This window comes from Dama dama, chromosome 20 (assembly GCF_033118175.1).
Source record: "Dama dama isolate Ldn47 chromosome 20, ASM3311817v1, whole genome shotgun sequence".
NCBI classification, from domain to species: domain Eukaryota; kingdom Metazoa; phylum Chordata; class Mammalia; order Artiodactyla; family Cervidae; genus Dama; species Dama dama.
This window is the reverse complement of record NC_083700.1, coordinates 63,133,947-63,206,035: the sequence shown is the minus strand read 5'-3', so window position 1 is coordinate 63,206,035 and position 72,089 is coordinate 63,133,947.

Genomic DNA, 72,089 nt, shown 5'->3' with positions numbered 1-72,089 from the left:
ATATGTTTGTGTGTCATGCTTAGTCATGTCTGACTCTTAGGCACAGCACAGCACACACACACACATATATAATAAGAATATATATATATATACACACACAAATAAATAACAAGTCTACTGCTACTGAACAATCTGATCTAGAAAATAATCATAAGAAATAAATTAACCCTCTCAACCACTATAATTTTCATATACTTTTAGAATCAGTACCTGATTATTTATCAAGCAATCATATTTTTATGACACCATCCAATAAAACTGAATGCTCTCCTGGACAGACAAAAGGAAAGTGAATCCGCTCAGTCGGGTCCGACTCTTTGCGACCCCCATGGACTGTAGCCTACCAGGCTCCTCCATCCATGGGATTTTCCAGGCAAGAACACTGGAGTGGGTTGCCATTTCCTTCTCTAGGAGATCTTCCTGACCCAGGTATTGAACCTGGGTCTCCCGCATTGCAGGCAGACGCTTTACCATCTGATCCACCAGGGAAGTCAGGGAAAGTCAAAACCATCTTAAATTCATAAAAACAAAAATGTTTCTAATGTGAAGATGCAATCTTTTATTTTGTTCTCATGAAAAAAGTAGAAATGATATTCTATTTATTTACTGATATAAAATATGGTTAAATTCTCAATCTCCTTCAATTAAATTTTCAGTTGATACTAAACTCTTTGATGGTGTGTGCTCAGTCACTCAGTCATGTCTGACTCAGAGAAGCCTGGCAGGCTACAGTCCATGGGATTTTTCCAGGCAAGAACACTGGACTGGGTTGCCATTTCCTACTCCAGGGGATCTTCCAGACCCGAGGATCAAAATCTGCGTCTCTCATGTCTCCTGCCTTAGCAGGCAGATTCTCTACCACTAGCACCACCTGTGAAGCCCAGGCATTGATGATAGTAATCATATCTACATATTTTATATGTTAAAGGACACTTAATGCATTGTTCTACAAATGAGTTCTCTACAAATCAATGATTTTCAAATTTGTCTGTTAACTGATACCATCAAGATCACCTAAGATGATGCCAGAGCCTCATTCCAGGTCTACTGAATCAGGACCTGTAGGGCTGTATCCTGCATCTGTGTATTTAACAAGTATCTTTATGTAATTTGTAAGCAAGGTTTCAGAGTCAATGCCCTCAATATTTCTCAGTGATTCACTTGACACATTTTGCCTCTTTGTCATAAACACCATCTCTCCTACTCTTCCAGAACACAAGTATTTTGCATATCAATCCTTCAAAATCCATCTTCCACTTTCATACCAGCTCTAGCCTTAAAAATGGATATATGAATATGACCTCTATTGTTAAACACTGATATTCTTATAGGGAGAATACAAACAGAATTATAATTATTTGATGATTTCAATTATTCAATATTTTATAAAGTAGAAGACCCTTATTTTATCATTTTTATTTTAAATTTTTATTGAGGTAACTGTGGATTCACATGCAGCTGTAAAAATAACATGTAGAATTCTATGAAAAATTTACTCAGATTTCCCCAAGAGTAACATTTCAAACTATGGTGCAATATCGCAACCAAGAATTGGTATACATATAAGTCATCAATACGATTTACATTTTCTCAGTTTTACACATCCTTATGTATGTTTCTGTATAGTTTATGTTTCCACCATCCCAGTCTAGATACTGACCAGTTCAATCAGCATGAATCTCTCATGTTGCTCTTTTGTAACAGCCTTCTCCCTCCCACCCTGTCCATCTCCCCAAGCCCTGGAGAACACCCATTTCTCAACTTTTGGAATGTTGTCACTTGGAAATGTTATATAAATAGAATTAATCATATGACTGACTTATGGGTTTGGCTGATTTTACTCAGCATAGATCTCTGTTACACATATCAGTACTTATTTCTTTTTATCGCTGAGTAGTATTCCGCAGTGTTTAGGTACCACAGTTTGTTTAACTATTCATCAGTTGAAAGATGTCTGAGCTGTTTTCAATTCCTGGCTATCATTTTAAAAAGCTGCTATAAACATTGGCATACAGGTTTTTGTGTGAACATAGGTTTTCATTTCTCTGGGATAAATGTTCAAGAGTACAGCTTCAGGGTCAATAAATGTTTATTTTTTTTTTAATGAATTAACTTTATTTTTTTCACTTATTTTTATTAGTTGGAGGCTAATTACTTTACAGTATTGTAGTGGTTTTTGCCATACACTGACCTGAATCAGCCATGGATTTACATGTGTTCCCCATCCTGAACCCCCCTCCCACCTCCCTCCCCATCCCATCCCTCTGGGTCATCCCAGTGCACCAGCCCTGTGTACATTATCAAGTGTGAAACAGATCACCAGTCCAGGTTGGATGCATGAGATAAATGCTTAATTTTTAAGCAAACTGCCAAATTAGTTTCCAAAATGCTTGTACCATTTTCATTACCAACAGCTAAGAATGAGTGATCCAGTTTCTCTACATCTTCACTGACATTTGGTATTATCTCTGTTTGATATTGTGGCCATTCTAGTGTGTATGAGATTTCATTATAGTTTTAACTTGCATTTCCCTGATGAATAAACTTGTTGAATACATTTTCATGTGTTTACTTAACATCTATGCATATTCTTCAGTGAAGTGTCTCTTCATTTCTCTTGCCCATGCTTTTCACTAACTGTTGAGAGGATGAGATGGTTGGATGGCATCACCGATTCAATGGACATGAGTTTGAGCATGCTCCAGGAGTTGGTGATAGACAAGGAAGCCTGGCATGCTCCAATCCATGGGGTTGCAAAGAGCTGGACACAACTGAGTGACTGAAGGCTTTCCTGATAGCTCAGTTGGTAAAGAATCTGCCTGCAATGCAGGAGTCCCTGGTTCAATTACTGGGTTGGGAAGATATGCTAGAGAAGGGATAGGCTACTCACTCCACTATTCTTGGACTTCCCTTGTGCTCAGCTGGTAAAGAATCCACCTGCAATGTGGGAGATCTGGGTTTGATCCCTGGGTTGGGAAGAAAACTGAACTGAGAGTCTTTACACATACTAGTATGCAATTTGCAAATATTTTCTCCTAATTTATCATTTTTAAGAAGATGGATATAAAGTATTTTATTTGATTCTCTGAAATTATATTGAGGACAAAATAAAATTTTTGAATGTCAATTTGAAACTAAAATTATGTAATAGATCAAGTAAAAATCAAGTAAATATCATTTACATAAAATTGAAAAGCAAATTAGACAAATTTGATAAGCCCCTTCATCTAGTTCTTTCACAATGTTCTATTCCATATTTAATGACAGTGAAGAATATTAAAAACCCAAAGTAAGGAGAAAATAAGAGGATTTTGAATTTGATATACAAGATAATTCATGAATAATACACAGAATTTGGAGAGGATTTTTTTTTTTTAATTTTTACCTTAAAGACTCCTACAAATGTCTAAAGAACCCATAGAAAATTAGAAAATTTCATCCTAGTCACTGCCTTTCTCTTTTTCTAAGACACTATTTTACTGGAAAATACTCTTAAAATTGAAAAATGTACATTTTGTTATCACAGTGTTCTTATAATGCTCTGGGTTTTTTTAAATATTATTAAATTTATGATTAAATCTATGGTATCGAAGAAACAAGAAAACTTAGTAAATTTGTGGTGCTTTATAAGATGTCCCAAATACTCTTATTTATTTTTATATTATACTTATCACTAGTTCAAAATTACTTTAATCCAACTAAGACAAGAGATGCATTTACATTTTATTCCATCACTCTGTGTTTATGCCTCAAAAAATGAAAAGAAATACAAAATATATGAAGTGGTTCATAAATGGGTAAGTATTACTAAAGAAAATGAGGGACTTATTACATGATAAAAACAGCATACTAAATAAAGGTGAAATGAAGGAATACCATTTAGGAAGTCAGAAGACTTACTGTAATTTTGAGCAAGGGTTTTATTGAGAGAAAAATTGAAATAAAACAAAACTGATATGAATCTCAGCTCTGTTACTTTGGGCAATCTTAACTCCCTATGTATATCAACTTCTCATTTATAAAGTGGCATAACACTTTAGGTTGTATAAACGGGAGACTTTATTATTACAGGTAATACTATGGGTTATAGACAATGATAAAGGGGGTAGTCAAGGTTGTTTTTAATTAACTAGGACAACATGAGCTAGGCCTTGAAAGATAAAATTAAGAGAAGATACAAAAAGTAACCATGGAATTCTTATAGAAAAAGTGAAGTGACATGTATCTTAAAAAACTGGGTAAGAATTTTAGAAAAGAGGGGAATCAGTGGAAGTGTTTAGACAATGAAAACACTAAAGCCAAATCACAAAGAAATATTGATAGCTAAGAACAGAAGACAGGGGCCCTCTAGTACCAGGCAGTGGACTTCAATGCGTTTGGGTAGGCATCGCATTCTGGACATGATACGCTAAAACTGATTCTGTGGCATATTGAATATGTTAAGCCCAAGTTTGAGAAAATGGCAGAAGCAGGAAGGTCATTCAAACCTTCGCTCTCCGTGGCCTTTTACCCTGAAAGGAGTCATAAAACTCTCATGTGAGAGTTATCCTCTCTTTATCCAAAGGGAAAAAAAAAAAAACAAATCCTTATCTCCAGACAGAAAGATGCCAGAAGAATCTGAAGGAACAAACGGGCTTTGTGACTTTTCCCTAGTTTACTACATTTACCTCATGCTCTTTGAACTCACGCTATTTTTTGACTTTATGCTCTCCATATTATATCATATTTCTCCATGGCAGTGTACTTGTCATCAAAACTAGCAATAAAATACTCCAATTTAACCCTTTTATCTGAAATATATATATATATATTCTAATATATATATAACTGATATTATAAATATAAATATATATATACATATACATATCTGTATAACTGAATCACTGTGCTGTAAATCTGAAATAAACACAATATTGTAAATCAACTATACTTTAATAAAAGAAAAATAGAACAAAGCAAAACAAATTCAGCTTTACAATTTTTCAGGCCCTGATTTCCTTATGAGGGGCCCCATGTTATGAAAAACTTATATAAAATAAATTCATATGTTTTTCTCCTGCTAATTTGTCTTTATCAGCTTAGTTTTCAGGTAGCCAGGACCTCTGAGAGGGTTGAGGATAACTCCTCCACTTACACCCACAGTAGAAAACCCTCTGAAAGTTTTTGTATGGGTTGGCAAGAAGATAAATACATTGGTTTGGCAGTAGTGCCAAAAAGTGGACGGATAAATGAGCCACTTTAAGAAATCAACAGAAAATCCAAAAATGTATGCTTAAATTCCAGCTCAAGTAAAAGAACTTGACTTAACCTATTCAATATGCCACAGAATCAGTTTTAGCATATCATGTCCTGAATGTGATGTCTACCCAAGTGCATCGAAGCCCACTGCCTGGCACTAGAGGGCCTCTGTCTTCTGTCCTTAGCCATCAAGTTTCCTTTTGTTATGGGAAAGTGCTAAAGTACCTTAGTGATCTTAAATAGTCAACATCCATGAGCGCAAAAAGGTGACTGCTTGATTATATGTACTTTTATCTCAATATTTAGCACTTGATTTAGTTGACAGGGTCCAGGTCTTAATAAATAGTAAAACTAGTCCTACAAGGTGAACTGTATTTCCAGAAAATAGAGTTTTCTTGAAAAAAAGAAAGAGGTTGCCATTCAGAGAAGCCTCTGCAAGGACATCCCATTACACTATGAGAATTTCAATGGAAAACGGAACGGAAATCCTCTGAAATATGTTTATCAGCAAATGACCTGATCAGCTATGATCCATCACAGGCAGATCACGGCTCTGTAAATCAGAACATCCCAGGAAGTAAGTTTAAATGGATTTGAGATTACTGACACTTTTTATTAAAGTTCTCTCATAACTCAGGAAAGGAAAATATAATGCCCCAAATGTTGCACTTTTAAAACTTCATAGGTTATCTTATTTAAAACAGAAAACTTTCTTATTTTAGGCTTCTTTATAAACAGCTTAAGCCACTAAGGTTTAAAAGTAGAGCTGACAATTTTTAAAGACTCTTTCTGAGATTGTATGCCATTTTTGGAGCACTGAATGCTTCCTATCGCAGACTTGATCAGTCCAAGGCAGCTCTCTCGGTAGCTTCCTTAGCTATGAGACAGAATGATATAATACACCATCTGAGGACAAGAAGCAGTCAGTGAGAACAGCAGCCCCAAGTACACTAAAAGTACTTAGGGTCCTCTTACTTTAACGCTGAGGAAAATAGACATTTGTTTTTACAGAGTAATCAGCTTGGAAGCCTTAGTCTTTAGGCAAAGCATTTTGAAAATTATCCCTGCTTTGGGAGAAATACCCTGGTGGAGTCAGATTTCCTAATTTGCAAACCTTGGTTGACCCCAGTTCTTTGAATGACCTTAAATGTGAATCTTGAATACATCGTTTCAGTTGTACTAATTAGTTTTACATACTTAAGTGCTATATGCAAATTTATGTAAATCAACATTCTTTTTTTTTTTTCTTTAATGTAAAGTCGAATAAATATGCATGCCCTAGATTCTTTCAAAGGAAGTTTCAAATTTGTTTATTTTAGAGGACCTTTCACTTTGGTCTTCTAATAATCCCAATAAGTGGGAAATAACTACATTCGCTATTTTAATGTAACCCTGTAACAATAAATTCTAAGTCCTCTGATTGACTTTCATAGGAGGTATGCTTTGTTTCCTCAGTTTTCAGATAGAATCTGATAGCTCTGTTTTCATTAACTGGCTCTGATAGCCTTCCTTGCTAGATTTCCAACAGACAGAATAAAGATATCAGAAAGTTCAACTAAGATCAGGAAATGTTAAGACACTAATATTTCCTTATTATCAGGGACCTCCAGGGTTCTTTTTATCTCTTTCCACAGAGTCAGTCAACCTTTATTTGTGTTATAGGCCATTAAACCAAGTCTATTTGAGCAATTAAGACAAAAAGAATTCAATAAAAATGTACAATAAAGTACCTCACTAGGCTAATTTTAATTTAAATATAATATTTGAAAATAGTGGTTTGTCAAAATTATGGGAAAATTTTTGTTGACAAATGAGTTACACTTATACACTTATACACACATTTTGTTAACAAATGTGTGGCACACCAAGAATAGCATAAGTTTATTATTTTGCTTATTTGGAATTCACAGTGGTCACCTAAATCTTGATTGTAATTGAGCATTAACATTTATGTAGCCTTATCTATAACTGGAGAGATTTATAATGTTCTGATTACAGCAGAAAAATGTAAAGAGCATGCACACAGACACACACAGCTCAGAATATTCTATAGGAATTTCCTATACATTCAGTTCCAACATGAAAATATATAAACTAAAATAATATATAGGATAAGTTTTAATAACACAACAATCCCTAGCACTGGGAAGACCCAGAGGAATTGGGTGGAGAGGGAGGTGGGAGGGGGAATCGGGATGGGGAATACATGTAACTCCATGGCTGATTCATGTCAATGTATGACAAAACCCACTGCAATGTTGTGAAGTAATTAGCCTCCAACTAATAAAAATAAATGAAAAAAAAAAAAAAAAAGGAATGATCAATACATACAGATAAAGGCAATCTCTCTTCTGGTCTTCTTGAAAGCTTACATTTTTTGTTAGCATTTGAATGAATATTTTCTAGTTATCAGGGCTTATATACCAACTGCAAAGAATTTTGATTCTTTTTTCTGTAATGAATATTTTTCATATTGTAACACCTTCACTATTTATTTAGATAGTTCTATTCCAGTTATTGCAGAAATTACTCACATTTCCCCAATATATGATTTAAAACATCTATTTCTACTACTATTGCTAACAGTAAGATATCATCTTTTGCTGTTTTACTTCACTTCATAAAGGAAAGTTATATGACACTTGAAAATAAGAAAAAAGGATGTGGAATGTACTTTTAATGTCATAATGCTTTTTTGTTTTGCAGGTACACCCAAGGATTCTTTAATTTTCCAGGAGAATATCCCTGGGTTTGGTATTGCTATTTAACTAGAGTTATGTGTTAATTTGTAGATTTCTAATCAGTAGAAATGGAGAAGGAAATGGCAACCCACTCCAGTGTTCTTGCCTGGAGAATCCCAGGGACGGGGGAGCCTGGTGGGCTGAACAACTTAGCAGCAATCAGTAGAAAACATAAGTTATGGTTTTAATGCCTTGTGGATTGTTAATCAGTTTTGTATGCAATTTAAGAACCTTATTTTTATATCCATATTTAAAAGCATATCCTTTCTGATGGCTATATAATCTTCAATTCTGAAAGTCTTTTGAAACTATCTTTATTACTCTATTGACTTTCTCATTAATTAATGAGTCCAATAAAATAAAATAGAGAATAGTCCATTCTCTATTTGTATGAGAGTCATGAAACTATGCTTTGACAATTCAAGATTCTTTTTCCTTCCAAGCTGTGAATGCCTCATTCATATACAAACAAATTCTCCTTTTAAAGAAATTGAAATATTCTACATAAACCTAAAGTTTAAGTCCTTTCTCCCCTCTTCTCTAAATCTGCCTTATGCTACCAAATTAGGTGACTCCCCAGATGTAACTACTGTTATTAGCTTGGTGTTTATCCACTGTGACATTTTCCGTGCATTTACACATATCCACATGTGCTTATGTTAATTTAAATAATAGTAAACTTGTGGTTCCCAGATGTCTCAGTGGTAAAGAATTTGCCTGCTACTATAGGAGATGCAGGAGACATGGGTTTGATCCCTGGGTTGGGAAGATCCCGTGGAGGAGGAAATGGCAACCTACTCCAGTATCCGTGCCTAGAAAATCCCATGGATAGAGAACTCTGGCAGTTTACAAATTAGCGACTGAGCACAAACTTGTGACAGACTTACACAACAGACTGGTTAGACAGGTAACCTCATCACTGAATATTGAAAACAGAACATTTTGCCAAACTATTCAATGGGGTAGTTCAATGGAGAAACATAGTTTTCAAGAGTTAAATTCTAGTCATCAAGGAAGAGGAAAATAGTGTATAGAAAAAAATTTACCCCTGAAAATATGTTTGGTTTACATGTACGACACTGTAGAAATTTTTAGCCGTTTCTCTAAGTTACATTCAATATATTTCTTTGAAATATCATTTAACTCTCATTTAAATCTTAATGGGAAATCAATGACACATTTTTTCATAGTTTCATGTTTGTTTCTTACAATAAAATTTGAAATACTGTCTCTCTCACCCAAGGCACAAAGCTCATCGAGCTAAGTGGTAGATGTTAAATTTTGCAGTCTTCTATTTTATATAAACAACTCTGAGAAAATTTTGTGGAGTTTTTATAAGTTAAAAATTGTGCTTTATGATACTCTCCACTGCAGCATATTGATCTTTTTGAAATGTAAATCAGATCACTTTTCTCCAATCTTTTTACCATGGCATTTTTCATCTCTCATTACATTTAGGATCCCAAAAGAGAGAAAAGTGTTTGGCACATAGAACACACTTGGTAAATACCTGTCAAGTGAATGGATTGTTGTTTACTGAAGGGAATCAATGTATGGCTAGTTTATCAATGTTCTATTGATGCATTTTGGAAATTGCGAATTATCTATTGGTTTTGAAAAGATACATATACACTTATTAATATAGACAATTGAATTGTTTTACTGAAATATTTGACATGTTTAATTCGTTTTTAGTCTATTTGCCCTATTGCTTTCTTTCTTTTTTAAGTTTTTAAATTTTTTTTATTTTTAGTTTTTTTTATTAGTTGGAGGCTAATTACTTCACAACATTTCAGTGGGTTTTGTCATACATTGATATGAATCAGCCATAGAGTTACACGTATTCCCCATCCCGATCCCCCCTCCCACTTCCCTCTCCACCCAATTCCTCTGGGTCTTCCCAGTGCACCAGGCCCGAGCACTTGTCTCATGCATCCCACCTGGGCTGGTGATCTGTTTCACCATAGATAATATACATGCTGTTCTTTTGAAACATCCCACCCTCACCTTCTCCCACAGAGTTCAAAAGTCTGTTCTGTACTTCTGTGTCTCTTTTTCTGTTTTGCATATAGGGTTATCATTACCATCTTTCTAAATTCCATATATATGTGTTACTATGCTGTAATGTTCTTTATCTTTCTGGCTTACTTCACTCTGTATAATGGGCTCCAGTTTCATCCATCTCATTAGAACTGATTCAAATTAATTCTTTTTAATGGCTGAGTAATATTCCATGGTGTATATGTACCACAGCTTCCTTATCCATTCATCTGCTGATGGGCATCTAGGTTGCTTCCATGTCCTGGTTTTCTGAAAAAAGTAATAAAATAACTAGAGTTGTGGATTTGTCACGATAGCAGTTGTCACTTCTTGAAACTTAAAGCAATTTAAAATTTAGGTGCAAGAAGATTTGTGTCTATTACATTACTTTGATATGTTGCTATTTGCAGGACTTTCCCAGTGACTGAGCTGGTAAAGGATCTGCCTGCAATACAGGAGACCTGGGTGTGATCTGTGGGTTGGGAAGATCCCCTGGAGAAAGGAACAGCTACCCACTCTGATATTCTGGCCTGGAGAACTCCATGGACTGTATAGTCCATGGGGTCATAAAGAGTCAACTTTCACTCACTCACTTATTATTGTTATGAGCTATGTCTCTTTATAGCAGTTAAGGCATTTTGCCCTGAAATTGATTTTGGAATTTTGGTTTTGTTCTGCTTTTATTTGAGTTTTAGTTTTAAACCACTGAGAACATTAATGAGAACTAATATGTATCTTTATCCCAACGGGTACCTACTTTGTGTTTTCTATTTGCCATATCTTATTGTATGTATGTGTTCAGTCACTCATCCACGTCCAATGCTCTGCAACCCCATGGACTGTAGCTTGCCAGATTCCTCTGTCCATGGGATTCTCCAGGCAAGAATACTGGAATGAGTTGCCATTTCCTCCTCCAGGGGATCTCCCAAACTCAGGGGTTGAATCCATGTCTTCAGTGTTTCCTGCATTGGCAGGTGGATTATTTACCACTGAGCCACCTGGGAAACCCATATCTTATCCTTACTATTGTACTTTCCTTCCTAGTTTTGGACAAGGGTTGAGTGCTCTCTGATTTTCCATTCTATTCATTTGAAGGGTATGATCGCTTACTATGTATCCCTAAATGCTTGACATGCTTAGCTATTATTGCATTTTTCAAATATTAAGTGTTAACGAGTGTCCGTAGCTATCTCCTACCAAGACAAGATTTGGAACACTTTTACTTCATCTCTTTTCCCTACTCAATCTACAAACCATGATGGCTATTATTTAGGAATTTTATTTTATATTGTTAGAATTTATTTTTGTTTGTTTACAGTCAACAATGTTCTACCTCACATCTCTGGGACTTAAATTTCTTATGTCACTTTGTCAGGCCTATTATGTCCATAACTTATGGCATACATTCACTGAGATAAATCATAGGTATTTATGTCTTATCTTCTCTACTAATTTTATATAAATGTGTTTCTGTGGATTTATTTAAAGTTAACTTTGGACTTGATGAGTCCTCACCTTTTCAAACCTAGAGAAAATAAATGACTTAAGTGGCCAAAGCGCTTATCTAAAAAGAAACAGCTAGAGATACAGGACAGAAAACTACTGAATTGCAAGCTCAATTTGCAATTTGAGCATCACAATCTCTATTTAAGACAGTTTGAAATGCATTTTTAGTCCAATTGCTAGGAAAGCTAGATTTTTTTTTTTTTTCTCCAACATATGTCCCAACTTGCCTACATGCATGTTTTTGTTAGTTTTTCTATTTATCATTAAGGGTTCTAAGTGCTGAAAGAGAAATCTGTTTATTTCAAGCAGAAAGAGAATTGGGGTTTTTACAGAATTGTTGGAAGGAAGAAAAAGGTGAAGTGGCAGTACTCAGATCAGGATGAGCAGGAAGCCAGTAGGTACTAGTGCCTACTCTGCATTCCTCTGGGGCTGCCCTTCCAGGGGCCTACATTTGGCAGCTACAGGAACCTACATTTTTCTGCTCTATGGCCTTAAGAGTCCAAACTGTTTTTGCCCACTGTAGCCACTATTACGGATACAAAGTAAATAAATAAATATAAATACTTTCTGCCTGTTACATGGATGTGAGGGACTCCCATTGACAGAATCTAAACCAGAACTTGGGTTTCTCTGGTGGTTCAGTGGTAAAGAATCAACCTACCAATGCAGGGGATGTGGGTTCAGTCCCTGGGTCAGAAAGACCCCCTGGAAAAGGAATTGGGAACCCACTCCAGTACTCTTGCCTGGGAAATCCCATGGACAGAGGAGCCTAGCAGGTTACAGTCCATGGTGTCTCAAAAGAATTAGATATAACTTAGCAACTAAATAATAACAACAAACCCAGAACTTTGGTGGCAAAGTGATCTGAGACATATAATTTCTCAGAATCTACAGGAGAACTGGAGAAAATGTCAGAAATGATGTTAAGACCCCAAAATAAAATTTAACTTACCCAAGTGATAAGAGATAGCTTTTTTCTTTTCTATTCCAACTCATACTTTATTTCTGGTTTTTATCCATATTGAAAGCCACTCCTGCTGTGAAGTTGAATCTTATATCCCTCATACGACGCAAACTCAATATTCTTTCAACTCCCTGTACCCATGTACATCTCTTCCTGTACTTAAGATCTTCTCTGTATTATAGTAATATTTGTAGCACCTTATCTCTTCTCACTAGTTTGTAGCTGTCTGGAAGGGAGAGAACTTGCACAAGCCATTAACATGGCTTATATAAGATTTAAAGATATATTTTCAATCTTAAATGCAGAATCAGCATTCACATTTTAGTCACTTTCAGAATTTGTCTTTGTCTTTTTTTTTCATTTATTTTTATTAGTTGGAGGCTAATTACTTTACAATATTGTAGTGGGTTTTGACATGAATCAGCCATGGATTTACATGTATTCCCCATCCCGATCCCCCCTCCCACCTCCCTCTCTACCGGATCCCTCTGGGTCTTCCCAGTGCACCAGGCCCGAGCACTTGTCTCATGCATCCAACCTGGGCTGGTGATCTGTTTCACCCTAGATAATATACATGTTTTGATGCTGTTCTCTCAAAACATTCCACCCTCGCCTTCTCCCACAGAGTCCAAAAGTCTTTGTCTTGTATTATGATATTGATTTAGTTTATAGTAGAGATCCCTCTCAATAATCCAGGGCATGGGTGATTTGGTATGAAAAACTTTAGATTTAATAAATGATCTCAAGTGAAGACAAAAAGTATGCATTCAAATTCTCTTTGCTACTAATTTGAAATCAGCTTACGAGAACTCATTGATGGCTAATCAGCTGGAAGAAAATAGCTGTGATATTCTGTTTCCAGATATAATTGAGTTTTCTACTGATTAGATACATAAGTGAAATAGATCTACCAGGCTTCAGTGTCTCAAATCATGACATTTCGTTCTGCTATATATTATTGACAAACTCTGTAAATGAGAAATAAACCAGAAGACTTCCTTCAAATGAAAATGATTTAGTAGCACACACTTTTTGGAATAGTTCATGAAAGAGAGTATTACAGAGGAAGGCTATAATGATATAAGTTTTGAACTCAGAGAAATAATCATCAGTTATCAAACTCAGTAGAGTATGAGACCTTTTTTCCATCAAAAGTTTAAAAAAGGAATTAATTGAGAATTAAATGAAATAATATACATAATGGCATTTTAAAATTATCTCACAACTGTTTGATGCTATTATTTATAATTATAACAATTATTCATTTCTGCCCATGTGCCAGTCACAGACAGGAGCATTTTACCTTCAACTCATTTAGTTCTTATATCAAAACCTTATAAGTTTTATTAATTTAAGTTTATATTAAAAAGCAAAACTTTCACAAGGTTACATAGGACATTGGTGACAGAGCAGTGGTATAGTCACAACTCTCTTTGGAGCAGACATACTTATTCCTTATCCCATACATAGGAGTAAAACTGCTTTATCTTATATTAGCAAGGAGAGTTAAGAGTCAATTAGCTGAAACATGAGTTAAAATGGAAAATCATAAAAATACATTTAGCATTTTTAAACATAGAAGATATAACTTCATTTTGCACATCTCTGCATTAGTTATGAATCATTTTCTTGTCTAAAACACAAAGATATTGTTCATCTACAATTTCAGTTTTTATTTCTTTAATTGGAGCAAGGAATTAAATAAATACAGATTCATCCAAGGGTAGAATTTCTCTTTGGTGCTATCCAATAGAATTGGGGGATGACAGAAATGTTCCATATTTATGCTGTTTAACTTGGTAAACACAAGCTGTATGTAGCTATTGAACACAGAGCAACCAAAGGACTGAATCTTTTATTTTATTATATTATAATTAATTTGGATTTTAATATGAAGAGCTATATGTGGCTAGTGGCTACTGTATTGATTTATATGTTCTGAAATCACATCCCCTACCACCAACCACCAAAGAGTTTACATTATTTTTATTCACACCTAAATTCAATAGAATTTAGGAGAGTTACATAAATATAACCAGACTATTTAAAAGTTTTTATGGGCAAACATGTCAAATATTTTTGCACTCTTTTTTTCCTTTTTAGTTTATACAGTAATTAATACTTTTACCTAATTACAATAGAAAGTTCTAATCATAAAAGGTTGTATAACAGTGCTTCTGACTCTTGGAAAACAAACAAATCAATTGGTAGAAGCTAAGCATGCAGACATACTAGGGGCAGAGCAATGGCTACAGATATTTAGTGTATTGTGAGCATCTGGAAGCACGTGTATGCTTTTCAGGAGCAGAGAAATATTCCTGACACTGGGTGAACAGACTAAGGAGGTTGGTAAAACCAGTGCTACTGACCATGAGAGCTTCTGTTGATTACACATCATCAGCAAAAATCAAATAATTAAACAGATATATTAAATAATATTAAAAAAAAACAGGGTAATGGAAAAGTTATTTACTAACACACACACATACAAAATAGCATGCAAATACACACATGACGAAGTGAATTTTAAAAGGTAAAACAAAGTCAAGATAATGTAAAAATAATTTAAATTTTGTAAAAGAAATTGTTCTACTAGTTAGAAATAGCTCACTTGAAAAGCATGTTATATAAGGCATTCTCATTCTAAGGGAAGCCATGCTGATAAAGAGAAAAATCCTACTGATTTGCTTCATGAGAAATTCCTCAAAACTGCTTGCTAGGTTGCTGTGAAAAAATGGCTGGCTCTAAATGAATCCCAAGTAGCCCTTCCCTCTATCCTAAAAGTTCCCTCTTTCAGTTACTACACCTGCAGAAACAGGTGTAGCCAGGTTATAAAAGGCAGCTTGATTGGTTATATGCCAGATCAAAGTATGGTATATATTTGAAAATAGAAAAATGTCTGGAAAATAGGAGACTTAAATGAAAGTGGCCCTGGGGGCAGTAACAACAGATGTGCTGAAAATTTATGAATATTTTACTGTAAATACTCTCACTCTCCATTAAATAAGGAACTGCATAGTGCCAGACACTGTGCCATGATGCCTAATGCTTCCTTAGAATAACTTGTAACAAACTGGAATTCTTTGAAAAATAAGACCCAGGAATGTGCACATTTGACTTCTGTTCATCTCAGTAAGCAACACTGATGTGTCCACAGGCAGGATTGTGCACATCCACAGCACAGATATATTTAAACAGGAAGTACTAATACATATCAAGATTGCCAGGGGGAATATCAGTAACTGCAGCTAGGCAGGTGACACCATCCTGATGGCAGAAAGTGAAGAAGAACTAAAGAGACTCTTGATGAAAATGAAAGAGGAGAGTGAAAAAGTTGGCTTAAAACTCAACATTCAGAAAACTAAGATCATGGCATCTGGTCCCATCACTTCATGGCAAACAGATGGGGAAACTGGAAACAGTGACAGACTTTTTTCTTTTGGGCTCCAAAATCACTGCAGATGGTGATAGTAGCCATGAAATTAAAAGACGCTTGTTTCTTGGAAGAAAAGATATGACCAATCTAGATGGCATATTAAAAAGCAGAGACATTACATTTCCAAGAAAGGTCTGTCTAGTCGAAGCCATGGTTTTTCCAATAGTCATGTGTGGATGTGAGTTGGACCATAGAGAAAGCTGAGTATCGAAGAATTGATGCTTTTGAACTGTGGTGTTGGGGAAGACTCTTGAGAGTCCCCTGGACTGCAAGGGGATCCAACCAGTCCATCTTAAAGGAAATCAGTCCTGAATATTCATTGGAAGAATTGATGCTGAAGCTGAAACTCCAATACTTTGGCCAGCTGATGTGAAGAATGCACTCATTTGAAAAGACCCTGATGCTGGGAAAGATTGAAGGCAGGAGGAGAAGGGGACAACAGAGGATGAGATGGTTGGATGGCATCACCAACTCAATGGACATGAGTTTAAGTAAGCTCTGGGAGTTGGTGATGGACAGGGAAACCTGGCACGCTGCAGTCCATGGGGTCTCAAAGAGTCAGACAGACTGAGCAACTGAACTGAACTGAACTAATAAATATCAACTCATTCACAGTGCATGCACACCCACACATGGTTGCAGTAGGGAGATTAGTTTTGGCATTCCATTTCCTGTATTTTTTATTATTTGATATACTGGTAATTGTGACAACTCTTGAGAGAGGTAGCTAACACTTGCCGGGAGCACAACCCAGAGGGTTCACCTTTAAGTTCTCCAAAGAGCTGCACGAATTAGAATGAACTTTACACCTAGTCTGTCCTCAGTCACTCAGTCATGTCTGACTCTTTGTGACCCCGTGAACTGTAGCCCACCAGGCTCCTCTGGCCATGAAATGTTCCAGGCCAGGTTACTGGAGAGGGTTGCCATTTCCTTCTCCAGGGAATCTTCCCAACCCAGAGATCAAACCCTCATCTCCTGTGGCTCCTCAATTGGCAAGTGGGTTCTTTACCATTAGTGCCCCCTGGGAAGCACTGAGCTTTATATCTAGAACTGCATACAAATAGGCTTTAATGGGAGAGAGTCCTAAAGTGCTTCCATATCTAAGAGTGGGGCTAATTTATTCTCCCCTTCTCCAATGATACAAATTAAGCCTGTATATGAAATCTGTATAACTCAGGAATGTTATTTTATAAAAATAAGGCTGTAGGATACAGTGTTCAGATTTGTCTAACATCCGTGTATGCTGGAATGATTCTAAAGAAAGGAAGATTGAAAAATAGTCTTTCCAAAACACTGGTGCAATGGGCCATAATCGATTTGATGAAACTATCATAGACTATCACATTCTCAAAATTAGCAGGCTCACCACAGCATTTTAAATGACTACAAGGGGACCTTTGGATATTACATGAGCTCTAATGAGTAGAATGTGATTCAAGCAGAAGACTAACATATTGAGTAAAAAACCTCCAAACCCACAAAATATTTTCATGAAATGCTAGCTTATTTGTTTTTCTTGAAAGAGAAATTGAGTAGTTATCAAGTAGTGAAGAGTCAATTCCCCAAAATTGACATATCTAATCAATATTTCATCAAGGATAATAGCTTTCTCTTTTGACTATTATTGGAGGAATGAGGAAATTCATGAAGGGTAATAATATTAAATAGGGAAATAATAAAGCTAGGGCTAGAATTATGGCACCCACTCCAGTACTCTTGCCTGGAAAATCCCACAGACAGAGGGGCCTAGTAGGCTGCAGTCTGTGGGGTCTCTAAGAGTCGGACACGACTGAGCAACTTCCCTTTCACTTTTCACTTTCATGCATTGGAGAAGGAAATGGCAACCCACTCCAGTGTTCTTGCCTGGAGAATCCCAGGGACGGGGGAGCGTGGTGGGCTGCCACCTGTGGGGTTGCACAGAGTCGGACACGACTGAAGGGACTTGGCAGCAGCAGTAGAATTAAAAAACAAACAAACCAGGTTTGAAACCCCATGCTTACACTGCAGTGACAGAATCTAACTTTAAACAGTCTAACATTGTTGATTTAAATCATCTTACAGGAGATTTTTTTTTTTTTTAATTGTGATTATTGAGCCAAAAGACAGGATATGCATCAGAGAGGGGAAAAACACTATCAAGAAAATACTTGGTGAGGCAAACATTAATATGTGCTGTAGAAAAATAATTTTTTTAAAATTGTTAGCTACGCTTCCTTCCTTGCCAAATCCTATGCCAATCCAGTCTCAGCACTCTGGAGGATTAATTTTAGAGATTTATGAGAAATATTAGTACGTTTAAAGGATTTACCAAATTAAATGCATGTTCAAAGCCAAAATTCCCTACACTTAGTGAAAATATTGCAACTATTTTCAATTATTGCTTTTCAATTATTGAATAAAAATCTAATTTGTATTCATCAGGTTTATAATTTGTAGCAACAACGACAAAAATACCTAAATTCACATTTTGTTCAAAAGAACTTTCCCACAACTGTCATCATCTTATTCATTTATTTTTGTTTTCCTTTTATTTTTTTTGTTTTGTTTGTAATAGTAGAAGTCTCACAGCTTGATAAACTACATGTCAAAATAAGTCCTGCTTACTGTTCAAGGGCTTAAGGGTTTATTTAAAAAGTATTTTCTTTTTCTTTTTTTTTTTATGGTCACTTGTATATGCTGACTTAGCCAACACACAGAAGTATTTTGGTGTCAATTTATGATAACTGTATCACATCATTATTTAAAAATCTAACAGTGCTTCCTAGATTTGAATATATTACTATACAGTGACACTAAAGAAAAATCTGTTCATCTTTTTTTAAGGGTAAAACTGATTTTTCTATTAGAAATAATTTTCACTGCACAACAAATTACAAATATGCACAGTCCAGAAGGTAAATATTATTTAGATACACAAACAAGCTTAAAGTGGAACAAAGAAAGATACTCAAAAGTCAACACTCAGTTTTACTCCTTATATTTTTAATCATTTAAATCAATTAAGCATGGTCTATTACAAACATTTTTAACTTTTTTCAGTACTGACTTTTATGATATAACCAATAAATATATCAAGCTATCATAACTGTGTATTTGAGGGTGAGGAGTGCACATTAAGTAGGAACTTTGTGCTGACAAACCTCCCATGAATAATGGATTTACTAATCTCGAAAGTAAACAAATCAAAACAACATTTTTTTAAAAGGAAGCTTGCTTGAAAAGAAACATTTGTCTTATATAAAATATGTTAATTAGTTATAAGAATGTCTTGAACTTGTCTTGCATAATTATTGTAGAGAAAGACCATCATCATTATGATAATCACTACCACTAAAACAGTGGAAAATATGGATATGAGTGACTTAGTGGGGAACAAATTCATTTATAGCCAAACAGAAATGAAACTAATAAAGTTTTGATGGTTGTTATTGAATTACAGGCCATTTATGAAATTGCAGAAATATGTTTCAGAATCTACACAGCATATTTCTTGTTCTAGCCACATATATAATGATCCTACTTTTTCCTCTATAGCTTTTATTTTGAAGCCCTAGGGGAAAGTAACAGAGTAGGAACCAGATGCCTCATTGATATTAAAGAGAAGGCAAATTGCAGCTTGCAGCAATAGTTATCGTTGTGCTTCTGCAGTTGTCATTTTATTTCAACGAATAGTAGCTTCTGTTTTTCAAGTGCCCAGAACTGTGTGAGACACATTCAATTAGAATGGAAAAAGAAACTTTGTAAGTAACATACATACACACACAGAAATGCTGGACTGTTGTTTGGACACAAAGTTTAATTCTTGTTAGGATTTTTCTCTTCATAAAAGAGATCATTTTGGTCTCTATTAATATTGGTTCACAGTGGTTAAGTTTGAAATAGCTAGAAACACTGACTCAGTTTGATTTCAAGGTGCTTTATAGCAGCCTGCCTTTCACAGTTTTGGCTAATAATAGATTGACATTTTAAAATTTATATCCACTATCATTAATTCAAACATCCATTCTACAGATATTTATCTTGACTGTGTGAAAGGACCCCACTGGGCCCTAAGGTTGAGATTTGAATGAGACGGACAGATATACCAGAGAGCTATATATTTGTGATTTCTGGTGTCCACTATTGGAAAGAAAAAGCACTCCTTAGTAATTAAACTTGCATCATTTTCAAATTCCATGTTGGGCCTCCCTGGTAGTTCAGTGGTGAAGAATCCGTCTGCCAGTGCAGGAGACATGAGTTCAACCTCTGATCTGGGAAGATGCCACATCTGTGCCACAACTGTTAAGCTGTGCTCTGGAACCCAAGAGATGCAACTACTGAGCCCATGAGCCTCAGCTACTGAAGCCCAAGTGCCCTAGAGACTGAGCCCAAGTGTCTAGAGACAAGAGAAGTCACAATGAGAAGCCCAAACACCACTACTAGAGAAGGTCTCACTTGTCACAACTAGAGAAAGCCCGTGCACAGCAACAAAGATCCAGCACAGCCAAAAATAGACAGATAACTAAATACCAAAACTTTTAATTTAATGTTCATTTTAAAATATAAGCTATAGGTATGAAAGTTTGAGCCAGAAGTATTTTTAATTCTAAGATAATTAAGGTCCAAATTTTATATTATTCAACCCACTGCCTTTGAGCACATTAATATATGCAATGAACGTGTTAGATGTTGTGGAGAACACAATAATAAAATAATTCTTCTCAGTTTACAAAGCTTCATTTAATCCTAGTAACAGTTTGAAGATTGTAGATGTAAATATTAAGTCTAACAGCAATTTGAATTGGAACTCTAATCGTCAGGTATAGAGCAACTTGTGAAGGTTTGTTTCCCTTTGTTTTCTTCTTTATTGCCAGCCTCCAGTCAGGTCTCCCTTAGACCTCACTTTCTTTCAATTAGTTCCCAATATTGAGGACAGGAGGAGAAGGGGACAACAGAGGATGAGATGGTTGGATGGCATCACTGACTCAATGGACATGGGTTTGGGCAGACTCAGCAGTTGGTGATGGACAGGGAGGCCTGGCATGCTGCGGTTCATGGGGTCACAAAGAGTCGGACACGACTGAGTGACTGAACTGAACTGAACTGAACTGATTGAGGCCCCATACGCTTGGTCCTGTTGGAAGGGAGGAAAGAATGTCTGCTTTGAGGCTTTGTTTGCCTGTTAGTCGGTGGCAGTATTCAAGCACCTCTTAGCTTATTGTTCTGTGTGTTCCTGTTTAATTGAATGTAAATATTACAATCCTAATGTAAAGTCCTGGGATAAGAACTTATTTCTGTCCTATGAAGGGAAATTGAAAATAGGAAAAAAACAGATTTACCCATCTCCCTTTTAGTTCTTCTCTGGGTTTTGATACTTCAGGAATATTCAGGTTTGTGCTACTGACCCACCCTGGGATGAGAACTGGTCACCAGTCTTCCCAGTAGAAATAGTAGTACCTATGTTTGCTAGAGATACAGAGGATGTCTTGTGTGTTCCTTTTGTATTTACATTGTTTTTTTTTTTCATTAAAAAATACTTTATACCATACTCTATATTCTCTTTCAAATGGATTGCAACATCTATGTAATCCATTCAATGACTTAGCCAAATAGCCAACCACTCTTCATGTTCACTCTACTTTCTGTTATGCAAACAAAACGTATCTGAAAAAGGATTTCTTTCCAGATGAAATCTTTACAGCCAGTAGCATACATTAAAAAAAAAAAAAAATTCCAGTTGTCTAACTCAAATACATGAGATTTAGATTGTTTATCAAGATTTAGGGAAATAAGAAAAGTTGCAAAACAGATATGTTACAAGTGGGAAAACATCTGTTTAGAAAAGATAAACATTGGATGGTAATATTCTGACAATGTTAAGTAGGTCTCACTGAAACACTTGAGAAAAATTTCAGTAAATAGCAAAATGTTCATTTATGCCCATGAAACTTATCTATGCCTTCTCTTTGTCAAGAACTAAGTATAATTAGTGTTGGGGATACAGAGATGTACAAATTCGAGTCCCTATCTTCCGAGAGCTCACAGTCTAGTGTGGGGATATGTTATTATTATATATTTAGTGTTTCACGTTTTATATATACTAGCGTATAAAGAGGTTCTGGGAGCACTGATTTGAGTCTGCTCTGTTGGCCTGGAGTCTTTAGGCAGTAAATCATCATCTTTTGCCCTTTCTTGCAGAGTAGTGTTTTTCTCTCCTTTTAAGAACACTGTATCAACTTTCTATTGAGTGATTCCCTTCACCCATTGCTTGTGGTATGTGGAAAACATCTATCAAACTTAGGTGCTTGTTATATATATATTAGGCAAACATCTGGCAAAATAAAAACTGAAAAGATACATTATACCAGTGTTTTTATCAGTAAATAAAGCATCTTTGAAAAGTATTCTAAGTACCTTCTATCAGTGATTGCTTCAAGAAGAGGAAACTAGACTAGAAAACAGTGATGAATGAGGGACATAATTTTTTCCTATATAGTGTTTTGAACTTTTAAATTTTTTTCTAAAATATGTATTCATAACCTACACAAAAAGAAAGCATTTTAAATAGATATCAAAGCCACAACAAAAAATCAAAGGATTATGCAGGTTTGGTATTTCAAGCCTCTGTAAGAAATAGAAACATGAAATTTCTTATATTTGACTATTACCTTTTCAAAAGTTTACAGTTTCGTGTGGCTCAGCCAAAAACTATACTTTCATTCGAACAGTAGACCCAAGTGAATAGGCAAAGAGAGAGAATATAGGCAAGACAATGGTCACTAGTTATTCTTACCTATTGCTTGTAGACCGCTATTATTTTGTTTTGTTTCTGTGTTTTATATTTTATTGAACTCCATCTCTGTTTAACTATCTGGGTCTTCCACTTTCAGTCTGAAAGTAAATGAAGGATTGGTCATGCTGAGTAAGTGGCAGAATCAGATTTGAACTTGAGTATTTCTGGGATTTTTTAAAGCCCATACTTGATCAATTAGGCCACCCTGTCCTGGGACCAAGAGTGGAGTGACAGATGATTGGATTTCAAACCTTATTCTCCCTTACTGATCTCTGACAAATCACTTAATTTGATGTGTGCCTCAGTTTCCCTAGACTTAAAATGTAAACAATATTCCTTACTCTGCCCACCTCACAGTAATTATAACATTCAAATAACAACATGTATGTGGGAGAACTTTGTAAATTGTAAGGCTTATCTGAGTGAAAGTGAGTGAAGTCGCTCAGTTGTGTCCAACTCTTCGCGACCCCATGGACTGTAGCCTACCAGGCTCCTCTGTCCATGGGATTTTTCCAGGCAAGAGTACTGGAGTAGGTTGTCATTTCCTTCCCCAAGACTTATCTAAATGCATCAAATATTATGTGTTATCAGCACTGTGATACAGGTTGTATGAACAGCAGCAGCCTATGAACAGAAACAGCTGAAGTGAGGATAATGGAAGACTAGGAAAATAAGTTAGAATGTGAATGATGTATTTTGCATTTACAGACAACCAGATAATACCAATAAATACCAGAGAATAAATACTTCAAAGATGTGCCACTTATTCCGAAATAAACTAGCCAATAATTGTTGAGATACTTAAAGAAATTCAGAATATTTTGTCAATTCAAAACAACATGGCTTTATTTTATGCGAAGCATTGAATAAAAATGAACCTTCTGAGCATAAGCAAAGGCTTCACGAGTTCTGTAAAGTTAATTTGGTAGAAACAGATTCCAGAAAAGACTGTTCACAAAAATTCTTTTCGATTTTTCCCCCTTCATCAGCATTTGAAATGATGAAAGTGTGAGAATATAAGCAAAGCCATTTTAAGATGAAACAAGACTTCTGTAGTCATTATTCTTTCTCCCATTCTCTTCCAAATTCAGTGCCTAAAGGACCAGGGGGCACTAGACCCGAAGGCGTGGAGTCTGGGTGCTGGCCTGGAACAGGAATAGGCCAGCTGCAGCCATCCCCTCAGGTTGGAAGGCCCAGGAGTTAGCTGAAATGTTTGCAGCTGCAATACTTGAGGCTATAGAGTCAGCTGCAAAACCCTTGGGAGAAGCCTGCCTCTGTCAAGGGCTCAAAAGTAACTTTCTCAATAGTAATCAATCAGGAAGGTGAGGTGGCAGCAGCAGAGGATAAGGTGGCAGCAGCAAGGAACAGCTACCAGCCCTAAACTATGACTCAAACATGTATTTTTACCAACGACAACCTCTGTGACAACCTCTGTCTCCTGTACCTGACATTGCGGAAATGACATCTGGTGCTAATTAGGATTCCTTCTCTGGAAGATAGTGGAAGTTTCTCCCAAATTTGGGTGATAACCCCATTTATCCAGTGCTCCACTGAATTTACAAAATAATTAGTAACAATGTGCTACAGATAAACTTACTGATTTTACTAACTCTGAGTTTGGGTGTTGTAATGATAATAGCATTCTTGGAGCACTTTCTATATACCAATCCCTAATCTAGACCCTTTGCAAGCATGATTCATTTAACCATAAAGTAGGTGTATTTCTATTCCTATTTTTCACTTGAGGAAACTAAATGAGACACAGGGAGATTCAATCAATTTATCCCAAGTTATAGAGCTAATAAACTGAGGATAAAATTTTAAATCATTTTTATCTGCCTATAGACCTTCATAACATTGAACAGGAGGCACTGGTCAAAACCATCCATAAGAATAAGAAATAAAAAAGGCAAAATGGTTGTCTGAGGAAGCCTTACAAATACCTGAGAAAAGAAGAGAAGTGAAAGGCAAAGGAGAAGAGGAAAAATATACCCATTTGATTGCAGAGTTCCAACGAATAGCAAGGAGAGAGAAGACAGCCTTCCTAATCGCAAAATACAAACAAAGGAAAACAATAGAATGGGAAAGACTAGAGATCTCTTTAAGAAAATTAAAGATACCAAGGGAACATTTCATACAAAGATGGGCACAATAAAGGACAGAAAAAGTATGGACCTTAAAAAAGAAGAAGATACTAGGAAGAAGTGGCAGGACTATTCAGAAACTATACAAAAGAAACCTTAATGACCTGAATAACCATGATGGTGTGATCGCTCACCTAGAGACAGATATCCTGAGTGTGAAATCAAGTGGGTCTTAGGAAGCATCACTATGAACAAAGCTAGTGGAGGTGATGGAATTCTAGCTGAGCTATTTCAGATCTTAAAAGATGATGCTGTCAAAGCACTGTACTCAATGTGTCAGCAAATTTGGAAATCTCAGCAATGGCCACAGGACTGGAAAAGGTCATTTTTCATTCAAATCCCAAAGAATGTTAAAACTACTGCAAAGTTGCACTCATTGTACACGCTAACAAGGTCATGCTTTTAAACCCTTCAATTAGGCTTCAATAGTATGTGACCTGAGAACTTCCAGCTGTACAAGTTGGATCTAGAAAAGGCAGAAGAACCAGAGATTGAATTGCCAACATCTGTTGGATCACAGAGAAAGCACAAGAATTCCAGAAAAACAACTACTTCTGCTTCAGTGACTATGCTAAAGCCTTTGATTGTGTGGATCACAACAAACTGTGGAAAATTCTTCGAAAGATAGGAATATCAGACCACCTTACCTGTTTCCTGAGTAACCTGTATGAAGGTTAAGAATCAACAGTTAACGGGACATGGAGGAACAGACTGGTTCAAAATTGGGAAAGGGGTACATAAAGGCTATATATTGTCACCCTGCTTATTTAGCTTATATGCATAATACATCATGCAAAATGCTGGACTGGATGAAGCACAAGCTGGAATGAAGATTGATGGGAGAAATATCAATAAGCTCAGATATGCAGATGACCCTTATGGCAGAAAATGAAGAGAAACTAAAGAACTTCTTGATGAAGGTGAAAGAGGAGAGTACAAAAGCTGGCTTAAAACTCAACATTCAAAAAACAAAGAGCATGGCATCTGGTATAATCAGTTCATGGCAAACACATGGGGAAACAGTGGAAACAGTGACAAATTTTATATTCTTGGGCTCCAAAATCACTGCGGACAGTGGCTGCAGCCATAAAATTAAAAGACTCTTGCTCCTTGGAAGAGAAACTATGACAACCTGGACAGCATATTAAAAAGCAGAGACGTCACTTTGCCAACAAAGTCCATATAGTCAAAGCTATGGTTTTTCCAGTAGTCATGTATGGATGTTATAGTTGGGCCATAAAGAAGGGTGAACACTGAAGAACTGATGCTTTCAAACTGTGGAGTTGGAGGAGACTCTTGAGAGTCCCTTGGACTGCAAGGAGATCAAATCAGTCAATCCTAATGGAAATCACCCCTGAATATTCACTGGGAGGACTGATGCTGAACCTGAAGCTCCAAACTTTGGCCACCTGATGGGAAGAGCAGACTCATTGGAAAAGATTTTGATGCTGGGAAATATAGAAGACAAGAGGAGAAGGGGACAACAGAGGACAAGATGCTGAATGACATCACTGACACAATGGACATGTGTCTGAGCAAGCTCTGGGAGATGACGAAGGACAGGGAAGCGTGGTGTGCTGCAGTCCATGGGGTCGCAAAGAGTCAGACATGATGAGGGACTGAACAACAACAACAAATAGAGCTTGCAGCCTTAACTACTATACCCTAGTGCAACTCTTTATAATTGAAAACTGGCTAGGAGTAATAAAACCACGCCTGCACTATTGACAATGAAGGGATGGCTTCTCAATGGCAAAATATTGCATGGATCTTTCTCCCTGTGTTTCAATCTATGCTAGCCCTTTTTTTTTTTGTTGTGTCGCTAAACCATGTCTGACCCTTTTCCAACCCCATAGACTGTAGCCCAGCAGACTCCTCTGTCCATGAGATTTCCCAGGCAAGAGTACTGGAGTGGGCTGCCATTTCCTTCTCCAGGAAATCTTCACAACACAGAGATTGAACCCACGCCTCCTGCATTGCAAGCAAATTCTTCACCACTGAGCCACCAGAGAAGCCCATGTTATCTCTTATTGAAGGTTTACTGAACAGGTTTGCTGAGTATTTGCTGAGGACATATGTAAAAAATAGGCAACAAAGCATACATTTTGAAAGAATGTGTTATTTGGTATATGTGCTACATGATAAATATATATGTATCAAGTAGTCACCTTGGAAAAGCTCAGAAATTTTTGTTGGACATTTTCACATGTATCCTAAGGTATTAATATGACAATCTTTCTATTTTGAATTACATAGGATGTGGTACCATAATTTGTTCAGTATATATGGAACTTAAATGCCTTAAAATAAGATACAGCCAAGCTGAAGTTTCTCTGCTTTTTAAGAAGCTTCAGGTATAATTATCTTTCATTTCTTTTAAATGCTACCATGTCAGCCTCAAAAATATACTAGTTTCCTTTTTTATGCTTTGAAATTATTAGGAAATAACTTTCTATTGTGTTATCACATTAACTTTCTATTTTGATAGAAAGAAGTAACTTTCTATCAGTTGTCAATTTCAAGGGAAAAAATAACATGAAGTGAACAATTAACTCTATGTTATACATTATTATAGCCTTATGTTTGGATTTGTTTCCCCAATATGAAGACTGAATTAAATAAAAACAATAAACATGGAGGGCAATTTCAGGGTTATAATGAATGCTTGAAAACTTTTGAGAGTTTTGCAAAATCTGAGTCCAATAAAGCTATAGCTATCAATAATCCCCCAGGAAAAGTCCTTCAGGAAAAAAAAGTGCATGCTTTTGGATTTATTTCAAAATTAGATTTGTTTTTATTGCTGATACCAGTTTAATTGCTACTGCAAAATATTTGTAGAGAATGAATGTCAGATATATTGGCCAATCACATTGATCAAATTGCCTTCCAAATTCCTTTTGACTTATAATCACTTACTAGAATTCTTCATTTAAATTCCAAAGGAGGCAAAGAGTAATTAGATGTGCTATTTGTTAATATTCAACTCTCAAAGAATCTATAATTTTCTGTTGGGAGAAAGGAGCCCATTTAGTTGAACTCTACAGTTCATTGGTCTAAAAACTACTAGAAAGAGTTTTAATATTTTTGTTTTTTCCAATTTGCCCTATTTTAAAAAACCTAATATAGATAGTTGAAAATCTGTTGTAAGAACTTGGAAAACTATTTCACATGTCTGTCTTCCTAGAAGTTGTTAAAAATCTTTTAATTTTTAAAAGATTTTTAATACTATTTTCTGTTAATCATGAATCAATAGGCTTAAACTTTTTGATCATTAAAAGTATATCTGATGCTAGTAATCATTAGGTTACAGAGCAATGCATAATCTCATTAAGAATCCAACTTATTCTTTAAGGATCATTTAGAATACAAAACTAATACCTTGCTCACACTTTCTCTGAATGTCTCAATATATGTCACTCATGGCTTCATTATTTACATGGCAATTTTCCCATATGCCTAGATTTTTTAAGTTTTGGGGTTGGTATGTATGTTTTTACAAATATAACACCAAGAAGGTATGCTTGTGCATACATACTATAAAGAAAGCTGAGAGCCAAAGAATTGATGCTTTTGAACTGTGGTGTTGGAGAAGACTCTTGGGAGTCCCTTGGACTGCAAGGAGATCCAACTAGTCCATCCTAAAGGAGATCAGTCCTGAATGTTCATTGGAAAGACTGATGTTGAAGCTGAAACTCCAATACTTTGGCCACCTGACGCGAAGAACAGACTCGTTTGAAAAGACCCTGATGCTGGGAAAGAGTGAAGGCGTGAGGAGAAGGGGACGACAGAAGATGAGATTGTTGGATGGCATCACCGATTCAATGGACATGAATTTGAGTAAGTTCTGGGAGCTGGTGATGGTCAGGGAGGCCTGGTATGCTGCAGTCCATGGGGACACAAAGAGTCAGACACGACTGAGCGACTAAACTGATGTATGTTTGTGAAATGAAAGATAAAGGTTGAGTTCATTGTTTGTTTACTTGCTTAATATGGACATAGTATACCTTCATTTCTTGTACATAGTATACCTTCAAGATATATATTATTTTAAGTAAAGTAGCCTTCTTGTTTTTCCCATATCTATTAAAAAAAGTGGTCATTTTTTTTTCTGAATGCTCTTTAGATTTGGGATAGATTCTTAAAATAAGTTGACATACTCTGAAAAATTCTGTTGTATTTTGCCATATCTTCCTCTACCACAATCATCTCAGGTTAAAATAGTATTTCCATGTTTGATGCAGCCCCTCAGTTGCTGCTAGACCACGCAGGAAAGACAACCAGGAGACGTCTTTGTCTGAGCCTGCATCAGTCATGGTGAGCATTAATGTACAGACATTGGTTATCCTGTACATCTGGCACCTGAGGAACTAAAATTTTCTACTCAACAGGACCCTAAAATTTTTATGCCCTTGTTGAATTTACAGTTTATCCTTAAAGGAAATGGCATGCACTTTAAAAGAAAGGCGGGAATTTGCCAAAAATAGAATGTACCTCTTTAAAATTGTCAGAAACCCATTCAAGACAATCTTCTTAAAAGGAAAAAGTCAAATTTGAATAGAGTGTCTTAGAGAGAGAATGGATTACATGATAGAATGTTTTACATAATTTTAAGAATCCTTTTTATTATTTTGTTTGTGGACTTTGGTAGTTGATAGCTATGAATAAAAAAAAAAGAATCCTTAATTGAGAGGTATTTACATAGCTTCATAATACATGCATTGGGGTTTCTTTCCCATGGTAATACTTTTTATGTGTACAGAAAAGGGGTTTAGGGTCAGCTGGGACAATAATAACAGCCAGGGAATAAATGAGGAAGAAAATTGAAGTGTGAGAAACAGCTGGAATGTGCATTTTGCTGGACTAGCTCTTTGACGCAATCATTTGGCAAAGACTACAAACTCCCCAAGAGGGAGAAAACAGTTTGAATATATGTAGAAAATATATAGCTCATCTGTCTCCAATCTAGTTATGCAGTTGGCCATGTCTATCCATATATGTGACATAGGATTATGTGTATATCCCAATGGATATGAAGAGATTCAATTATGGTTTTATCTACAAATTAACTTATTTAAAATACATTTTATATAAAGAAAGACTAACTCTATGAATGTATGTAAGTTGCATTATACATCTCTTTCTAGACTATTTTGACATATATATATATATTATTTTTAATTTATTTCTACAAACTAAAAAAATATGAAATAATATTTGACATGTGAATAAAAACCAAGTCTCATGCAAAAGTTAGTGAATGCAATCTTACTAATGTTATAAAAAAAAGAGATAAAAGAAAAAAAAGAGGGAGAGAGGAGGTAAAGAAGGAAGCCTCTCATGACAGCACTCCACTCTGATTTTTAAACATTGATCTTAGTTATTATACCTTTAATCATAAGCAAATTTTAAGCACTCTATATTGCTTTCTTTTATTAATAGGTATTTGACATCATATTTGCTCTTAGGATTTTGTAATTCATAATGCTATATTCTCTATTTAGTTTTCTCAATTGCATGACTTTACATAGAGTTATAGAGAAACCTAGACATGTACCTTCTATAGGAATCAATATAGATAATATCACTAAAGAATAAGTATCTATTTGATCCTTTTGATGAAGATAAGTACATGAATACAATCTATTATATAGCTATAATATATGCCATTCCCAATATCAAATATAACATAATATAATGTCTGGTGTATAGAATACATCCCAAATATATGTATTTTTCCCATAAAAATTAGTTCAAATGTATCAGATTCATTAATCAGCTTTATTGACTTTACCTCATTACTACTTGAGCTCTGGGCCTTGCAACTCTTTCCACACTTTGGATAGGAAGTTAAAAAAATTACCTGGAAGATTTTTTGGAGTCATCAAATGAATTTGCAAATGTCAGCATAATAACAGGAAAAAATTTTACTAATGAAAGCTGCTGTCAAAACTTTTTGAGTGATTATCCTATGTTACCCATCAGCCCTTCAAGCTAATTTTCAAAGGAATGGATATTAAACCTCAGTAGATTTTGCTTAAGCAGTACTGAGTTGCTTTCCTGAATGAAAAGACTTTGTTCTTAATATGACCTCTTTGTCCAGAATCTTAGTTTATTGAGCTCTATATTAAAGTTGCATCTTTATTGAGTTGTGGTCTTGGTATTTTCTACTTGAGTCAAAGGAGATCCCACAATAAAAAGTGTAGTTCTATAAGACTGCACAATTAGAACTCTTCAACTGGTTGGTATCAGTAACCCAAGCCCCTCTGACAGCTGCCATTCAGGAATCCATTTCTGCAAATCGAAAATGTGGAACTTAAGAGATAATACAGACTTTATTATTTGTATTTAATTATGCTCTGGTGAGAAATAATGGCTGTAGATTCCTTCCCTTTAATGGCCAATTTTAAGCATTTTGTAGTATACAACCTCCTCAAATACACTTCATGACAAAGTCCAGTTTTGCTGCCTCAGGGTAAAAGCTCAATTTTCCTAATATTAATTTAGACAGTTGCAGTTTCCCAACTAAATAATTAGTCTCTATATGAAACCTGAGTAATAAACAAAGTTTAAAATAAATAATGAATGAATCTTTTAAATCAGTAACGATTTAGCACTCTCCTAAAATCAAATTGTGAAATGGAAATTTCTTTTGATTGGAATTATAGCATACTGCTAGAAAACATGATTGACATTTTATTTTTTGGCCAGTTATTGAATACAAAATTAATTTTATATCCGAGCATTTTCAAGATTTACTTTAAATATATTTAAACACTATATAAAATGTGTATCCATTTCTACATTCCAGCAAATGCACAATGTGGATTGGAAAAAACTATGTAAATGCATATCCTTAAAATGCTATAGCTGCATTTTATAAGAATAAAAACTTTAAAATATCCTATTGAAAAATAATGCTTTTCAACTTCCTGAAGACTGAACAATTCCTTAGATTAGAGGATGAACATATTTTCTATGGCTAGCATCTATAGTCAAAATATCTTAAGATTCCAGATCAAATGACAGAGCAAGGGTCATTCTTTTCCTTTCTTTTGTGCCACTTGAAGGGAATATTTTGACTTTTCTATCTTGTAGAACTCTCTTTTGTACAATATGATATTAAAATTGAGTCTAAGTTTACCTACATAGAACTGATACAGTTCATCCTTTTAGGATCCTGAATCCTTCTTTTTATAACTCTTCTGAGATTTGTGACAAAGAAATGTGTTTATTAGCATTAGAATGGAGTTTTATGCCTCTATTACCACGGCAGCTTTTGAGATTTGGAACTGTGAAGCCATTTTGTCTGATATCAGTCCTGATTAATAGACCTCTGAGAATGACCTCCAGGGTATCTTACCCTCAGATATGATTGGTGACAGATGAGTGAAAAACAATTTGCTGAAGGCCACTTTGCAAAACCTTGTATAATACTATATAAGAAAGCTTGAGGGCAAACATAGGTCACTGTGAGTGTCTGGGTACCCAATCCATCTCTTTTCACAAGTCCTATGAATATGTAAACGGGTGCAATCTATCCAGCCCTCCAGAGTTTCTATGTACCCTATGACTATCCACCATCCCAGCCTTCTGGAAGACATTGTACAAGGTCTCCTATTAACCTTTTTGTCTTTTTGCCTTCAGACTTCTCCACTTATAAGTGGAAATAAAGACTTTAATCTTTTTTTCCCTCTACTTTAAAAATCTTCTGTTTCCCAATCTGTGAAATCAGGATAAGCCATTTAAAGTACTAAGCCATTTCTGTAGGTTCATTTTTGTCCTGAAAACATCTATTGGCTGTTACCATCTCTCAGTACTGCCTTATTCTTTTGATGACTCTTCTCTTGGTTCTTATTTTCTTTTAACGTCTCACTTAACCTCTGAGCTCCAATTTACATGCCTATTACTACCCTAGTCACACATGCTCTCTTTCTTCTAAACTCCTAAAGCCTTTATTATTTGTAGCATAAATGGTTCTTATTATTTACTATCTTAAATTATTCATGAACACATCTTATCTTTTTTACAAAATTGAAACATCTCTGAGAGAAGGAAATATGCCAGATGAATTATCCCTCCTTGTATAGCATAGGACATAGTGACTCTGTCACAGAATCAGTGCAACTGCTTTTGAGAAGTTGCTGTTGATTGGACAGTTTTGTTATAGTTTTGGTTCTCTATCTCAGTTACAAGTTCTTGCAGGTCAGGAACCAAGCTTGACTCTGGCTAAGGTAAAAAGTGAGCTTACTTGGCATTCACTATCTCCTCCTCATTTTCACTTTGCCTGTGCTCAATGTCTCCATGCTCTTTCATGCCAATAAGATATGTTCCCACAGATATCTTTTAGCAGTACTACTCATTTCCACTAGTATGTTATTTTGACCATTTGTCTTGACTTTTTCAACATTTTAGATTCAGAAACTTCCTTTTCTTTTTTTGGGAAAAGTATCTTAGATTTGCTAAGAATTCCAGCTATAAAATCAGAAATTTTGTTAGAATTCAGCCATAGTTAACGGTCTAGTCAAGGTCCATCCAGTCAAGGTCCGTCTAGTCAAGGCTATGGTTTTTCCAGTAGTCATGTATGGATGTGAGAGTTGGACTATAAAGAAAGCTGAGCACTGAAGAATTGATGCTTTTGAACTATGGTGTTGGAGAAGACTCTTGAGAGTCCCTTGGACTGCAAGAAGATCCAACCAGTCCATCCTAAAGGACATCAATCCTGAACATTCATTGGAAGGACTGATGTTGAAGCTGAAACTCCAAAACTTTGGCCACTTGATGTGAAAGTTGACTCATTTGAAAAGACCTTGATGCTGGGAAAGACTGAAGGCCAGAGGAGAAGGGGATGACAGAGGATGAGATGGCTGGATGGCATCACCGACTCAATGGACATGAGTTTGAGTAAACTCTGGGAGTTGGTGATGGACAGGGAAGCCTGGCATGCTGCAGTCCATGGGGTTGCAAAAAGTAGGACACAACTGAGCCTCTGAACTGAACTGATAGATAACAGTACCTGTATGGTATTTGGCAAGTTATTTTACTCATTCATGATATATTTGTATAATTATCATTAAATGTAGTTAGTGAAAACACTGACTTCATCGGCTGCTATAAGTACTAAATGACAAAAGGTGAGTACTGTGTCTACCTCAGTGTCTGACATATTATGAGTACTCAATGAAGTTTAGTTGTTGATTATTGATGAAGTTTCTAGGTACACATTCTGCAAAGATAATGGTGATAGGATGGTTTCCAGTTTCTCTGAATCTTGCACAAAAGCAACTATATAATTAAAGCCAACACCTGTAGACAACATTTGCAACAAAACTAGGTGACAAGGTATCCCATTAGGTTCTAAAATATGAGTGTGGACAAATAACCAATAGTTTTATGACCTACATTCATGTTGGTTAGGAGGAAAAAGAAAATAGTTACCACCAGGTGACAACTGACTATTCTGACAACAGGAGAGTCCCAAGATAGCTAATATGTATTTACTAGAAATCACAGCAGACCTATACAAGAAAAATCAAGATGGGATGTTTTGCCATGCTAAGTAACAGGTGCATAAAAGAGGCACAAAATAAAGTATGTGAAGGAGTCAGAGCAGTTTCATCCACAAACCCTCAAAAATGATGTCAGGAATTAACTATATGTGAGGGCCCACACTGAAGAGAAACTCAAGAGAAACTGAGGAGAGTGAAATAAAAAATGGATAAATATTGGGACAACAAAGATGAATGTTCTGGAATACAAATTCAATCCAAAAATTCAAGTGAATAAAAATACAAAGAATAACATCACTATAACAATGAAAGTGCCCTCAAAAGCCGTTTACAAAATAGATCAAAACTGTAACCTAGCAGTGCTGTCATAACTATCATGAACAAATAGCTTAAACCAACATAAATATATTTTCACAATTTCTAAGACCACAAGTCCAAAGTCAAGGTTACCAGCAGGTTTGTGAGCCCTCTGAACGATTGAGGGAAGAATTCTTCCTTGCCTCTTCCAGGTTCTCATGGTTGTTAGCAATTCTTAGTTTGTACACCTGTTACTACAATCTCTGCCTTGGTCTTCATGACGACTTTACCCTGTGTTTCTCTGTATGTCTATGTCTTCATGTGGCATTTTCCTTTTTGTGTTTCTGTGTCTAAATTTGCTTCTTCTTCTATAGACTAGTCATTGGATGAGGATACACCCCAATCCAATGTATCCTTATCATACCTTGATTAGATCTGTAAAGATATTACTCCCAATTAGGGGAGTAGGTATGAAAATAAGGGTTAGAATTTAAAAATATCTTTTAAGAAGACACCATTCAAACAGGTATATAAGGCATGGACATGTGAAGATTCTATTAATCACAATTATAAAAACCAGACACAAGACAATTCCTGAAATATGTAGAAATTAGAAAACTATTTTGGAAGACTACATTAGAAGAAAATGGGATTATGCCTTATGAGATATATCAAGTAAATTCTAAAAATAAAAATGATCAAAAGGAAAAGAAATGAAAAAAGAATTTGACAGGCTTGAAAATAAGGGGCAAATGTTAAAGATAGGTTAAAAAAAAAGATCCAAAATATTGACAAAATGAGTCTCTGAAAAAAAATCAAGGGAGTAAAAGAAATTCCAAAAACTGTACTCAAAGGACTTTCACAAAAATAAACAAACAAAACTCCTACAAACGGAAAGAATATACCATAAATCTGAGAATATTGACCCAGAATGAACAAAACCTAGACATATTCTGGTAACGTTTTATTGTTGTTTAGTTAAGTCATGTCAGACTCTTTTGTGACTCCATGGAATATATCCTGCCAAGCTCCTCTGTCCATGGGATTTTTCCAGGCAAGAATACTAGAGAGGTTATCATTTCCTTCTCCAGGGGATTGTCCCAACCCAGGGATCAAATCTGTGTCTCCTGCATTGGCAGGTGGATTCTTTACCATGGAGCCACCGGGGAAGCCTCTGTTAAAGTTCAGTTCAGTTCAGTCGCTCAGTCGTGTCCGACTCTTTGCAACCCCATGAATCGCAGCAAGCCAGGCCTCCCTGTCCATCACCAACTCCCGGAGTTTACTCAAATTTATGTCCATCGTTAAAGTTAGTGTATCTTAAAGATAGGGGAAAAAAAATCCCATGGTCATCAAAATTAAATTAAAACTAAAACAAATAAAAAGTATTCGGGGGAATCGGGTGGAGAGGGAGGTGGGAGCGGGGATCGGGATGGGGAATACGTGTAAATCCATGGCTGATTCATATCAATGTATGACAAAACCCACTGAAATGTTGTGAAGTGATTGGCCTCCAACTAATAAAAAAAAAAAAAAGATTAATAAAAAAAAAAAAAGTAAACCTATGACTGTAAATCAAAGAAGAGATTAAGCAAAAACTTTATTGGAAATGGAAGTGTCAATATCAGCTCAGGAGGTAATTCATCTTGAACATATTATCAATCCTAACTCTACTCACTTAAAAGGTCTAAACACAATGGCCAAACCAGAAAAAGTGAAAACTCTTAGTGCCCAGATTGTGATCTTAAATACCACTTGTTCACTAAGAGTAACAGTAGCTTCTTGTAGAAAATGTTGGTGTTAGTTCTGAGGCAGATAGATAAAAAGAATGCTTTCAACTGCTTTCAAATATCGAAAGACAACTTGAGGCTCCACCAGCCAATGGATAGAGTGATTTGAATTGTAATGATAATAACAATTACAGTGTACAAAGAACCATCAAATATATTTAAATTCAAGAGTTCCTAAAAATTGTCAAAATGAGAGGGTGAGAAGGAAACTGGTTCTTTACCTTGAAAACTACTAATTGCTGCAAAGAATCAGGGTTTATCCTACTTTTCTTTTCTTATATCAGCTATATCCCGGGGTGTCCAGATAGTAAATGAGGGGATTTATCTGCTTATAAAAGATTCCAGCTAATAAATGAAAAATAAATTATAGCATTAAAATATCTCAATTTTCCAATATCCAATAAAATCATGGGTCTACATATTAACCAACACCAGCTATAAATATTGCAAAAAGACAGACCAAAAATCATTATATGCTTCCTTCCTGTTGAAGCAACACAATGGTATTTAGATTCTTATCAAACAGTTAGAACCTGAATGAGAACAAGCTGCTGTATTCAACTGCCAATTTGAGGGAAATGATGTGGGCAGAGGACTAAGGTAAGAGTATGTAAAACCCAGAAGGTCAAATGGCCTGGGTCCATCAATGGATAAATAGATAAATGGTTAGCTTGCTGTTGTATGCATAAGAAAGGGAGAGAGAAGGAACTTTTAAACTGAATCAGACCTAAAACACATTATTATAAATTTTTTTTAATGAGCAAGACTAACCTTTGTGTGTCAAACGTAAGAAACTATGTAATAAAACTGCAAAATAATGAAAGAATTCATTAGTCTAAATGTTGGCTTGGTAGTTACTTAGGGAAAGGGGAGATTAAACAGTCTGTAATTGGAACCAGGTACTCGTAAGGGGCTTCTGGATTGATTGGCAAAGTCCTATTTCTTGATCTGAGTAGTAGATGAAAGGTAAAACAATAATTCATTAAGTCATATATTTAAATTTGTGTATGCTTGTGTCTGTTTCTGCATTTTATTTTGCAGTTTGAAAAAGAAGTAGCGGTAGCAGCAAGTAAAAGGGAGACGGTCTAATTGCCTTTCCCCCAAATTTTCTGCATAAATGATTACACATGTTTCTTAAGCATCAGGTCAGGCAGTATAATTCATTAACCGTACTGCACCCGCTTTAAACAGCAAATCAGCCAGAACCAACAGTATCCTGAGACTTCTGAAATACTCTACTCTTATCCTTTTATGAAATGACTTATATTCCAATATTCAAAATTTTCTCATCCAGCTGATGGGAATTGAGTAGTGCAATTTTAGATTATCTAAAACTTTTTCATGAGGATAACCAATTAAAAAAATCTCATCAGTATCAAATGACTTTTAATCAGTACATTTTACATGAACATCTATAACTTTATAGAATAATGATATGTTTAGAGTCTGTGAGAAATCCCTTTAGGCTCACATGATGCATTAAATTAACTTAAAAATGAGGAAACACAAGTCTATATGCCCATGGAGACTAATTTCTTGAAACTTTTTGTTAGTTTCCTAGAAAACTCACTAGAATTAAGATAATTAAAAATGTTTACAATATATCTTAAGTTGCCTAAGATGTTAGGATGGGGCCTAGGAATTTGTGTTTGTACACACACATTGTGTTACTTTAAGGATTATACTCAGTGAATTCGCTCTTCATTATTTCTCAACTAATTATCTCTGCATGTATATTTTGGATATTTCAAATTGTAAGCATCTATTCTTTAGTTGAGAAACTCTGAAAAAAATTTGAGAAGCTAAGTACAAGGTATAATACTAGGGGATGTTTATACCCAAGAATGCACAATGAGATATAAGAGATTTCTGCTTCTTCCCTTCCTTAAAACATATTGTAAACTGGTTTCCTTGAGATATCTTGAATTTTAAAAATCTATTTTCATTTTAGTTCAGCCAGGCTTTTTATAACACACCTCTCCTCATTTACTAAAACATTTTTTGCTCCTGTGTAAAAATTTGTAGTTTATATTATACTTGTCATACACATTCCATTTATTTTATTCTAGCATATTTTACATAATTGGAATATCAGAAACAGGATTTTTAGGGCTTTGCTAACTCATTATTTTTGATGTAGATGAATACTGTTGAATTCAATTTGTTTTGTAATAATAATCTTTCTAAAATTGTATTTCCATATATGACATTATATATTTAAATGTCCATTATTGATTTGATAACTATTTTCATGAAAAACACTTAAAAATAAAAAAAGAAAAGAAAAACATCTTATTGTATCACAATCATGCATAATTTTAAAGCACATTCCAGCTTTGAAGTAATTTGGAATGTTTCAAATTGGAAATACAATATCTAAAAAACTTCACATCATGGAATAACATAATTTCTGTGTTATATAATTGTTTCAAGATGAACTACATGGCTACTTTCAATTAAAAAACAGTATCATCAGAAAATAATTAATAGTTTTTAGTTTACTTTTCAATTTCCTTTGAAAAATGCATTCAGAAATTTCAGAATCACATTAAGTGATCAAATTGATAGTGGTGACCTTGTCCTGTTTCTGACTTTTGTTTAAGGTTTTCATCTCAGACTTAATGACGTTTCTTAATGTGTATGTGTATAATTGTATATGTATATTAAATATGTGTATATAGCATATATGTTATATAGTTTATGTATTATATACACACTATATGCTTGTATATATGTATGCATATTTATATATACAACATGCATTATCATGTATAGACATGCATGTGTGTGTATATATACATAATATACATAAATGCATATATATATACACACACACATAAAGGTCTTATTTGTATATTCTCAGATTATATATAATAATGTTTGTTTAGTTTTTCCATTTTGACACTTTTCATGCTATTAATCTCATTAGTATTTCCTTGAATCCATTCATTCAAAAATCTTTATTTAGTTACTAAAATATCATAATCCTTCTTAAGGGACAAGTTGTGACTATTTTCTCATAGAACTGACATATTTATATGGAGAGAAAGATGTTGACCAAATAATCATAACAATGAATCTGAAAACAAACGAGTAGTAATATAAATACATCAAACAGTGTGTTTCGGGCACATTTGTGTTTAAAACATGTTATCTTGTTTAATCCCCTAAACAGGGCAAGAAAAATATAGTTAGTTTTAATTAATTATTTAAAACATATTATTATTATCTCTATTATATAGCAGAATAAACAAGGAGAATGAAGTAAAGTAACTTGTTCATGATCTTAGAGCAAATCAGGGACAGAGCCAGGACCCAAGCACAATCAGTTCAATTCAGTTCAGTTCAGTCACTCACTCATGTCTGACTCTTTGTGACCCCATGAATCGCAGAACGCTAGGCCTCCCTGTCCATCACCAACTCCCGGAGTTTACTCAAACTCATGCCCATTGAGTCGGTGATGCCATCCAGCCATCTCATCCTCTGTTGTCCCCTTCTCCTCCTGCCCTCAATCCCTCCCAGCATCAGGGTCTTTTCCGATGAATCAGTTCTTCGCATGAGGTACCCAAAGTATTGGAGTTTCAGCTTCAGCATCAGTCCTTCCAATGAACACCCAGGACTGAGCTCCTTTAGGATGGACTGGTTGGATCTCCTTGCAGTCCAAGGGACTCTCAAGAGTCTTCTCCAACACCACAGTTCAAAAGCATCCATTATTCAGTGCTCAGCTTTCTTCACAGTCCAACTCTCACATCCATACATGACCACTGGAAAAACCACAGCCTTGACTAGATGGACCTTTGTTGACAAAGTAATGTCTCTGCTTTTTAACATGCTATCTAGGTTGGTCATAACTTTCCTTCCAAGGAGTAAGCATCTTTTAATTTCATGGCTGCAATCACCATCTGCAGTGATTTTGGAGCCCCCCAAAATAAAATCTGACACTGTTTCCACTGTTTCCCCATCTGTTTCCCATGAAGTGATTGGACCAGATGCCAAGATCTTAGTTTTCTGAATGTTGAGCTTTAAGCCAACTTTTTCATTCTCCTCTTTCACTTTCATCAAGAGGCTTTTTAGTTCCTCTTCACTTTCTGCCATAAGGGTGGTGTCATCTGCATATCTGAAGTTATTGATATTTCTCCAGGCAAACTTGATTCCAGCTTGTGCTTCTTCCAGCCCAGAGTTTCTCATGATGTACTCTGCATACAAGTTAAATAAGCAGGGTGACAATATACAGTCTTGACATACTCCTTTTCCTATTTGGAACCAGTCTGTTGTTCCATGTCCAGTTCTAACTGTTGCTTCCTGACCTGCATACAGGTTTCTCAAGAGGCAGGTCAGGTGGTCTGGTATTCCCATCTGTTTCAGAATTTTCCACAGTTTTGTGATCCATACAGTCAAAGGCTTTGGCATATTCAAAAAAGCAGACAATCAGGCAAACAGAAATAATGGCCTTAGGAAAAGGAACACAGTTCTCTGAAATGTTTAGCAAAGAAATTTACTCTAGAATGTGCCATTAGGAAGAGACATCTAAGGATACGGAAAATTTTACCAGGGAAAGAAAATAATGGAGTGCATTCAAAACACTGAGTGGCATGTATAAAAGCCCTGCAATGAGAAGAAACATGACTCTTCAGGGGACTGATAGATGCTCAGTGAGTTCACAAATAGTGAAGGGAAGTATGTTTTGAGATGACATTGAAGATGGATATAGGGGCCAAACCATGCAAGTTTTTGTGAGTTGTTTTAAGGATTTTGGTCTTTATTCCAAGAACATCAGAGAGCAATTGAAAAGTTTCAGTTTCCCATGGAGAGTCAAGAATGGTCTGAATACAAAGGATTTACAGAAGTTCAGAGTATTTTTTGGAAAAGTTTACTCTGTCTAAAACGGGAGAGGGCTGGGCAGACTGGATATGGGGAGGTCACATGGTGGAGCATTCTAGCAGTCCAGATGAGAGATAATGGTAGTGTTTTATTAAGATGCTTATACTGAAGATGGGGAGAAAGTGGTCAACTTAGAGATATTCAAGGTTTGGTGATGAATTGGAGATGAAGATGGAGAGAGTGTTAAGTGACATGAAAGGTCATAGATTTCTGAGTGAAACAACGGGATGGAGATGGTGCCATTTCCTAAGGTGGAAAATACAAAAGGATGACCAATTTGGGGTAGTGATGATCGTGGGAATAACACAGTTCTTTTTTTTGATCTACTGTTTGATTTGCCTTTGAATCTCAAAAATGGAGTAGACAATGAGGTAGTTGGAAAATTAAATGATCTAGGGCAAAGCCTTGAGAGACCCAGAGCTTTTAACTGCTGGTAGCAAAGAATAAAAATAAAAAAGAAATAGTACTGACTTCCAAAGAAATAGAAGGAAAACCAGGAGAAGGTCAGGGTATGGAAACCATGGGAAAGTGATGTTTCAGGAAAGAAGGAGTTGCTAGGCTAAGGAAGATGAGAGATGGTAAATATCCATTGGGTTTATTAACCTAAAAGTCGCTGGGAACTTACGCTGAAGCTGTTCTGATGAAATGCTAAGTGAAACTCAGATAATAGTATCTTGACTTGTAAATGGAGGTGAAGCAATACTTTTATTTTAATGAGTAATGAGAACTCAGTTTCAAAGTTTAGCTACAAAAATGAGAAAAAATGGTAACTGTAATGACATCTTCCTCTAGACCTTGCTAAGGCATAGTGAAATATCTTTAAATATTAGAGTGCTTAGAGATGTCATAACTTAATGTGCTATAGTATTATAATGATATAAATCACATTAATAGGCAATTTTAATGATATTTAAACATAAGCAGCTGGAGAATACTGAATATCTTTTTTTTAACTTTTGTATTCTTATTTATTTTTCCCCAGTACAGCTACCTCCAGTAAAGTAGGCACACAGTAAATATTTATATGAATGAATGAAGTTCATCATTCTGCTTATGGCTCAGAGTAGACAGAACATCTTAAAAGTACCTGCCTTCCAGCAACTTTGAATGATTTCTAATTAGAAATTATTTTATCACTATCCTATATTCTTTTCTGAAAGCTCTCAAATGTTTCTAAAAACAAAATATAAATTATCATCTAGCAATACTTGTTATTCTTATTTGAAAAAATAAGATCTACATAGTTGAACTTTGCAGTACTTATGATAAATTAAATGTACAATCATTATTGGCAAAGAAATTTCTGACAGTTCTGGGCTATGTAACAAAATGAGTGTTCATATAATCTATAACATGGTTTAAAACTTCATAAATATATATTTCCCAATAAACTTGAACTGTACAAGTAAACAAAATGATTATTTTAAAAACTTATAAATATGTATAGCCACATAAAAATTTGCAAATCTGTGTAATATATAAAAACTGCTTAAATATTTACTGGAGAGCTCAGAACAGCACATCAGCAGAATACCTCACTAACACTACCATACTACTTTGAGACAGTTTACAGGGCCGGTGCTGAACTAATCAAATACTCTAAGACTAGACTAAGAAAATAAAATAGTACCAAAAAGGTGTTAAAGGAATAGTAAAGGGAATTAGTGGATCTAAAGGTCGACATACAAACATAGTAGAGAACGATTTTATGTCATCTTACAAAGATATAAAAACAAAAGACCCAATGCAGCCCTCCATAGTATAGTTCCTTTGTATCCTCCAGTTTTAAAATGACATATTAATAACTACTTGGATGGAAATGCATGATATTATCTTGTTCATGTTCAGCAAAATAATGAGAATGGTAGTAATAATAACAATAATTCCTGAGTTCTTCAAATCAAACACTGCTACAGAGTGCCATGTTTAGTGCAATGTAAGTACAATGCTTTAAAAATTAACTGAAGCTACATTTTTAAAAGCACCAAAAATGACATTTCTAAGAAATATAACACCAGAGGAAAATAGTTGTATTTTTGCTTGCAAATATTATCCACAAATAAAACTATACTTTTGGATTATAGTTAAGAATTTTGCATACTATTTTATGCCCATTTGTCTTGAGGTTCTTTCAATGCTATCTAGTTTATTAATTAATGTTAAGCTAATAGATTTCTTCCTGGTATGTGATGGATAAAGATGCTGAAACTTTAGACATTTGAATTTGTCAATGAGTTCTTTACTTGATTAAAGTACAAAAAGCAACCTGTGTATGATTATCTTTCTGAAGGTTTGAAAGATTCTTTTGAATAATACAAGTGGCACTTGCCTTAAGAATCATCCAAAGTTTTAGAATAGTGAAGACCTGTATAAAATTGACTAATATAAGGAAACTATATTATATACTCAGAGGTAATAAAATAAGGATTAATTCTTACCAGTAAATGTCCTGGTAAGAATATATGATTATCCAACATCAACTCTATGTCAGAAACTAGGCAGTAGATGTTTGGTATCATCACATTAGTCTCACCTGCTAAAAATGGTGCATTAATTACACAGGGGAAGATAAAGCCATACAGTTCATAAAATCACTTTGTGAAATGTTTGGAATAAAATGTCTCAATAAATATTTTATTAATGCATAAATGTCATTCTGAGTATTAACATTAAATTGATTGTTAATAAAAGTATTTTTAATCACAATGCATGTTTCCTACTTTGAGATGCAGATAAAAACATAAAACCTAACAACTAAAGACAGTAATGATTACTGTCTTTAGTTAGGCTTATGTATTATGTAAAATTTACTTAGGCTAATTGGAATGACTATAATAAGAAAATATATTATCAAATAGTTTTCTATCACTATAGATTGCTTTTGATGAGAGTTTAGTTTAACTCCTATTTTATTTTCTGTTGAAGAGATGGGTTTATAGAAATGACTTGGTATAATAAAAGTAGAATTGATGTCAATCTGATGAGATAGTCGGATGGTATCACTGACTCAGTGGACATGAATCTGATCAAACTCCAGGAGGTAGTGAAGGACAGGGAATCGTGGCATGCTGCTGTCCATGGAGGTGCAGTCGGGCATGACTTTGCGACTGAACAACATAAATATTGTCATCACAGTTAATCATTTCAGGTATATAAAAAGGCAAAAGATCATCAAAAGGGAAGAATCATGGTCTAGGTTGTATCCACAGAGTTGACTATCAGTAACCTCTCTTCTCTTTCCCTCTTAAGGAAGGAGTAATCTTCCAGTTTCCTCTGACCTCTAAAACATTTCAGATAATGAAATGAAAATGGTAGTCCAGAAAGGAACAAAGGAATGAGAGGTACAAATTCTGATTGCACTATAGTGGAAATGCACTTGTAACTTTTGTTACACTTCTTGTCACTATCTCACTTTATTTTCAACAATTACTTTTGCACTGGCTTTATGTGAAAGTCAGTTCTCTTGTGTGGTTATATGTATTCCCATTCTTGTTTTAATAAGTACATCTCATGAGGTGGTTCGTCACAGAATTTTGATGGCTAATCATCTCCTTTCTCCGTTAACTGTTGTACTTCATATTTCCCTTAATAACTCATCTCACATCCTGATACCCAGAAGGTGAACTGCTTGCCATTTAGAGGGATCTTAACTCTTTCTGGTCACTAGAAAGAAGCAATATATTAAATGGATTCTGGGTACTTGACATGAGTTAATGCAGTTTGAAAGAAGAGATTTGTTTCTATTTCACTCAAAGGATCAGTGCAAAAAGTCTTTATTCCTTCCATTTCCTTCAATTGCTAAAGATATAATTTGGACTCCATTTTAAACTAAATCCTTGGATAGGGAAAGATGTGAGTCTGTCCAAACCCAGCTCACACTACACTTGGTGCTTATGTTTTATGAGGCAAAGTTTATAAGATCTTGCTCCTAGGGTTAAGCTCTCAAGGTAGGGAAAAGCTTCCTCTATCAAAGATCTGAGACTTTATACTCTTTCTCCACTCAGTACACCACATTCTCAATATGAAAGCATTCACAAGGAGATGCAGAAATTATTTTCACACTTAAGAACTCTTCAGTCAGACAATGACTGCAGTCAAAGGTCTTTTTTTTTTCTTTTTTTGCCTCACTCTTGTTCGAATTTCACACAGTTTAAATGATAAGAAATTTATCTCTTTCCTCCCATGTTTTCTTACTTTAATAGATTTCTGGGTTATGTTTTGTTCTTTGCTAGTTTTTTCCTATTCGTTTGTTTTGTTTTCTTAGTGACATTGCTACCTATCAATATCTCCAAGAAAACATGGAGTTCCTATGAAATTACACTGCTATGCAATTGTAAATTTCATAATAACCATAAGCTTTTTATCTTGTAAATGTCTAAATCATTTATATTGGCTACACTGATTTTTTTCTCCAGATCCTTTTGTTTGATTAACACCTTTTCTTGGCTTGTCCATTAATTAAATTATTCATCCTCAATCATCTTATATGATATTGCAAGTACTTCCAGAAGAATACTTTACATTTTTGTCTGAGTAGTATGTGGTGAAGCAGGCAAGTTTATCTAGTTCAGCATCACAGGAGTGAGCAAGTGCAGGGTCTGAGGTCCAACAGGGAAGTGAAGCAGAGTTGGGTTAACTGTAATCAGGACAAGCCAAAGAACTGCTAGCAGTTTCAGGAAATGGGTGCTTATGCCAAAACCCTGTAGGAATCTCTGAGGCAGAGCAGAAAGATTCACATTATCTTGTGTCTCAGTTGTCAGCCCTGCAGCAATGAATTTTGCCAAGTGAGAATTCTCCTCCTTTTGTACCAGACTTACACAGTTGAAACCAAAAATTCAGAGGAACATAACAGCTGGAGTGTGGGGCAACATGAAATGGGAAGGAAGATTGGGCATATTATAAGAACAGCTTTAGGAATAGTGCAACTATGCCCAACTTCCTGTTCCCAACATCAGGGGCTGCCTGCTGAAGTCAGCTGCTTTCATCTGCACATAGATCGGCCCTCCATCTGAGCCAGGTGTCCTTAATTACCAGCTCTGCCTGGCGGGGCATGCTGGGATTGCTTCTTGTATTCACAGAAACTATGTTAAACCTCTGAGCTTATGGCCAAAGAGAAAAAGTCAAGCAAACAGACAAAATCCTGTCTCAGTGGTAAAGGTGCTTCCTTATTACAAGAGCTAGATCTCTGTCCTCCCTACTCAGTAGCTTCCCCTCAGTTTGTGCAGGTTTTCTACTTCCTGGCTTGCATGAAAGATCAGTAAGGGCAAGACCTAGGACTTCAGCAAGATGGTAGGGCTGGGCTTCAGTATCCAGTTGATTGGCTATCTGTAAAGATAATAATAATGATAATAAACATTCCATAATGCTTATCTTGCGCTAATTTGTTTACTGTGTCTCAATCTTCACAATAACCTTGGGTAGACTCAATTATATTACCTTTTACATAGAGGAGAAAAAATGAGGTACAGTAAGTTGAAGAATACAAAAAGCATTTCCTGAATACATGGATGAATGCATTCAGTCAATAGCAATATTTATTGAGTACCTTGAAGTAGTCCTTGCCTTTATGGATATAATGTCTTATAAAAAGAAAAGATGGGAAAGAGTAAAGAAATGAACATCAAGTATTGGAGGTTGTTGCAGAACTCAAGGGCCACCAGGTACCAATGCCCTAGGCAGACTGAATCATGAAATCAGTTGAAGGATGAAGAAGTGAGACTAAGAGATGGGGAAATCAGAAGGAGGGAAAATACAATTTTTATGCATGAGATAGATGAGCTCTGATTCTCTAGCATGTATGCTTGATCCCTGCCTTTATTTTATAACACTTGCTGCCTCTGGGTGACCCTTGGGTTAATTGTGGCCAGAAGGGGTCCTGAAGCCTTTGGGTAAATCCTTTCCGGAAGAGAAGCCAGCACCAAATATGCTGAAAATAATTCACATTGCTCAGTTTATTTTATGGAGGGGATTTGCAACCATCTATCTTGTTTTCTATACTTTGAAATTCATGTCTTTCTGGTTCTTGCCTGGTCTTTTGCTTCTGATCAATTTTGTTTGTTTCTTTTCTCTCTTTTCCTGTGCTAAGAAATGGCCTGTAAATTATAACTTAGTTATTTTACTAACTGTTAATTATTCTAGTTGCCCCAACTAGTGATTTAAGCTGGATTTTTATTAAAAAGCAAAAATATTTCCACCTCTGCCTTGATGACCAGCCTCTAGGCCCTGCCAATATTTGCCAATACTTTAAAAACCACTGGACTCAACAAAATATGCCATTTTCTCTAATTTTAATTCTGACAGTTACATTCTATTATAGAATAGTTTCTAGAATAACTTGTAATTTATATTCCATATCTACCTAATCCATTTATATAGTTCAAGTATTTAGTGCTTTTTAACACCTGGTATGTGGGAAATGAAAAGAGACCTGTCTTTTGGTAATCTGGACAAAATGAATCATAGAAATGGCTTTCCCAAACTACTCAAATCTTTACCCTTCTTGTCTCAGACAGAGTCAAACTTGTGGGTCTGCATGGAAGGACATGAATCTAATAAGACAAAGGGAACTAAATTTCACAAAAATGGAGTCCCAATATGAATAGGTTCCGTTTTTTCCTCCTCTCCTCACAGTTCTGTGGTCTATCCACCAAAGTCCTACTCACACTGCTAGGGCCCCTCCAGCTATCACATCACACCTAGGGTGGAGATTTCCCCCTGTTTTTCACTGCCTTAATTTCTTCCCAAATTCCAGTAAACAAAGGGAATTTCACTGTTGGCTCTAAATGATAGGGCTTTGAGGACTTCCCTGGTGGCTCAGTAAGGAATCTGCCTGCCAATGCAAGAGACAGGGCTTCCATCCCTGGTCCGGAAAGATCCCACATGCTGTGGAGCAACTAAGCCCATGTGCCACAACTACTGAGTCTGCGCTCTAGAGTCCAGGAGCCACAACAAGAGAAGCCGCTGCAATGAAAAGCCCATGCACCACGACTAGAGAGTAACCCCCACTAGCCACGACTAGAGAAAAACCCACAGAGCAATGAAGACCATGCACATCAAAAAAATTAAAACAATACTTTATCTTACCCAGGAAGACACATTTACAACCTAACAGTCATTGTACTGGCAATGTAGTTATCTTTTGTTACAAGACATATTTTAATGAAATCATACTCAAACATAAAACCTTGATTATATCAATGCAACATTTTGCTCTTATTTTTGAAGATTAAAACTCCCTGCTATTTGAGTGTTGACACTTTTCCTTTTTTCAGTTTTCTCATCTTAAAAATGAGGATCATAATGGACCTACTTTTTTTCTCATTTATTTTTGTTAGTTGGAGGCTAATTACTTTATAATATTGTAAATGGGTTTTGTCATACATTGACATGAATCAGCCATGGATTTACATGTATTCTCCATCCCGATCCCCCCTCCCACCTTCCTCTCTACCCAATCCCTCTGAGTCATCCCAGTGTACCAGGCCTGAGCACTTGTCTCATGCATCCAACCTGGGCTGGTGATCTGTTTCACTATAGATAATATATATGTTTCGATGCTGTTCTTAAAAAGCTTTTTGGAGAATTAAATAAGTTTCTGTATGTAACTGACTTAGAAAAATCCGATACATTGTAGATTTTAGGTATTGCTTTTCCAAAAGTTATATAAGAATGAAAAGGTATTTAAGAAATATCCTGAACAGTTCACAAAATTTTCTCTAAATATTTCTATATAGCTTTTATCCTTAATTGTACACATTTTGGAGTCAGAAGAAGTCAGTGTTTCACATCCCTTACTGGATGAGTGATCTTGTGTAGAAAATATCCACATTAAACTTTAGGTCTTTTATCCATGCAATGAACATATTTATTCCTATTTCATTCAGTGATAATAACTCGAGTGCCTTTAGCATTGAGTACATGTGGTAAACTCAGAATATATGGTATGTGTGCTAAGTTGTTTCAGTTGTACCCAACTCTGCAACCCTATGGATGGTAGCACACCAGCTTCCTCTGTCCATGGGATTCTCCAGGCAAGAATACTGGAGTGGGTTGATATTTCCTCCTCCAGGGGGTCTTCTTGACCCAGGGATTGAAGCTTCATCTCTTACCTCTCCTGCATTGTCAGGCAGGTTCTTTACTACTAGCACCACCTGAGAGACCCAGAATATATATGGTAGCTATTACTATTACACAAAGATTCTTCAGCCAAAATTGAACTATTCCCTAAGCAGTTTGATGATTTGAGCTTAGATAGGTCTAGTGAAATGTACAAATCTCTAGGATTACAATTGAGCAGGCTGTAGACATAAGTTCGGGCTTGAAATGATTTTTTTTCTCATTCAAATGATAGTTGAAGTTTTCATAATATGTCACCAGTGCTCATCACATTCTCGATTATTTTATTAATCCCCACAGAGTCTGATCATCATAGATTCTGGATGTAAGTATTGAGTGACAACTAGAAAGATCAACTTATTTCAATGTGGCATTAAAAAAAAATTATCTGATAGTAAAGTGAATGGGGGCCCTCTTTGTCTCTGTCTGTCTCTGTTTTTCTCTCTCACAGATACCTTGTGGTATGCTGCTTTTTTCACTGTGATTTTATAGAAATATGGGATTGCTTTGATTCTTGTCAGCAAACTATGTTAATATACATGAAGAGAGGATTCATTCAAAAAAACAGTGAAATATCAGTGATTTGCTTAGAATGATAGCATTCTGTGTGGTTTTTAATAGAATTGGGAATTATCAGTACTACTAGGAAAAATTCTTTCTGGTTATGATATGTAAAATGAAAAATTATGTAAATCTTTGGACATTTTAATAAAAAATGATAATGTTTTGTAAACATTAGGAATAATAGTGAAATTTTGCTTTCAGTCATATATAGAATAAGGCTAATTCCAATAAAGGTGTGTTTCAGAGTTAGTCAATATTACAACTATTAAAGGGCTTTTTGCTTCCTTTGCTAATAGACCCAGGAGGCATAGTAAGATGACTATTTGTGGATACATTATACTGCATGACACATATTCATTTAAAATCATTGCTTTGAATACTCAGAATTAAATAATAATATAAACACTAATTTCAGTGAATTTTTTTTTCTCTCTGTTTGCTCTAAGAAGACTCAGTGTTTCTCCCTAAGTGTTTCTTAACATTTTCTTTAATTAGGGGTTACAAATGAATATCCAGCCTCCCAGGTAAAAAGTACCAAGAAGAATAACAGAGAAAGCATAGAAGAGGACTCAAAAACTTAGTTTCTCAAAACCATTTGCAAAGCTTTAGTTGAACTCATTGTTCTCACAGAGAAATCAGTGCAAGAGATGAATCTGCCAAGACATGGACTAGCAAAAAAAAGTGAACATAGTGGAGAGGATAAGGGAAGATGGAAAAGGCTTGTTATGTGTTTAATATCTTGATACCTTGTATTCAGGAGCAATTTACTTTAGAAGCAATAGAAAACTAATGCATATATATTTTTAATTTAAAGTAATTTAGGCATAGAGAATGTCACTAACCATGTCACTTAGTCCCAAGTATAATGTTTTTCCACAAAGAATGTGGAAAATCCACTATAACTTAGTAGAAAGGTAGACTCATCATACAATTTGTGGTTCTCTTGATACCTTTAGAAATGTCTGCATATGTAGTCTTCTACTTCCACCAGAAAACAATGAAACAAATGTTTTTAAATGGTAAGCATATGTTGGAATGAGCTTTTAGTACCATTGGTTATCATAAGATTTGTACATTAGCATATTCTTTATACCCACTTCATTAGCTTTTTAATTTTTTTCTGTTTCTCTGCACTTTAAGTACAAGAATTTTCAGTCATGTGCAGGAAACAGTTTGAATAGGAAAGACATATAAACCACAGAAATGTGGGGAATTTCCTCTAGTGGTTGGAGAAAATTCCTGATTGTATTAAAAAATAAATTTTCTTTTGTTTCCTCTGTGCATTTTGTAGTGAATATTTATCATGGGGTAATGAAGTTTAATTTTGTAAATTTTTGTCATTCAATCAAAGTCAATCAAACTAACAAAAATGATTAATTTTTCACTGCTGAATTAAACCACTGGTTTTCAATCTTGGTTATTTTGCCCCCCAAGAGAACACCAGGCAGTTCTGGACACATTTCTGTTTATCACAATTGACAGAGGTGAAGACAGTGCTACTGGTGTCTAGTGGTTAGAGGCCAGGGATATGGCCACATACCCGAGGAATGAATGGGTCTAAAATGTCAATAGTGCCAAGATTGAGAAATTCTGATCTAGTTAAACAAATTTAATCTGAGTGAGGATGAAGGAGAAAATTAACTTGGAACTGGGAAAAATAGCTAAAATAAGGCCTAATACCACATCTGGGATATTCGGATATAATGTAAAACTGGATCAATTTTTTGATCAGTTGACTGTCAGTTATATCAATTTCATTTCCCAGAGCATATATTCTGCTCCTTATGCAAAACAGATTTTAATTATCATATTACACTGAATTTCTTTACATTCTTTAGTTGGCATATCTGTCTCCACATTAATCTCTTTCCTTTTCTTGAATCCCTATACACCAAAAAAATGAATTACTTGTTTTGTAATTTAAAAAACATCAGGAGGATGTTTATGGCTTTTTAAAAACTAAAGTATAATTGATTTACAGTGTTTGAGGTGTATAGCAAAGTGATACAGTTACATTTATATATATAAGAATATACATATTTTTTAGATTATTTTCACTTAAATAGGGTTTTACAAAATATTGAATATAGTTCCTTGTGCTAGACAGTAGGTCCTTGGTGGTTGTTTTCTCTTTATGAGTCTATTTCTGTTTTGTAGATAAATTTATTTGCATCATTTAAAATTCCATGTATAAGTGATAGCTTATGATATTTGCCTATCTCTATGTGACTTACTTCACTCAGTGTGATAATCTCTAGGTCTATCCTGTGGCTACAAATGACATTATTTCATTCTTTCTTATGGCTGAATAAGAAATATTCCACTGTATATGGAATATATATATTTTTTTCATTTATCTATAGATGGACATATAGGTTGCTTCAATGTCTTAGTTATTATAAATACTGCTGCTATGAACACTGAGGTACATCTATCTTTTTGAATGAGAATATTCATCTTTTCTGGACATATGCCCAGGAGTGGAATTGCAGGACCATATAGTAACTCTATTTTTCATTTTTAAGGAAACTCTATACAATTTTTTATAGTGGCTGCACCAGTTTACTTTCCTATCAACAGTGTGGAAGTTTCCCTTTTCTCCATATCCTCACCAGCAATTTTTATAGACTTATTGATGGTGGCCATTCTTACTAGTGTGAGAGAGTACCTTATTTTAGTTTTGATTTGCATCTCCAGGAGGGTGTTTCTGAATTAGTATCACTTCTTTTGCAGAAAAATGATTCTAGAGGTATTCTCAGATTCTTCAAAGCCTTAAAGCTGTGATTAAGAACATTTGCTTTCATTTCAGATAGACCTCAAACAAAAGCTGTCTTTGCCACTTATCAGCTTTCTGATTTGGGGAAAGCAAAATTCTTGAATTTTAATTTTCTTATCTGGAAAATAGAATTAATAATACCTGCTTTAGAGGCTCGCATAAGATAAGGAATATAAAATGTATTACATGATGTTTAGAACATAAGTACCAAATAGGTGGTATAAAATTTTATCATAGTTACATGTGTACTCATCTGCCAATGCCCCACCATTCCACACATGTATTTACCTCATCCTTGAATAAATATGGCCATGGCTAAGCTTGGCAGATGCCAATGGATATTGTGGGTGATGTGTCCTTCTAGCCATATGGGTTTTGACTGCTCCTTCCTCCTTAGTCCTAAAAAAGTCTAATACCAAAGAGTAGCTCCCTAACTACTCCAGCGACATGGATTCCTACTTCAAAACATCACTGAATTGTATTTTTTTTTTCTTTCTCAACCACTTATCTGGTATGAGTCAATAAAATTTTCTGATGCGTTTTAGAAGCATATGAGCTTATTTCTGTACACAAACCTAGATTGAGAATGAGCTATCAGTAATAGTAAAGAAACAATATTTCCACTGGAATCTGAAAGACAACTAACTTCATTTTTTCAAGTGTACTTTTCCAAAATCAGATGTTTACCCCCTAAAATGTGTTTTAGAGTTAATGGATCAAATTATTTCCTTACTATTTTCCCCCATCTTAATTAGATTTCTTGAATGTATCTTAGTGGACATACATACTAAAAATCAGAGGAAAAATGTACGAGAAAGAAAAGATACTAGCTATTTTTTTAAAAAGTTACCCCCAAAGTTGGAAATATTTAAATTGGTACTTCAATTGCATGTATTCATACAACCTAAATTTAATAATTAAACAATCACATTAAAATAACTTCATTAGTAAACCACATTAGATGGATTTTAAAGTGAAAATTTATTTGATCTAAAATGTTTAGATGACTCATTAAATTATCAAATCAATAATTAATCAGTGATATCTAGAAATTCTCATTTTAATGAGTTCATCATGTCATTTCACATAAATAGTTTTCTTACTATAAGTAAGAAAGATGAGTTTTTGAGCGTCATATTTTAAACCATTTCCAAGCCCTTAATCTAGGGTATAAATAACAGCAAAGGAAAGTTTTTTTTTTTTTTTAATTATACTTAAGAACCAGGGTGATATTGGAACTTTACCAACTGGTACCACGTAGACATCAGCCAATGAGACAATAGTACTGACCAATGAGAATGGACTATGGTGTGGACCATCCAGTAGAGACACATTAGTGAATACTGGCTGCACAACATCCCTGTGTGTGGACTTATAGAGCCATTATTACGTGTATTCATACTTTGCCTAGACTATTCATTCCTCCAAATTGGCAGGAATACAATAAAGTTCATTAGTTTTTGCTGATACATGTTTTGTAGAGACGGAAGAAAAAAATTAGCTAAATGTCAAAGTAGTGAAGTTTATTTTATGTAAGGAATGTAGTAAAATTTCAGAGCTTAACAGATTCTTTCTTATCTAATTATCATTATTCTGTTTTAATTGGAAGTTACACAAATGCCAGACCTTAAATCTAAGACAAATGTCAAGTGGAATCCCATACCTGTACAGTAACATCCCTGGCATCCACATACATTTCAGCTGATCATTAGCAATTAGTAGCATTTCTCTGTCCATCTAATTGTTCTACAGATCTTTCCCAGGTGATTTTTCAGTTCTCTCAGTGCCCTGGCTTGAAGTTAAAATGTTATTGGCTTTTCATCTTGCAACCATTTCATTAAGGTTTTAGCCTGACTGAGCCCATTAAAATCGCTGTTGCAAACCTGGGCTGTGTTTACCCATGTGAGGTAAAGTGGAGCACAAGGCAACAACCATTCATAATTCAGATCCAAGAAACTCTTTTGCCTGAAATATTTAAATAGCTGAGACTAAGTGTTTTCTCTGCTTGAGTTGCAAGAATTATTTCACTTCTCCACTTCAGTTTAAGTGAATCAGTCCAAGCTCATTTGAACATGTTGAACTATCTATCTTAGCCAGGACCATTTCCTAGAACTTCTGTGAAAAAAGGAAATCAGGTAGTTCTTTCTCAGTTCTTAGCACATTTCTGTATTGAATTCCTTTTGACCAGTTCTTCAGATAAGGAAAATGAGTTTTATATAGTTTCAATGGTGTGGTGGTGTAGTTACTAAATTGTGTCGGACTCTTGCAACCCCATGAGGAGCCAGGCTCCTCATCCATAGGATTTCTCAGGCAAGAATACTGGAGTGGGTTGCCATTTCCTTCTCCAAAGGATCTTCTGACCCAGGGGTTTAACCTAGGTCCCCTGCATGACAGATTCTTCACCGACCAAACCAAAAGGAAAGCTGACATAGTTTCAAAACATCACTCTTTTAGAATGATTGAGAGGAATATATACTCATCTGAGATTCTAACCAAGGGCTGACTGATGCCAGAGCTCAGGTTTCTGAGCCATGAATATTCTGCATGGAAGGCCATGAATATTCTGCATGGCCTATAAGATCAATATTAAAGGAACAAAAAAGATGAGATAGCTTTGGATCACTGATAACTTACTATGATTTGTTCAACAGTGCAACAAAAGCACCTTTATTATGAACAGTGTTATCTAAGCCCACAGCAGAGGACAAAGCTTTTTCTACTATTGCTAGGAAAAGAATTGGCCTGAAAATGTCATAATCAGCTACCAATGACTAGTTCAAAGTATCACAGCAGCATAATGAAGTGCCAAACAGGGACAAATACCTAGAACAAGATGCAAACCCTTCCAATAAATTGTACTTATAATTAAATTATCAGATAAAAATCAATGATATGATGATGTCTTTAAAACACAATTGCATGACCCTCTATTTATAATTCTAAAGGGCATGTAGAGCCCACAGCCATATTCATTCATGCCTATCTCATCATAGTTCTTACTCGCCAACATCTCTCAAATGGATGCTTTGGGAAGGTGACAATTTTAGCACAGATAGGTAATAGCACTGTGCATGCTTACATGGTAATATATTAAATTCAGGTTTCTTTTCCTTTATGCAAGATTTTTATACAAAATTAGGAATAGTTTATAGATTGAAGAGTGAATAAATATGGTTTATTTAAGCATGCTGAATATAAAGTGATTTTTACCTTGCCACCATATGTCTACCCATGCTCCTGTGTTATTCTCCCAGCAGAGATTTTAACAATAATATATAACTTTAATAAAACTTCTATTATGTACCACACTTTAGATATGGTAGCAAGTTCAAACTCTGTGAGGTAGTAGTCTCTACATTTTATGGCTAAGGAAACCGAAGAGGACAATGAAAGAATCTGAGGTCCTTCAACCAAGAAATGACAGAGCAGGGACTGGAGCTCAAATAATCTGGCTACATATACTGAAAAGATTTTCATATGGTACTGTTACAATGTAGTTAGAGAAACTTAGATTTATCCTTTGAACTGAAACTCCATTACCTCTTTCTAGTGAAATTTTATTCCCTGAGTTAACTATTATGAGAATGAAAAGACAAAAGTGCAATTTTGCCTAATATCTCTTATTAGTGATTTTTTAAATCTCTGGACTATATGAGATCTAATAATTTATTAAAATAAAGTGACTTTTGGGGGCTACCCAGGTGGCACAGGGATAAAGAATCCACCTGCCAATCCAGGAGATGTAACAGATGTGAATTCAATCCCTGTATCTAGAAGACTCCCTAAAGTAGGAAATGGCAGTCACTCTAGTATTCTTGCTTGAAAAACTCCACAGATGGAGGAATCTGGTGGGATGCAGTTCACAGGGTGGCAGAGAATCAGACACGACTGTGCATGCACATATTTATACGTGTTAATATGTTTAAAGACATTTTCAAGTAGTACATCAGTTTCAGTCCATAAAATGATGCAAAAAAATGACTATTAGATGTATTAGCCATGAATGCAGTCACAAAATTAAAAGATGCTTGCCCCTTGGAAGAAAAGCTACGACAAACCTAGACTATGTATTAAAAGCAGAGACATCACTTTGCTGACAAAGGTCTGTACAGTCAAAGCTGTTTTTCCAGTAATCATGTATGTATGTGAGAGCTGGACTATTAAGAAGGCTGAATGCAAAAGAATTGATTCTTTTGCACTTTAGTGCTGGAGAAGACTCTTGAGAGTCCCTTGGTCAGCAAGGAGATCAGAACACTCAATCCTAAAAGAAATCAACCCTGCATATTCATTGGAAGGACTGATGCTGAAGCTGAAGCTCCAATACTTTGACCTCTTGATGCAAAGAACTGACTCATTGGAAAAGATTCCAACGCTGGGAAAGATTGAGGGCAGGAAGAGAAGGGGATGACAGAGAATGAGATGGTTGAATGGCATCACTGACTCAGAGGACCTGAGTTTGAGAAAACTCCGAGTTAGTGAAGGACAGGGAAGCCTGGCATGCTGCCATCCATGGGGTCATGAAGAGTCAGACATGGCCTAGCAACTGAACAGTAAGAGCCATGTATGACTTGTGTGCTGGTTCCAGATCTTTCAGGAAGGTATTTGTTTGGAAGTAACGAGAGTTTCCATCAGTCCCATTTTTAAGTCCCAAATCAAGAAAAAAGACCTTTTGGCATCCTGTCTCATAAGTAATGAGAGAAAGCCTAAGAAGTGTCTAAAGTAGTGTAAAAATGTTAATGAGATCAGCATTACTCTTTCAGCTCCAGAAAGGAACTGGCAAACCATAGTCCAATCCTCATTCAAGTACACAAAAGATTAGATAGTAAATGTGGATGGAAAATCAGAGACAAAAAAGAATGATATATATTCATTCTACAGATCAAATTTTATGATATGTGTTTACATACCCAGATGTGTGCATGCTCAGTTGCTCAGTCACATCCAACTCTTTGCAACCCCATGGACTATAGACTGCCAGGCTGCTCTGTCCATGGGACTTTTCAGGGAAGAATAGTGGAGTGGGTTGTCATTTTCTCCTTCAGGGGATCTTATGGATCCAGGAATTGAATCCTCATTTCCTGTGTCTTCTGCATTGGCAGGCAGATTCTTTACCGCTGAGCAACCTAGGAAGCCTACATACCCAGACATTTAAAGCAAAACATGAAAACTAAGAAACTTAAGTTGCCGAAATCTAAAGAAATGTGTTTAGTAATTTAAAATTTACTTGAAAACTTACCTTTCAATTATTCCATTACTACTCTAATACAGGTAGAAGTCTAGTCAGAATAAGCCTAGCTAGACAATTCTGTGCAACTGGTTCATAATATTAATGTGTTTCTTGTGGGAGCTGTAGTTAAGAGTATAAAACATATTCATTTTTAATAAAAAGGCATTGATTATAGAGCTTGCTGCATGACTGAGTACAACTTACTGAGTGCAGGTGAAAAGTGGGCATTGTTGATAAGAAGGGATGGGAGAGGTCAGGCTAAAAGGAGAGAATAGGGACTTTGAATTTAGGTGAAATACTATAAAGAGTGTTCAAAAACAGTTCATTAGGGTATGGGGAATTTAAAGGCAAACTGTTTAAACAATAAACAGCAACTTAGATATTTAAATGTCAAAGAACACTTTTGCAATTACTGAATATTGGTATAACATGCTTCTATATGGAGAAGGAAATGGCAACCTACTCCAGTATTATTTCCTGGAGGATCCCATGGACAGAGGAGCTTGGTGGGCTACAGTGAATGGGGTCACAAAAAGTTGGACACAACTGAGTAACTAACACACATACATGTTTATGCATAATGTTGTTTGAGTTTTGGACTTCCCAGGTGGTGCTAGTGGTAAGGAACCTGCTTCATCATGGAAATGTCAAGCATATAAACATTACATATAATTTTATAAGGAATCTCTGTACCTATTAATCTGCTTTAATAAATTATCAATATTCTGCCAATTTTATTTTATCTATGTCCTCCTATACTCCCCACCTTCTCCTTTGATTAATAGGTAATGTGCATACTTTGAAATATAACATACCAAAAAAACTAATACATCAATGTAACTCACAACATAGATTATGAATGTTTTTAGGGAGGTACTTTGGGTGTGAATGCTAAGTTGCTTCAGTTGTTTCTGACTCTTTGCAACCCTATGCACTAAAGCCCACCAAACTACTCTGTCCATGGGGTTCTCTAGGCAAGAATACTGGAGTGGGTTGCCATTTTCTTCTCCAAGGGATCTTCCCGACCCAGGGATCGAACCCATGTCTCTTATGTCTCCTGGAATGGAAGGAAGGTTCTTTACATAGTAGTTAACAAGTTCTAGACTCCTTTGAAGTTCCATTTCAATTTCTGTTGATAAATCATGAAACTTATTTGATGCCTGGACAATAAATTTAATAAAAACTTATTGTTTGCAGGCAATTTTGAATGTTGACTGAGACTGTCAGAAGTAACAAATCATCTTCTTTACATAGCTCAGTGCTGAGTAGGCTTAAACAGCCTCGGCCTCTAGAATGGAATGTAATTATAAGACATGATTACAACTGATTATAATCAATCAGCATAGTCTTAAGTGTAATTTATATTGCTGCAGCTGTGGTTAGATTAAATCATCACATAAGATACAATTTCTACTAGATATGTGAAATTATTTGAACAAACCCAAATACAGTAAACTCATAATACCATAAATGCATAGTAAATTTTGTCAATTGCATAATACTGTAAGACTCTGTTTATCACAAAATAAATTTTCCCTCTACAGAGTTTAGTCTTGATTTGAAAGACAAAATTGTTGCTTCATCGAGTTTGGCAGATGTGACTTCTGGGTGTTGGTTCTGCCTGTGCCACTAGTTTATGCATACTGTGTAGTGACATTGCTATTATATTTGAAGAACTATATAAGAGCGCAAAACTTACAATATTAATGTGTATTTTTTCTCAATTGAAAATTAAACAGGAGATGATTGCTTTCATTTTCAATTTCTATCATAAGGTCATTTTAACCTAAAAGCCTTTAAAGTTTCAAATTATTTTACATTTTTATCCAGATAGTAATGTAGTAATAATAATGTAAAACTCAGATTCACCAAATTTGTATTAATGAAAACTAGAACTGATAAGTTAAGCATAATCCTTGCTCTCAAACACTACAGGTGGAACTTTCAGAAAATAAAAATACATATATATATAAATTTAGACACATTAAATCCACAATAATTAGAAAGATGGAAGCAGCTTCTAGAGCACTAAGCAAAGAACAGGGTAATACAGGAGACTGTCTACCACGTACATGTGTATCTATTTATTGACATTTGCTTATAAACCTGATTTCTCTGAGGTTTAATCACCTTATAGATGAAAGAGGGGAAATTCTTGCTCTTTTTCTAGTATATGGCTGCTGTGAAGAGCAAATGTTATGAGTGATTAAAAAGTCCTTTGAAATCCATTAAAAATTAGCAATATTATTCTTAAGTAATCTATAGTTCTAATAGATTTTGTTTTATTCCTTGAGTCAAATGGTGATACAAAAATAACATAGTATATCAAAATCTTAACAAAAATTTTTGTGTAATTCTTGTTCTAAGAATGATATAATTAACACTACTCTATCTACTTTTTAATTACTCTGTGGAAATATTTTTTAGGTATACAGTAATTTGATCAAATAACTTGAAAGTGTGCAAAGAATAACTCTGGCAGCCCATAGATTCAGTTCTTTGGCTAGAATCCAGCTCACCCCCATGGAAGAAAACACATTTTAATGACCTAAAATCTGAAAAATAATTCTGCTTTCAACATTAAAAGTAGATTCACAAAGCGTTACTAAATTTCAAATAAATACTTAACTGTGGCAAACAGACAGACCATTCTTGACAGGCTACCACCCCCAGGGCATGGCACAGACGGTGGGCACACTCACCGGTCTTTATGTGAACGAGTCCTGTTTGCTTGTCCGAAAGCTTTGGCCTGAGCAGCAGGCTTCGGGTTTGGCACACATCTAGTCACCGAGTGATGTGAAGCTGCTCTCAAGGAATGTCAGCTTCGGGTATCATCTTACTACTCTCCATCTGCCATTCTCCAGCTCATGGGTATTGCCCAGAAAAAAACTTATGCACTCATCTGGATCCCTGATTTCTCTGACTGCTGCTCAGGGGACACCTCCAGATTGCCTTCTGTATTCAGTCTGTATATATTTGCATACTTTAGAAGCTGCTGCCTGAGGGTCTGGCTTCCAATCAGCCTGAATCTAGGCTGAAATTCTCCCCTTTGAGAAACTGACAGGTCTTGGCACATCCCAACCACTAGAAGCTATTAAAATATAATAGGCAACAAGGACAAACACAGACATTTAAGAGAAAACTAGAAGCTAGAGACAGGTTGAATGATGAATTTATCTCCTATACAAGGTCACTCCTTCAAGACTAGGAGAGGTAATTATTTCATATACTATATAAAAATCTACATAGAGAGTTCACAAAATAAAGAAACAAAGAATATGTTCCTTAAAGAGAATACAATAAAACCTCAGAAAAAATTTTAATTAAATGGAGATCAATAATTTATCTGATAAAGAGTTTAAAATGATGATAAGACCTTCACCAAACTATGTAGAAGAATAGATGAACAGAGTGAGAACTTCAACAAAGAGATGGAAAATATAAGAAAGCACCAAAGAGAAGTCACAGGTTGAAAAATACAATAATTGAACTGAAAAATACACTAGATTTATTTAACAACACACTAGGTGAAGCTGGAGAAAACATCAGTCAACTTAAAGGAAAGGCAGTGGAATTTAACCAAGCAGAACAACAAATAGAAAAAAAAACAAAAAAAATAAAGGTAGATTAAGGAACTTATGGAATGACATCAGATGGACTAATATCATCATGGAGTTCCCAGGAGGGGAAGAAAGAGAAAGGGAAGCCTACCAATAGACTTTTCAGCAGAAACTTTGCAAGCCAGAAGGGGATGGCACAATATGTCTAAAACTACAGTATATATAGAAAACCCTTAAGATGCTATAAAAAATCTATTAGAATGAATAAACAAATTTAGTAAAGTTGCAGGATTCAAAATCAATACACAAAAATCTGCAGTATTTCTATACACTAATAATGAATTTTCAAAGACATATTTTTAAAATACCATTTACAGTTGCATTGAAGAGAATAAAATACATAGGAATAAATTTACACAAGGTGATAAAAGATTTGTATATTTAAAACTACAAGACTTTAGGAGAATAAATGGAAGAAGACACAAATAAATTAAAAAAATATTTCATGCTCATGACTTGGTAGTATTAATATTCTTTAATGGTTAATAGTATACAAAACAATATACAAAATCAATGCAATCCCTATCAAAATTCCAATGGTATTTTTCACAGATATTTAACTATCCTAAAATTTATACAGAACCACACAAGACTCCAAATAGTCAAAGCAATCTTGTGAAAGAATAATACTGCATGCATTAAGTTCCCTGATTTCAAATTATATTAAAGGTATTAAGACAATATGGTTTGTATATATACAGACACATAGATCAATGGAATATAATGGAGGCACCAGAATTAAATCCATACATAAGTTGTAAATAAATTTATACAAAGGAGCCAAGAATATACAAGGAAGGAAGAACAATGATATTAGAAAAATTGAACTGCCACAAATAAAAGAATGAAGATGGACCACTGGCTTACACCATAGACAAAAATTAACTCAAAATGAATTAAGTACTTGAACTTAACACCAGAAATCATAGAAATCCTAGAAGGAAAAAAATTGACAGTAAGCCCCTTAACATAGGACTTGGCAATAATTCTTTTTAATCTGAAACCAAAAACAACAAAAGAAAAAACAAACAAGAGGCACTATATCAAACAAAAAAGTCTCTGCAAAGCAAAGGAAACCATTAGCAAAACAGAGACAACCTGCAAAATCTGATAAGAGACCAATATCCAAAATAAGTAAAGAACTCACAAAATTCAATAGATAAATAAATAAATAAACATTCCTATTAAAAAATAGGCAGAGGATCTGAGGAGACCTTTAAAAAAAAGACATCCAGATGTACAATACATACAAAAAAAGAAGATCCACATCGTTAATCTTCAGGGAAATGCTAATAAAAACACAATAAGATATCACCTCACAGATGCTAGAAAGGTTATCATCAAAAAGACTAGAAATAAGAAGTGCTGGCAAGAAAGTGGAGGAAAAGGAGCCCTTGAACACTATTTGTGGGAATGTAAACTAGTGTCTTCACGATGAGAAACAGTATGGAGATTCCCCAAATAAACACAAACAGAAGTACAATATAATCTAGCAATTCCTTTTCTAGGTGTTTATTCAAAGAAAATTAAAACAGTTTCTAAAATATATATGCACTCCCATGCTCATTGAAGCATTGTTTACAATAACCAAGATATAGAAGCAACCTTAGGATCTAAGGATGAATGGGAAAAAAAATGTGAGATATACTTGTCACATATACATGTATATGTATATGTGTATGTATGTATATGTTGTATATATATGTATATATATACATATATGTATGTGTATATACATACATATATGTATATATGTATATATATGTATGTATATATATGTTGTTCTTGTTTAGTCATTAAGTCATGTCCAACTCAATTGTAACCCCATGGACTGTAGCCTGCCAGGCTCCTCTGTCCATGGGATTTCCCAGGCAAGGATACTGGAGTGTGCTGCCATTTCCTTCTCCAGTGTATGTGTGTGTGTGTGTGTGTGTCGACACATATATAGTATGTCTGTGTGTGTGTATGAATATATGTGTATATAGATGTTTGTGCAGTGAAGTGAAAGTCACTCAGTCATGTCTGACTCTTTGCAACCCCATGGACTATACAGTCTATGGGATTCTCTAGGCCAGAATACTGGAGTGGGTAGCCTTTGCCTTCTCCAGGGGATCTTCCCAACCCAGGGATTGAACCCAGGTCTCCCACATTGTCGATGGATTCTTTACCAGCTGAGCCACAAGGGAAGCCCATATATGTATGCGTGTGTGTGTGTGTGTGTGTGTGTGTGTGTGCGTGTGTGTGTGTGTGTGTTTGTGTGTATCAGTCAGCTCAGTCGTTCAGTCATGTCTGACTCTTGGCAACGCCATGAATTGCAGGATACCAGGCCTCCCTGTCCATCACGAACTCCTGGAGTTTACTCAAACTCATGTCCATCGAGTCGGTGATGCCATCCAGCCATCTCATCCTCTGTCGTCCCCTTCTCCTCCTGCCCCCAATCCCTCCCAGCATCAGAGTCTTTTCCAATGAGTCAGCTCTTCGCATCAGGTGGCCAGAGTACTGGAGTTTCAGTTTCAGCATCAGTCCTTCCGATGAACACCCAGGACTGAGCTCCTTTAGGATGCACTGGTTGGATCTCCTTGCAGTCCAAGGGACTCTCAAGAGTCTTCTCCAACACCACAGTTCAAAAGCATCAATTCTTCGGTGCTCAGCTTTCTTCACAGTCCAACTCTCACATCCATACATGACCACTGGAAAAACCATAGCCTTGACTAGATGGACCTTTGTTGGCAAAGTAATGTCTCTGCTTTTTAATGTGCTGTCTAGGTTGGTCATAACTTTCTTTACAAGGAGAAAAGCATCTTTTAATTTCATGGCTGAAATCACCATATGCACTGATTTTGGAGCTCCCAAAAATAAAATCTGACACTGTTTCCACTGTTTCCACATCTATTTCCCATGAAATGATGGAACCAGATGCCATGATCTTAGTTTTCTGAATGTTGAGCTTTAAGCCAACTTTTTCACTCTCCTCTTCACTTTCATCAAGAGACTTTTTAGTTCCTGTTCACTTTCTGCCACAAGGGTGGTGTCATCTGCATATCTGAGGTTATTGGTATTTCTCTCAGCAATCTTGATTCCAGCTTGTGCTTCCTCCAGCCCAGCATTTCTCATGATGAACTCTGCATATCGGTTAAATAAGCAAACAAGCCCGGTGGCAACATACAGCCTTGACATACTCCTTTTCCTATTTGGAACCAGTTTGTTGTTCCATGTCCAGTTCTAACTGTCACTTCCTGACATGCATATAGGTTTCTCAAGAGACAGGTCAGGTGGTCTGGTATTCCATCTCTTTCAGAATTTTCCACAGTTTATTGTGATCCACACAGTCAACGACTTTGGCATAGTTAATAAAGCAGAAATAGATGCTTTTCTGGAACTCTTTTGCTTTTTCGATGATTCAGCTGATGTTGGCAATTTGATCTCTGGTTCTTCTGCATTTTCTAAAACCAGCTTGAACATCTAGAGTTTCACAGTTCACGTATTGCTGAAGCCTGGCTTAGAGAATTTTGAGCATTACTTTACTAGCGTGTGAGATGAGTGCAATTGTGTGGTAGTTTGAACATTCTTTGGGATTGCCTTTCTTTGGGATTGGAATGAAAACAGACCTTTTCCAGTCCTGTGGCCACTGCTGAGTTTTCAAACTTTGCTGGCATATTGAGTGCAGAACTTTCACAGCATCATCTTTCAGGATTTGAAATAGCTCAACTGGAATCCATCACATCCACTAGCTTTTTTCGTAGTGATGCTTTCTAAGGCCCACTTGACTTCACATTCCAGGATGTCTGGCTCTAGGTCAGTGATCACACCATCGTGATTATCTGGGTCGTGAAGATCTTTTTTGTACAGTTCTTCTGTGTATTCTTGCCACCTCTTCTTAATATCTTCTGCTTCTGTTAGGTCCATACTTTTTCTGTACTTTATTTATATTTATATATAAATAAAATATATTTATTATATATATTTTTATTCAGCCATAAAAAATAATGAAATCTTGCCATTTGGGTCAACATGGATGGACTTTTAGGGCATCGTGCCAAGTGAACATGTCAGACAGAAAAAGACATATATCATATGATCTCTCTTATATGTGCAAGTGAAAGTGTCAGTCGCTCAGTCGTGTCTGACTCTTTGTGACACCATGACTGTAGCCCACCAGGCTCCTCTGTCTATGGTATTCTCCAGGCAAGAATACTGGAGCGGATTGCCATTTCCTTCTCCAGGGGATCTCCCCAAACCAGGGATCAAACCCCACTCTTCTGCATTTCTGGCAGATTCTTTACCATCTAAGTTACCCAGGAAGCCCCTCTTATATGTAGAATATAAAACAAACAAGCAAACATGAACTATGCTCAAGCTCATAGACACAGAGAACAGGTTGGTGGCTGCCAGAGGTGTGGTAACAGAGTAAGTAGGTGAAATGGATTTCTAATTTTAGTTTTTCAGTTTATTCTCTTTTAAGTTTTTGCCTTTAAAAAATTAACTTTATTAAAAGAGGTAAAAAATTGTATTACAAAAACTTTATAGCAGCTAGATCTTTCTTCAGCTTTAATCATTTCTAAATAGTTTAAAAAGTTTCTAAAGCATATTTAAGAGATTTGCTTATTTTTTAATGTTTCAAAAGAAACAGCTCTTTTTCTAAACCAATAAAGCACCAATCTCCTGAGCTAAAAACTTAGCCTTTAAAGAGAATAGTGATATTGATTTGGGGTACTGATTACATTTTAAAAAGGAGAAAAATAAGTCTCACCATACTACAACACAAGTGATTCTTATTTCAAATCAAAATCATGAACTATTGATATACCCCTAGGTAAACACAAAGTTCATATGGAATAAAAAAGATTGGTGAGAACAAAGCATAGATAATAGATATAGAATCTACATAGGCCACCTGTCTATGTAGATATTAAAAAAATTATCTTATTTTCATAAATTTTTGATCTTTCCCAACTTCATAGAACTATTATTTTCTTCAAATAAAGAATACAAAATGATTCCACTCAAAGTCTTGACTATTCTACAAAACTGAACCTATGCATAACTAATTTCACAAGCTTCATGACAAATCTTTTTCTTTGAAATGTGGAAGTATAAAATTTCTGGCTTTGGCAACTTTCTTACTGGGTAGAGGTGTCTAAGAGAAGCTCTCAGTGTGACTGAATAAGCGGGAGGTGGCAGTCAGAAGTGGTAGGGTGCTCTGCTCAGCTGCAGTGGGTGCTCTTCTCCAGGTAGGGCTCCTTACATCGCCTGAACATTTGGTCATGGTAGGGACCAAAGTGAAAATGCAGACACAAGTGGAAATAGGTGTCTCAGCTCAAAGTCAGTGTATGGGTGCTCCTTTCCCCCATCACTATCTATCAGCTTCTTATATCCCCTCTAAGCACCATCTCAAGGAGGGTGAGGGGGAACAGGTGGAATCTGAAGGAGTAAACATTTTCTTAAAATAGACAGTCATCCAAAAAGAAATGTTAAGCTAGGAGGAGAAAGTCAGATACCATGAACTGTCAAGCCTCTGTTCCCTATCAGCTGAGGACAAGAGGTTGAGATAAGTTATATAAAGTAATAGAGTCATATTTTTATACATCCTTGACTACACATTTACAATTACCTGGAAAATTTTTATTCTTTGCTAACATTTATTTTCCCACTTCCAAAGCAATGACTGTACACTATCTACCTCTCTTCTTAAACTTCTTTGCTCTATCCTTTCCCACCTTTCTGAATCCTCCTCTACCCTTTATCTTACCCGGACCACAATCTTCTTCTTCCTTCTACCAACCAACATTGACTTCACCACTACTGTAATGTTGCCAGATTTAGCAAATAAAAATACTAGATGCTAGTTAAATTTAAATTTTACATAAATCAGGGAATGCATTTTTAGTATAAGTGCATTCAAAATATTGCACAGGACATACTTACAGTTAAGGGAAAAAAATCATTATTTTTCTGAAAGTTAAATTTAACTGGGTGTCATATTTTATCTGTCAAACATGTTATTTCCTCTTTATTTAATTTGAGACTCCCCCCCTCCTCATTAACCCAAGCAATTAAAAGAAACATTCTCTTTGTGGAATGCACATTGTATTTTCTTTTTAAATCATCCTATTAAGACAATATGAAAAGTCTTTAAAAATGATAACTTATGGATTCAAACACATAAGCCAGGAACTTCTTCAATGCCAATGAAATTAAGATTCACGCTTTGATTTCCTATACAAAAGTCAGGTTAGTGGGCCCCCCCGTGGCTATTTTGCAAAGATAATACTAACTCAACTCCAATTAAGATAAAGATAATTCTTTTGATAGAAATTCAGGCTAGATTTTAAAAGACTCAAAATCCATTATACGCTTCATCACTCTTACTTGAGGTGAACATAAAAGTCACTCTGGTGACAACCTCAATGCCTATTCCATTTCAGTTCTGATTATCATACTTAGCATCAAACTCCAAGCTAAATTAATGATAAAATGATAAATGATAAAATGATAAAATGTTTTAGTTATCTATTTCTGAACAATAAACCACCCTAAAACTTAGTGGTTTAAAAACCAACTTGTCAAAAATTTACATAAATTTACAATCTGGGCTAGGTTCACCTGAATGGTCATTTTGTTGACTAGCTTGCTGGCAGTCTATTGGATGGACAGATTCTGGTGGTGGGTTGGCCTGAGACTGGGCTTAGGTAAGACCCTGAAACACCTGGACCGCTCCCCCTCCAGATGCTCATGACCTCTCTCCCTTAGCACGACCTCTCCCTATGTGTGCTCTGTGTGGTCGCCATAGCAGAAAAGTTGGCCTTCTTGGCTCATCGGGGTTCTCAAGTGTATAGAATTGGAAGCTACTAGGCCTTCATCAGGCATAGGCCAGGAATTTCCACTAAGGCCAAAGTCATTTCTACCATGTCCTGTTAGTTAAAATAAGGCACAGTTTCAGCCCAAATCAAAAGGAATTTCTAGAGGATTGTTCACTTGAGACTGCCAGTATAAGTCCATAATAGACTATGCACACACATAAATGTTGGTTAAGAGATGATGCCTTAAAAATGTATGTGTGTGTGTATATATATATATATATATATATATGTTATATGAAGTATAGATATATATTAATGGCATAGCTTACATTATTTATCATTTCTTAATTTCTTAAGTAGCTATGTAAGAATGGGGGGGAGATGGAGAAACTTTAGGGTCTGGGACATAAAAGTTCTCTTAATGTGGCTAGAATCTAGGTCAAGATTCTTACTGAATTTTCTATTAGGTATTAGTCTTGCTTTTAATTTTTTATAGTGGTAAAAGAACAAGCTTAAATTACATGTTAAGTTGCTTCAGTCCTTTCTGACTCTTTGTGACCCCATGGACTATAGCCTTCCAGGCTCCTCTGTCCATGGGATTCTCCAGGCAAGAATACTGGAGTTGGTTGCCATTTCCTTCTCCATGATAAAATACATACAATCACACAATTTTTTTTGCACAAATCCATGAATTTATACATTTGTGTACTACTGTGTAAACATTATCCATAAGAAAACAGAATATTTTTACCATTCCAGATACTCTTCTGCATCCCTTCCCTTTCAACATTCATCAAGACAAAGGAGAAGGAAGCCCACAGTGCGGCAGTTCATGGGGTCCCAAGGAGTTGCATACAACAACTTAGCATCTAAACAAACATTTTTGTGATTTTTGTCACTAGATTAATAAGTAATTTAACTTTTTCCCCCCCTAATGTATGGTCTTTTCCTGTAAATGTCCACAAGTACTTAAAGAGAAATTACACTGTAAAGTTTGGTTGTAGAATCCTATATAGGTCAGTAAGTAAAGGTTAGTGGATTGTGTTTTTTAAATCATCAATATTCTTGCTAATTTACTAATTTTTCTGCTTGTTCTACATGGTGTTTAATGAGGTATATTAAAATGTCCAGCTATGTCTGTATATTTATCTGTATTTCCTCTTAGCTCCATAAGCTTTTACTTTATAAATGTTGAAGCTAAACACAAAGGTTTTGAAGGGCTTTTCCTGCTTCTTCACTGAATCTTTATTCTCACTTCCTGTAGCTGATAATTATAGTGTAAAGTGATTTAGAGGAAACGATACTGTGTTGGCATAATATACCTATAATCACCTGGAGTATTTCATGCAATAAAATTGTAACTGTGGACATTTCTCTATTCAGTTAGAGTAGAAGATGACAAATAATGAATATAGTTTTTGAAAGCCCCAAACTTAAATAAGTTACAGTACATTTTTTTTTTTTACACTTCGGATGTTTTTCATTTGTGCACCTGTGGCTAAACTTCTGCACTGGTTACAGGTGTCCTATGTCATCCTTTTTCCAAATTAGTACATAGCAGCCATTTCCAGTTTATTTAAAGGCCATTTTAAACACCTCTGAGGTTCCCTACTTGAGCAGATGCCTCAGCTCCTCTACCGCATTCAGTTCTGGAAGGTATATTCTTAGGCCAAGTAGAAAACTTACACCTAACAGTGTGGTTTGCTTGTAGACTTTTTCTTACGGTTTTCTGACCAGAGTGATGATAAATCATCCCACCTGACTATCTTCTTTGAAAAAGTAACACACTCTGCTAGAGGGATTTGAGGTTTTTTTTCCTGACATTTAACTCAGCAAATGCCCTTACATATTAATCTGTTTAGAAACATACCAACTATTGCCTTCAATAAAAAGTTATAGCTAACAGTTTCTGATTTTTCTTCATTTCTGTTTTCCTTCAATTTTTCTATGAAGACTTTCACAAGAGTGATTGAATAAGAATATCTGAAAAATGCCAAAATTTATTTTTGGAATGTTAGCCTAAATCAATCAATGTCAAGGAGGGGATTAGATACATTTTGACAAGACCACTCAATATAATTTTGTCAATTTTTACCTGCTTAATTGTGAACAGAACACACACACACACACCCTCTGTGTAATGTTAGTCAGCATGGAGTATATTTTTTTAGAAGTGTTCAGTAAAATCAGTCATATCAAATGATATAGAATTAAATATGGAGAACACATTATACTTTTATGTGTCTTGGTAACAGCAACTTGTTATTTTTGAGAGGATTAAAAACATAAAAAACCTCAAAATACAATATGATGAACACATAGCAAATTTTATAAGAAATTATGTATTCATATTTCACATGAATGTAACATTTCATGATTTAATTAAAGTTTAATAATTTAGTGATAATTTAGAAACATTTTAATTATAAATTTCATTTAAAAAGAGTTAGGCTAAATGAAGTCTGATCACATCACCACCATCTTCACCTACATGTTTAGTCAACTAACTTGGTGAATATCAAATTATCACTTAAACTCCATGGACATAAATGTCTTCTTCTGTCAAATGTGGAAGGGGGAGGCTAGGACTAGCTGATCTTTTTGGTAATTATAAGATAAAAAATTTTTAGAACAACCACTTAGGAAAAAAATATGTATAAACAGGGTCTAAGGAACTGAAAATGCATTGGACTGAAAGCAAATGTTGAATTTTTGCGAAGAAATATTTTAAAAAATGAAAAATTAGAAGAAGCAAAGTGTTAAAGAGAAATTGAACATATTTAAAAATGTAAATTTGACTATACTTATATATAATTTAATTTCTTAGTTGTACTACAAGAACAACAAACTGATTCTCTGGTGAGAGAATCATGAATAAAAATGTACTTAACACTGATGCTCAGCATGACCACTTCAATCACAAATTGGGTTAATTAACTGGTTCTATGGAACTTTGCAAAGGTTACATGTAAGGAAAAGGTACCTAGTTATTTAAAATTCATTTGCTCACTTATTCTTTTCTTGTTCTATGAAGTGAAATGATATACAGACGGAGAAAAAAAATAGGCAGTTGACAAAGGAAAATCCTTTTTCTTATCTCCTCCCTAACAGGCTATGAAAATCTTTTTTTTTTTTTTTTTTTTGCTGGCATTTGGAGAAAGAAATTTCTTAAGGAGCACTGTTATGTAGGAGTGAGCTGATCCTAACAATGCGGTGACCACACCAGCATCCTGAGATGACAGATAACAGGGAGTCCAAGGCTTGCTCTGTCCTGTGTTTGCTCCAGTGGCCCTTCTGCTCTTCAGATTCTGCCCATGTCCACACCCCAGAGTCAGTGAGGACTGGGGGATGCTTTCTGACTCCTGTAAGGAGAGAGAAACCAACTCAAGTGTGTTTAAGTCTATTTGACAAACAACCTGTTCTAATATGTACCACGTAGATGTAGTATTTTTATTTGCTTGTTGAAATAACTAGATTTCACAAACAACAAAACACATGTGTGTTAGTGAGATTTTAGTTTAGTTCAGTACTCATTCCCTGAACACTTCTTGATATGCTAGATAGGTTCTGTGTGATAGTATAAATAGGAAAAGCTATGACTTCATACTCATCCCCAGGGCATCTGACTTTGAAGGTCAGTGGAATTTGATTATAGAATTTCCCCAGAACTGGGGA